This window comes from Salvia hispanica, chromosome 1 (assembly GCF_029641045.1).
Source record: "Salvia hispanica isolate PSC_SH4W2 chromosome 1, Shi_PSC_v1, whole genome shotgun sequence".
Taxonomy (NCBI): Eukaryota; Viridiplantae; Streptophyta; class Magnoliopsida; order Lamiales; family Lamiaceae; genus Salvia; species Salvia hispanica.
In genome coordinates this window covers 45,156,669-45,217,616 of record NC_142692.1, presented here as the reverse complement: position 1 = coordinate 45,217,616, position 60,948 = coordinate 45,156,669, and the positions used below count along the sequence as shown (strand labels likewise).

The window sequence follows — 60,948 nt, the reverse complement described above, 5'->3', positions numbered from 1 at the left end:
TCTTCTATTTTGGTTAAAATTAAATTTTATTTATTTATTGCAATTCTTCTTATTCGAATTAATTTACAAGCTAAACGACAACTTAAATATTTAATCTCTTCAATTTTCATTCTATATTTACTCGATTAAAAAAATTTAATATATTTTGATTAGTCTTCAATTTAATATTTTAATTAGTCTCCAATTAATTAAATAATATTACTAAATTTATAGAATAAAATATGGAATTTGATAAAATTATAAATATTTAAAATGAATCTAAATTTATAAAGTTCGTATGAATTCTTAAGAACAGAGTACTAAACTAAGAGGTGATTATTTGGTAATCCAAAATTTATATCTTGGCTTCTCAGATAAGTTTTAAACTTCTATGATATATCTAATTTATTCATATGTTTAAATTACTTTCACTTAATTGTTTATTTTGATAAAATTTAAATTGTTTAATGAGATGAATTTATTTTAAGTTTTAATGATATGAATTTATTTTAAGTTTTATTATGTTTAAAAAGAAAAAAATTAAAAATAATAATACTTATAAAATAATAAATTATACGATGTATTAAGAAGATTGATAAAAGCATGATCAAAATAATAAGAATAATACAAATATTCTTTATATGTAACTAATTTAATTTTGAGATTTTTTACAATGCACATAGACATAGGATAGTTCGGAGTGAGTAGTATTAATTATGGTGTGTAAATGTAATTTAGTACTTATTCTTTAATACGATTATTGTAAAGTTGTTTTTATTTTATTTTATTATAATATTCGTAACGATGTATGATGTTTATTATTAAAACTCCATCTGTCCATAAAGCGTATAAATATTTGGTTTGCCACGGGTTTTAATGCATAACTGGAAAGTAAGAGAGAGATGCACATTTTTTGAAGTATTGTTAATGGAGAATGAGTACCAATATTAAAGTGAAAAGAGTTTTCAAAATTAAAAAGTTCATATTTTTCAGTGACAAACTAAAAGGAAAATAGTTTCTACGTTTCAGACGGAGGAAGTAATTAGTATAACCGTTACAAATTTATAACTTTTACTTTATAATTCAAAATTCCTTCTTTAAAATGCTTACATGACTAGGCATTCCCGAGAGAAACATGCCAATTATCATACTGGAGGGGCTTCGAGCTTGATAATATTTTTATCTCATTTTAGTTGATTAATTGAGAATGTTAAGTTACTAATTTAACATTAAAAATATAATAATAAATTTACTGTATTAAATTATTTAACGGTGTATGTAACCTTTGGTGTCTTCTCTTTGTTAAGTTGGATCACATTAGTATCATTTTTTCGATGTTACGGTTTTGAGAAAAATAAAAATTCGTATCTCAATTAAATGAATTATATATAACGTTTGGCACATTCTCTTTGTTAAGTTATTTAAGAACAATATCAAGTATGAATTTTTACGGGGATTCATAATTTTATGTTAATTGTGATTATGTGAAATTTTCAATAAAAATTGCGAACTATATCCCCATTTTATATGTTACTTTCTTAAAAAGTTACGTAACTAAAGTGTTTGTATTAAATATGATTCTACTAACCACATTTAGGAATCAAAATTAATAGAGCTAAGGATCATTTTTTTTAATAAAGTGTATTATATTTTTTTAATTGTTTACAATTTGTACTCATTAGTTATTAATGAGTTGATTTTGATTTATTTTTACTAGAAAATATATTTATGACTTTGCATTATATTTCTTTTTTTATGCTTTCAAAATATTATGCTTATGAATATTATCATATATTGAATTTAATTTGGATGAAAGTGAATTTATTCGTTCAAATAATTTCTTTTGTATTTATACATTTTTCTTTATTTATATATCTTATTCTATTTAATTCACTCATGTCCTTTTTTGTTTTATTTTATTTTATGTTACTACTATACTTGATATTAAAATTGTACTATAATTCAATAGTATGCCGAATATGAAATGTTACTTTATAGTGGATTGAGAGAATTACAAATGTCCGATTGATGTCGTTTTTAATATTTTTAATAGTTAATACTCTTATTAATACTATTTTTAATTAATTCATATTCTTAAAAGAATAATTTTATATTATTTTCACTATATTCATTATTTCAATCTATTAAACTGAAAATATATCTTCATTATTTGAAAATTTTTTGTCCCGTGTATAGCACGGGTGATAACGTCTAAAACAAGTGTTAGTGTTGAAAACAAGTCAATCACAGCCGAGACAGATGGAATATATTTATAGTGATTCGAAATTCTAATCTACTAAGCTAAGGAGAATTGACTTTCCTATTAACACTCATTTCATAGGCAAATTGTCATTAAAATTGTTTGATGAGTATATGACAAATGCGGTTAGAAAGAGTATCCATGAGTAATTACAGATAAGACGATAGAAAATTTACTAAACGGAATATGAGATTTCTATATTTGCAGAGGGAGTACTAATTTGTTGACAAATTACAAGATGTTATTGAATTTTTAAAAAACAATTGTTTTCTATTCATTTGTTGCAATTCAAACCTCTAATCTAGCTGTTTCATAAAAATATCTCATTGAAACCCACGTTATAGTCAATTTGTCATTAAAGTTTTTTGATGAGTGAATGACAAATGAAGTTAGGTATTAAGGATCATCTATAACTTCTTCTACTATAGCTCCTTCAGTCCTACTACATACACACAAATATGATAAGTAATGGACCTAATAGTAGAGTCCATCGTGAGTAATAGGAGTAGTAGGAGAAGTTATATGTAATCATTAATGCAGTTAGGTAGGGTGATCCCATGAGTAACTATAAACGATCATATTAGTACACCACAAAAATGTGTATACAACGATATTTTGGATGGAATATAAACAATATATTATTTGACTACTTTAGATTTATTAATATACCCCGAGTTTCTAAACTATTCTCATTTTGCTATTTTGATACATACATAATTTAAAATCTCATTTTCTATTTTTTATTTCTGATAAATAGATCATACATTTCATTAAATTACGAAACTCGTGTTTTATTATAAAACTAATATAGAAAAGTGAGACTTACATTACATCTAACATTTTTCATTAACTATCAATTAAATTTTAAAATTAATAATAGCTTAAATCGTGAATGGAGGAATTTGTATATTAGTTGAGAAATTACAAGATTAAGATGCCATAAAATCCGTTTCTTTAATGATAAAAAAATTGCTATTGTATTTGTTATAAATCAAACCTTCAATGTTTTAGTTAAAAGAGAAATATTGTTTTACTACTACTAGTCTCCCAATAATTTTCCACTATGATTCCAGCACAAATTTTAAGAAATGTAAGAAAAGTGAGTTGAAAAAATTAGTGTTATATGAGTTCCACTTAATAAAATATGAGTAGAATGAATTAGTAGAATATATAATTTATTTACTATTATTTATTATAAAAAATGAAAATAAATAATTAATTAATAACAGATGAAAATTATAAAAATATACAATTAATATTGACAGAGAGAGTAATTAAAGGTCATTTCATTGTCAAACCGCCATGAAAGTGTTTTATAAGTAAATGACAAATGCAGTTAGAAAGAATGATTCCACGAATAAATGTAGATAAAAACCGTATGATAATTTATTCGAAAAGAAGATAATACTCCCTCCATTCTATGACAGTGAAGACATTTTTTTATGACATGAGATTTAAGAAAAAAATTATTAAATAAAAGAATAATAAAGTACGGTATGAAAAAAGGTAGAGAGACGAAAAGAAAATAAAATAGAGAGTAAAATAAGTGAGAAGAATTAAAAAAATACTCCACTACTATATAACGTACTAAAATGACTGTATGACTGTATGACTATGGAGCGGAGGGGGTATTATTATATAAAATGTATATACAATAATACTCTTAAAATAAAAAATATGCATCATATTATAATACTCTTAAAATGAAAAATATGCATCATATTATTTGATTATAAGATTTCTTTCAAAACTCAACGTAAATTACTGATGGAGTATCATATTTTAATTGAGAAATTCTAAGCTCTCATTATTTTTTTGAAAAAATAACCAATAATAATTCTATAATAGTAGTAATTCATTGTAATTGAGCTGCAAGACAAATAATTTCACCAACGTTTCAGAGTGAAGCTGTGATGAAATCTTATTGATGAGTGGATGACAAATGCAGTTAGGAAGAATGATCCCTTTGCGTGTATAAAACTTATAAGCCGAGTGAGATAAGATAATAAGTGAAAAACTGATACATACACTAATCATCTTCATCAATGGCCGACCAAGTACTCCACACCCTCCCTCAATTCTTCCCTTCCATCGCAGTCGACAAACATGGCCAAATCGAGAGGCTAAATTCCCAAGATGTCGTTCCCCCATCTCTAGATCTAGCCACCGGCGTCCAATCCAAAGACGTCGAAATCGCGCCGGAAATCAACCTCTCCGCCCGGGTTTACCTCCCGCCAAGCGCCGACCCCACCAAAAAGCTCCCGCTTCTCTTCTACTACCACGGCGGCTGCTTCATCATCGGCTCTGCCTTCTCCCCGCGCTACCACAACCACCTCAATCACTTAGTCGCACAAGCCAACATCGTCGCCGTCTCCTTGAATTACCGATTAGCCCCCGAATTCCCGATCCCGGCCGCGTTCGAGGATTCATGGCGCGCTCTCAAATGGAGCGCCGAGGGAAATGATGAATGGATCAACGAATTCGCCGATCTGAAGCGTGTGTATTTAGGCGGGGACAGCGCCGGCGCGAATATTGCACACAACATCGCAATGCGGGTCGGGTTGGAGAATCCGGATGGTTTCAACTTGCAGGGGATTTTCCTGAATTGCCCCTACTTCGGGGGCGTGGACCCGATTGGGTGTGAGACGGCGGAGGAGCACCTGAAGTGGACGAAGTTTATTGAGAAGCTTTGGGGATTTGTTTGCCCGAGCATGAGGGATCGCGACGAGGGGTGGGTGAACCCGGGTAAGGATCCGAAGATATCGGGTTTGGGTTGCGGGAAAGTGTTGGTTTATGTTGCAGAGAAGGATTTTCTCAAGGATAGAGGGTGGTATTATAATGAGGTGCTGCGCAATTGTGGATGGAAGGGTGAAATCGAGTGTGTTGAGGTTGCTGATGAAGGCCATATTTTCAGTGTGATTGCTCCTGATAGTCAGGTTGGTAGTGACATGATCAAAAGAGTGGCTTCCTTTATTAATCAATAAATTGTATAATCTTTGAAGTTTATAAGGATCTTCAAGATTTCATATTATGATTTCATGTTCGTTATCGATTTTCAAGCACCTTACTTGATTTTTTAAATTTTTGGTTAGTATTAACAATACTACTCCGTATTTGTTGTGACTCAGACCTCCACTCTCTATCAATGAGGGATAAATGTTTTACCAATGAAGACTTACTTCAGAATTCATACATCTCTAGGTCCTTGAATAAATGTTTTAATCTAACATGCTACTATTAAAAAAATTAATGAAAAAAGAATGGAAAAAGTTAATAAAATATGATATTCCTATCTATTTTTATATATTGGATAATAGTTTCATAATAAAATTGAATAAGATGCTGGATACATTTACCAAACTTAAGGAAAATTAAACGAGTCAATGGATATTACTCTAATTATGGAGTAATTGAAATAGCAAAAAATAATTATTTTTTTGTATAAAAACTTAATAATCCGATCCATTTTGATGATGATTCAAATTTCAAACTTTCTATCTTTGAAGAGCAGCAGATATGAAATACAGATAGGAATCGTGATCCCATGAATGATTTTGGATAAGAATGGCAAGAATTGTCAATAGAAGATGACAAATGCAGTTAGAAAGAGTAACTCCCATTCCATGAGTAATTGTAGATATGAACTGTCACCAATCCTTTTAAACGAGCACATACCAAATTCTTATCTGGAAGAATCATCCCATCAATATATAAGAGTGTGATAATCCAAGTTAACAAATAAGAAAAAACTGATACACTATTACTTCCTTTCCTTTCCTTTCCTTCACCCCTCTCATCAATGGCCGACGAATTACTCCACACTCTCCTCCAGCTCTTCCCTAACATCAAGACGCTACCCACCGAAGTTTTCGTCCCTCCATCTCTAGATCCAGCCACGGGCGTCCAATCCAAGGACGTCGAAATCGCTGCGGAGATAAATCTCTCCGCCCGGATTTACCTCCCGCCCCAGGCCGACCCCACCAAAAAGCTCCCGCTCCTCGTCTACTACCACGGCGGCGGCTTCGTCTTCGAATCCGCCTTCTCCCCGCTCTATCACAAGCACCTCAATCACTTAGTCGCCCAAGCCAACGTTGTCGCTGTCTCGGTTAATTACCGATTAGCCCCCGACTTCCCGCTCCCAATCGCGTTCGAGGATTCATGGCGCGCTCTCAAGTGGATCGCCGAGGGCGATGAGGAATGGATCAACGAATTCGCTGATCTAAAGCGTGTGTATTTAGGCGGGGACAGCGCGGGCGGGAATATAGCGCACAACATCGCAATGCGGGTCAGGTTGGAGAATCCGGAGGGTTTTGACTTGCAAGGGATTTTCCTGAATTGCCCCTTCTTCGGGGGAGTGGATCCGATTGGGTGCGAAACGGCGGAGGAGTTCAAGAAGAGGACGGAGTTTTTCCAGAATATGTGGGGTTTTGTTTGGCCAAGCTTGAAGGATCGCGACGAGGGATGGGTGAACCCGGGTAAGGACCCGAAGTTATCGGGTTTGGGTTGCGGAAAAGTTCTTGTTTATGTTGCGGGGAATGATTCGCTCAAGGCTAGAGGGTGGTATTACAAGGAGGTGCTGAGTAATTGTGGATGGAAGGGAGAAATCGAGTGTGTTGAGGTTGCCGGTGAAGATCATGTTTTTAGTGTGTTTGGTCCAGATAATAAGGCTGGTATCGATATGATTAAGAAAGTGGCTTTCTTTATTAATCACTGAATCGTAAGTCGATCCTTAATAAATCATAGTATCATCTTGTGCTAAAATTATAGCCACAATAAATGTACTCTATTATCTTTGACGTTCGTCTTCAAGATTTAGAGATCTAATCATTTTTCGCTACTTGGATTTGTGTTAACTTTCGATTTTCAAGCACCTTACTTGATTTAATTTTGTTTGGTTACTAAAAAAAATTATGAATTATGTAAGTACTAGTATGAAATTTGATATGTAATGAATCGTCTCATATCACTCACCCACTGATGTTAATGTTCATGCATGGACTATAAATGTATAATCTATATCATTCATCGAAAAGAGAGTCATATATAGATTGTCTAACCCCAATTTCGAAAATTAATTTGTATAAAATTCCTTTTTAAACTTTGTACTCCATCTAGTTGGGTCATTTTCTATTCTGTAAAGTTTCATCTTAATTAAGTCATTTTTTATATTCGTAACAAATCACACATTTTCTCTTTCTTACTCCCGCCGTTAATGTTCATATTTGCTATTTTGATTCGTCCACAAAATAATGTCTATTTTTACTTTTTTATTTTTATTTTAGATTGGTGGATCCTACTTTCCACCAACACACAATCGTACCAGACAATGTCCTGGTTAGTTATTCGAAGAAATGCCACATTATTAGTGTAAGTTACATCATTTCAACGTCCATGCATGAACATTAACATCATTTGGTGGGATGATTCAATACATGTCAATTCATTTACTTTTAATGCATACTCTCTCACGATTAATTCACATCAATTTCCTATTTTGAAATACCTACTTCTTTGGTTATACAGTTATCGATTTTAACTACCCCAATTTCACGCATTTAATAAGTGTAATTGGTTGGGAAATTGAGTTTCGATGACGGGACATATGAACAACATCATTTGAACAATACTAAAAGACATTGTTTGTACATAACATTTCATAAATAAAAAAAATTAAATTTTATGATTTAATGCTTCGTATTTTATAATTTTGTGGAATTCGACAAAAGTTTAATTAAAACCGGTGAGTTAAATTACTACTCATCTATAAGTATAAAACTCCCTAAATAATGTTGAAAATTCGACAAAAAAAAAGGCATCTAGTGCATAATCTACATTGTTCTATGGATTTATTTAAATGAATTGATAGTATAATCGTTTATTCCATAATTATAAAAAAATTCTTCTCTAATTTACCTTTACATAAAATAAATCAGTCTCTATGTCTCACAAAACATGGGCATTTACGACAGCACGAGAATTAATGCACAAATTGATAAAGTAAGAGAGATAGAAAGATAGGTAATTATAGTCATGTTAGTGGAAAATGGAGTCAACCTTATTAGAAAGAAAGAAGTTATCAAAAATAGAAAGGAATAATTTTATGGGACATCCTAAAATGAAAAATGTCCTTGTTTTTATAGGACGGAGGAGTATAAATCTGTCAAATGACATATCATCCTATTCTGATGAATATAGTTTTATTTTTATATACTTAATTCTTTAGGCCACGGATTAAGAAATTGTATTGAATAAATAAAATGAAAATAAAAGAGAATAGAACACTGGATAAAATAATAGAGATTAAAGTATGTGATGGAATAAAGTAAGAGTGATTAGATGTTTGTTCTTTACTCCCTCTGTTCGATAGTAGTGAAGTCATTTTTCCGTTTCGTGACGTTCCATAATAGTAGAGTCATTTCCCTATTAAGCAAAAAGTAACACTCTTTCCCCCCACTTACTTTATTCACTCTCTTATTTTATTCGCTCAACTTTCTCTCTTTTCAACTTTATTATCTCTTCAATTAATATATTTTAATATCTCTTTCTTAATTTTGGTGCTGAAAAGAAGTGACTCTACCACTATGGAACGAAGGGAGTACCAAACAGGAAATGACTTAGCTTTGTTTGAACGTCCAAGACTCAACTTTAGTTGGGACGAAGGGATTATCATTTTCCAACTTATCTGTCTAAAATAATTGTCTCGGTTCTTGTGGCTAGACGGAGAGTATACCATACTTTTATATATTAGTGTGATGAAAAATATGATAGAAATTGTACTGTCAAACGGACTAAAATAGTAAAAATGAACTTTAGAGTAGTAGAACGTAGTGAGGGAGTAATAGTCCTCCATTACTCAAAGGTCCTACCTCTTAATTATTACTCTCAATATGTTGCGAGATATGTGGTTCATACTTCACCGTGCAGCTGTCAATGGAAGATTTTTCACGAGTAATAGTTAGGAAGATATATACTTGTATACCATTAGTAATTGCCCATATACAATAATCATCCCTTGCTTTCCTTAATTTCTCTCTAATCAATGGCCGACGAAATTCTCCACGATTTCTTCCCAATGCTAAGAGTCTACAGAAGTGGCCGAATCGAGAGGCTTACTGGCGAAGATATCGTCCCCCCGTCTTTAGATTCACTTACCTCCGTCCAATCCAAAGACGTCGAAATCGAGCCGGAGATCAACCTCTCCGCCCGAATCTACCTCCCTCCCAACGCCGACCCCACCAAAAAGCTCCCACTCCTCGTCTACTACCACGGCGGCGGCTTCGTCGTCGGATCCGCCTTCTCCCCGCTCTGTCATAAGCATCTCATTCTCTTAGTCGCACAAGCCAACGTCGTCGCCATCTCGGTTAATTACCGTTTAGCCCCCGAATTCCCACTCCCGATCGCGTTCGAGGACTCATGGCGCGCTCTCAAATGGATCGCCGAGGGCAATGATGAATGGATCAACGAATTCGCCGATCTGACACGAGTGTATTTAGGCGGGGACAGCGCGGGCGCGAATATAGCACACAACATCGCAATGAGGGTCGGTTCGGAGAATCCGGAGGGTTTTAACTTGCAAGGGATTTTCCTGAATTGCCCCGCCTTTGGGGGCGAGGATCCGATTGGGTGCGAAACAGCTGAGGAATTCAAGAAGAGGGCAGAGTTTTCTAAGAAACTGTGGCATTTTATTTGCCCGAGCATGAAGGATCGCGACGAAGGATGGGTCAATCCAGGTAAGGATCCGAAGATATCGGGTTTGGGTTGTGGAAAAGTGTTGGTTTATGTTGCGGGGAAGGATCACTTCAAGGATAGAGGATGGTATTACAAGGAGGTGCTTAGCAATTGTAGGTGGAAGGGAGAAATTGAATGTGTTGAGGTTGCAGAGGAAGATCATGTATTTAGTGTGCTTACTCCAGAGAATCAGGTATCAATGGATATGATCAAAAAAGTGGCTTCCTTTATTAATAACTACTGAATCTTAAGTTGAGCCCTAATGAATCATAGTATATCATTTGGTTTTAATTATAGCCCCAATATATGATGTTCATCGCATAATGCCTTCAAGATTTAAATGTGTACTTTACTTGTCCTAATTTCGAGCAGTAATTTATTTGTTTACTGTTATGGACTATGGTGGTGCTTCATGCAAGAAATAATTGGTATATGTATAATTTGGTTTTAATGCAAAGCTAATTCGTATTGAGATATGTTTGCACTTATTATTTGATATTTTACTTAGCTTTCACTTTCGATTTTCGAATAAAGTCTATATATACTCGCCTCGGCTTATAAGTTATACCCACTATATGCGTGGAAAGATAATACTCCATCTCTCCCAACTAACTTGAGACATAACTCTTGGGCTCTGAGATTAAAATATTGTGTTGAAAAGTAGGAGAAATGAATAAAATAGGAAATATAAAGAAATAGTAAAATAGATAGTGAAATGAAGTAAGAGTAATTGGATGTTTTATTTTTTTGTTAAGAAAGGAAATGACTCAACTTAGTTAGGACATCCTAAAAGGGAATACGACTCAACTTAGTTGGGACGGAAGAAGTATTCCCTCTGTCCCATTAAAAATGCAACGTTTTCCTTTTTTGATTGTCCCATTAAAAATGAAACGTTTCCTAAAATGGAAACAACTCTATCTATACTTTTTCATCTCTCTTACTTTACTCTCTCCTCATTCACTCATAAAACAACACTACATAAAATCCCGTGCCGATTTCTAAATGTTGCATTTTAAGTGGGACGGATGGAGTACTAATTTTCATTGAATTTTTAAAAATTTCATTTATTTTTTTATTAATGTATTTCAAGTTATTCATAATATTTTATTTGGTCAATTATAAGTTATATAATCATTAGATATTTTTAAAATACCTGGCGGCTAAGATAATACATTTCTTAATCGACACGTGATTTTAAGAATTGTTGGTAAATATGGTTAATTGGAAAGAGAAAGAAAGTTTAATACCTATTTAATTGGAAAGAGAAAAAAATAGCTGAGTGTATTAATTGGAAAGACAAAGTTATTAAAAATAGATATGTATCATCTTGGTTGGGACAAACTAAAAAAGAAAGTGTATCATCTTAAGTGAGATGACAAGACGTGAGAAGTAATATTTACTAAATAAATATGCACATAGTAAATCAAATGGCGTTATTTTTCAGTAAAAATGGTGTGATTTTCGTGGGCGTGATATGGAGTAGTAGTAGTAGTATTTACTTAGCACATAATCACTCACCAATTAACATTAATGTTGAAGTCATGTCTTCGTTTCGAAATGTGAGTATTAGTTTTTTAATAAAATGTGAGTGTAATAAGTTGGTGGAATATGAGACTTATTTACCATTTATAGTAAAGTGAAATATAACTTTTATTATTAGACGAGTTGAAATGACAAAATGTGACTCATAGTGAGGGATGGAGATAATATAAATTAGACTTCGCAAATAATTATTTTAAGACATACTCCAACATATCTGTAAATGTATAAAGATAGCACACGCCAAAACTGTTGTTCCATATCTTGTGCCACTGTGCCAGCATAAATGCTTATTTGCAAGACAAAACAACGTTTTTTTTAATAGTGGCTATTACTATTAATTTATCTTCGTAGATGTAACGTAAGTTTAATGGGAGATAATCAAAATAAGTATGTGTTTAAATCCAAAAATGCAGTTCAAATCTTGGCCCTAGGATTAGATAATCTAATAGTCAATAATTAACCAAAAATACGAAAAGTCATAATTAAGCAGTTTTAGGTCATATTATAAGATTTGGATTCATGTCATGTTAAGATCATTTTAGGTCATGCTTTGTTAGCATGACCTAAAAATAAACTAACTATGACCTAAAAATGCCCTACGTATAACCGCGTTCTGCATTTCTGTATTTAAATCTGATCTTCATAGATCAAAACCCTAAGTTTAATAACGTAAAATTGTATATTCTTGGATATGGGCAACCAATTGGTTGTTCAGATGTCGCGATTAGATTACTTACTTGTTCAGATGCTGCCACGATTAGATTACTTAGTAAAAGATGTCACGACACCACTAAATGGCAGGTAAAATATAAATTAAACCACAAAGTCAGAAACGGAAAGCTATCACCATAATATCAAATGAAAAATCCGGACATTTTTAAATTGGAGGGAGGTAAACTAATATTTCTCGTGTCCCATTAAATGAATAATATTCATTTTTTTATTGTCACATCACAAATGATCCTTTTTAGTAAAAAAATAATATTTTAATTCTCTCATATTTTATTTTCTCCTACTTTTTTCTAACTTAATTTAATAGTTTCTCCTACCATAATCTATATTTACTTAAATCAACAAGAATCATTTTTTTTAAATCTAGTGTTCAAAAGAAATCCTTAACTTATAACAGGATGGATAGACTATTAGTTTTGCTTAAAAAAAGTTGTAGCAATTTGCAGGTGTGAAACAATATTGATTGTCAACTTGCCATATGTTTTATACATATAGGACTATAAAGAAATATTGGTTCCTAAAATCATAATTTCAGCCAAATTTTAGTATTATTCACAAATTTTTAAGTTGGTCTAAAATAGAAAAAATGAACTGTTATTGCATAAAGATTGAGGGCTTCACAGTGAAGCTGTGAATGGAAGATTTTTAACGAATAGTACTAATAGTAACTTAGGAAGATATTATATCTATCTATATATATATACCACATTACCATTAGTAATTGCATATATACACTAAACATCCCTTGCTTTCCTTTCTCTCTGATCAATGGCCGATGAAATCCTCCTCGACTTCTCCCCATTGTTCAGAGTCTACCAAAATGGCAGACTCGAGAGGCTTCCCCGCGAAGTTTTCGTCCCCCCATCTCTAGATCCAGCCACGGGCGTCCAATCCAAGGACGTCGAAATCGCGCCGGAGATCAACCTCTCCGCCAGGATTTACCTCCCGCCTAACGCCGATCCGACCAAAAAGCTCCCGCTTCTCGTCTACTACCACGGCGGCGGCTTCATCGTCGAATCCGCCTTCTCCCCGTTCTATCACAAGCACCTCAATCACTTAGTCGCACAAGCCGACGTCGTCGCCGTCTCGGTTAATTACCGATTAGCCCCCGAATTCCCGCTCCCAATCGCGTTCGAGGATTCGTGGCGCGCTCTCATCTGGATCGCCGAGGCCGAGGAGGAATGGATCAACGAATTCGCTGATCTGAAGCGTGTGTATTTAGGCGGGGACAGCGCGGGCGGGACTATAGCACACTACATCGCAATCCGGGCCGGGTCGGATAAACCGGAGGGTTTTAACTTGCAAGGGATTTTCCTGAATTGCCCCGCCTTTGGGGGCGTGGATCCGATTGGATGCGAGATGGCTGAGGAGTTGAAGAAGAAGGCGGAGTATTCTGAGAAACTGTGGCAATATATATGCCCGAGCATGAGGGATCGCGACGAGGGATGGGTTAACCCGGGTAAGGATCCGAAGTTATCGGGTTTGGGTTGCCAGAAAGTGCTGGTTTATGTTGCTGGGAAGGATTCTCTCAAGGATAGAGGGTGGTATTATAATGAGGTGCTGAGCAGTTGTGGATGGAAAGGAGAAATCGAGTGCATTGAGGTTGCCGGTGAAGGCCATGTTTTCAGTGTGATTACTCCAGATAATCAGGTTGGAATTAATATGATAAAAAAAGTGGCTTCCTTTATCAATAGCTAGAGATGTATCTGTTGTTATGGATCAATGATGTAATTTGGTTGTGGTGTAAAGCTAGTCCGTTTTGAGATTTGTTTTCAGTTACTTTACACATTCAAATTTCAATATTCAAGTGAAGTCCATATACTCGCCTTGGCCTTAAACCATGACTGAATTGGGTTGGGTTAAGATTGGACTTTGTATGAATCCAAGTCATAAACCAACTAAAAAAAATTGGTTAATGAAGGCCATTTTAAAATTGATTTGGCAAACCCAAAAAACTGGCTAAACAAATCGAACTAATTGGTTCTACTCATATCCTCGATGATTTAGCATCCCAAGAGAAGTCAGAATCACTGAGAACATGGGTATCATATATACCTTATTTCCTATCCTAATTAATACCTCTCGTTGCACCATTACTACCCACAATTTTTGCAATAAGCCAAAACCGCTACAACAGTCTCTCCTCCAATAAATTTTATAGCATTATTGTTCTTCTTTTTAATCATCAATTATTTTGTAAAATTAAATAACACTATAGATAATAATAAAAGTAGTTTAATAAAAATTACAAAAATTACATTAACTAAAATCTTTAAAAGTTAAAAAACAAAAAATCCTGAATTACTTACTCTTTCACTCTTGGTAGAGTGGAGCAACCACCTCTTCAGGCTCTCCCAAACATAATCCAACATCGATTTGATCACTTAATTTCCAGACAACTTTTTCTATGCTACGAGAGTATAATGCGGGGGTGTATAACAAAAGTATCATGTGCGAAAAAAAATGTATCACAGACACAAAACAAGACAAGATACTTGTAAAAAATGGAAACTTATTTGTATGAATTCATGAATTATATGTTGAGTTCGTGGATTAAATGCAGGAAAAAAAATGTATGAGTAGGACTCTTTTACTTTGGGTATTTTTTTTTATCTTTGCCCATCTTTTTTATTGTTTGATAGTATTAAATAATTTTATTAGATCCACCAATTAGAATTAGAATTAGAATTAGAATTTAACTGATTAGCAAATAAAGAATAATACTCCCTCCGTTCATAAAAAAATTGACAACTTTTGAATTAGAATCTAACTTATTCAGTGAAAACTTTAGTTACTTAATAATTTCCCTTACAAAAGAAAAAAGAAAAAAAAGAAAATAATAAAGATACAACAAAATATAAAAACTAGCCAAAAATACAAAATAACATGGAGGCATGGGTGTGATGCTGTGGTGCCTGGCGCAATTCGTCGGTAAATAGAGTCAGCAATCAAAGAAGAAATAGGTGGAATACTACAGGGTGTGCAAGTTCATATTTTATTAAACAGAAATTAATAAGAAGAATAAAGTGGAATTGAGATAATTCCATTCGCGTCACATAACATTCTTCACGGTTTCTGGCTGAATCGACCGATTCCGCCGGTTCAAAATGACCGATTGTCTAGCGGGTTTAAAGGTAAAATCGGAATGGATAAGGCATCGGTTCATGGTTGAGCTGGTCGAACTGACAGGACCAATCCAATTTTTAATCATCGTTTAGGATATAATCAAAATAAAGTGTTGGAATTTCTTTTCTTCTTTGTCTGTACTGCTTTATTTAGAGTTACAAACAAATAGAGTTAATGGAATATGCTAACGTGAACGTTGGAGACTACAAAGATTTCTTAACAATATAAAATTATAGTAACAATACTATTTTATATAGGGTGGAGATGTGTACTTATTGGAGTTTTGGGCTGTTACGATCACTTTTTTATTGTAGGATAACTAGTTTTAAATTAATTGACCACGTCGTTACAACTTACAAATCAAGACTTGGATATCTATGGAGGAATCACAGGAGGGGTGTTATGCACTCGCATTCTAATATTTTATTTATAAAATATAATATTAAAATATTATTTCATCCGTTTCTTATTAATAGAGACGTTTTTTTTGGCACGGAATTTAAGAATAATGTATTAAGTGGATAGTGAATAAAGTAAGAGAGATGAAGAGAGAATAAAGTAAGAGAAACAGTTATTTTTTGTAAAAAATAGAAATGACTCTATAGTTGTGGAGTATTTACAGATGTTATCGTGTCGATATCGGCAAAGATAATTGTGCGCCATATGGCATTAGTATTAGAATAACGTAAGAGATAGATAGTAAACAAGAGAGATAGAGATGAGTAAACAAGAGACCTCTAAAAATGAGTGGCTGAAACCAAAAATATACTCCCTATATTCCATAGTAATAGAGTCATTTTGCTATTTTGGTACGTTCCATAGTAATAGAGTCATTTCCTTATTTAATAAAAGTCAACACATTTTTCCACACCTACTTTACTCTCTATTACTTTTTTCTCTCTTCTTCTCTCTACCTTTTTCATTTTCCACTTTATTCTCTCTTTACTTAACTCACCAACACAATTTTTCTTAATCTCTTTACCGAAAAGAAACGTCTCTATTACTATGGAACGGAGAGAGTATATAATTATAGATAATTTTTTATGTTTTTAAGTTTTTCTCTAAAGTGAATAAACAAAAATATAAAGTGGGTGTGACTGAAAATAATAAAAATTATATGTATAAATAATCAGAAAATAAAATTGAGCATTTATTAGAAAATAAAAGTTTAATAATTAAAGTGAGGTCAAAAAATGAAACATAAAAGTGAAAACGTGTATTTTGAATTAAAAATTTATCCGCCAGCCAGGGATCAAACTTTGGCAAGAAAGGAAGGAATCCGTCACTGCACATTGCTTTCCATGACATTTTTATATATTATTGTAAATTGTTCACAACTTTATTTGTAAATGATGGATACATTTCATGATGTTTTTGGTTTAGGAGCTAATTATCGAGATAAGTTGAGATGGGAATAATTTCTTTTATTTCAGCGTTTGAATCACGATAATATGGTATACGTAGTGATTGGATTCAAACGAGGAAAAGTATGAAATAAAACAAAAATTGAAGAACGCCTTATCACTTAAAATACGAGTTTGAGGGCATAAATATATATGTGGTTAATTTCAAAGCAATGAAGATATCGACTTTTGGTCCCCACGAAGAAAAAAATAATGAAAAGAGTATTCTTTAATAGAATAAATTAAAAATTAAAGAATGACTTTTCAAAACAAACGAACAATCAAATTACCTACATGTGTTGTTATACATAAGTTAAGTTGATGGATATATTTACGTCCTATTGCACAAATATGAGATTATTTTCAAAGCATTGAAGAAATCGATCAAAAACTCTTTCGTCATTTATTTGGTAAAGTGAAAATAAATAAATAATAACTCTAGAAACAGTTTGGTAAAAATGAAAAAAGAATTGTATACATATAAAAACAATTTTCCAATGAGTAGCATGTACACGGTTCAAAAACCGCCGGTTCCGGTTCGGAACCGCCCGGAACCGGCGGTTCACGGTTCAAGATTTTAGTGAACCTGAACCGGCCCGCCAAGGGGCTAGGCGGTTCCGGTTCCGGTTCAAAAAACCGGCGGTTCCGGCAACGGTTCAAAACCGCCAGTTCTGGGCCAGTTCGACGGTTCACTTAATTTTATTTTTTTTTTGCTTATGAATCCTATGAAATCATTCTTGATTTTCTCATTTATAAAGATATTCTTGAATGTTTTATGTTTCACTTTCAATATGGGACAGAATATATTGAAGTATTTTCTTTTATGACTACATATTTAGATCATTCATTCATCTTTTTCCAATGTGGGATACAAAACTTTCTTTTGTCATCTACTTTTCTTCATTTTTGTATAATACATAATCAAAATTATTATTTGAATATATTATTGATAGTTAAAAATAAACAATTATTGAGAAATATAATTTGTATATAGAAAAATATTTATTTATATAATAGTTATCATAAGGTTTATACAATTTGCATATTCTTTTAATGTGTATAATAATATTTATTAGTTAACAAATACATAAATTTATAAACATAAACCAATCGATAATGATAAAGAACTATTGAATAATAGTTCATTCCGGTTCCGGTTCGTGAACCGGCGGTTCGGTTTGTGCATGCCCTGTATCTCCATAAAACACATAAACCTATCGTTTCTCTTCTCTCTCACTCATCACTCATCCATGGCCGACGAAATCCTCCACGATTTCTCCCCTATGTTCGAGTCTACAAAAATGGAAGACTTGAGAGGCTTACTGGCGAAGATATCGTTCCGCCATCTCTAGATCCAGCCACCGGCGTCCAATCCAAAGACGTCGAAATCGCGCCAGAGATCAACCTCTCCGCTCGGATTTACCTCCCGCCCAACGCCGATCCTACCAAAAAGCTCCCGCTCCTCGTCTACTACCACGGCGGCGGCTTCGTCCTCGAATCCGCCTTCAACGCTCAGTACCACAAGCACCTCAACCACTTAGCCGCGCTAGCAAACGTCGTCGCCGTCTCGGTTAATTACCGGTTAGCCCCCGAATTTCCGCTCCCGGCTGCGTTCGAGGATTCATGGCGCTCTCTCAAATGGAGCGCCGAGGGAAAGGAGGAGTGGATCAACGAATTTGCCGATCTGAAGCGTTTGTATTTAGGCGGGGACAGCGCCGGCGCGACTATAGCACACTACATCGCCATGCGGGTCGGGTTGGAGAATCCGGAGCGTTTCAATTTGCAAGGGATTTTCCTGAATTGCCCCTTCTTCGGGGGAGTGGATCCGATTGGGAGCGAAACGACGGACAAGGGTTGGAGGGTGTTTTGTGAGAAATTGTGGCGATTTGTTTGCCCGAGCTTGAGGGATACCGATGAGGGATGGGTGAATCCGGGTAAGGATCCGAAGTTATCGGGTTTGGGTTGTGGTAAAGTGCTAGTTTACGTAGCAGAGAAGGATTTTCTTAAGGATAGAGGGTTGTATTACAAGGAGGTGCTGAGCAATTGTGGATGGAAGGGTGAAATCGAGTGTATTGAGGTTGCAGAGGAAGATCATGTGTTCAGTGTGTATGGTCCAGATAATCAGGCTGGTATCGATATGATCAAGAAGGTGGCTTCCTTTATTAATAACTAAATCGTATGTCAAGCTTCAATAATTCATAGTATTATATCAGCTTGCGTTACTTGTAGCCAATGTATAATATTTGACGTTCAATGCAAATGGTCTTCAAGATTTAAATACTCATTCTAGCTCCAATTAATTGGTTATCGCTATAATTTGGTTGTGATGCAAATTTGATTGGCTTTTCTTCTTGTTGTTGCGTTTTGAGATTTGTTTGCATTTGAAACATAAATAAAATTACGTTATTTTTAGTGACAATTATGTGATTTTAGTCGTAATTGTTATCCAAATTCTAATAACCAAAACCGTAAGCGAACCAAAAACTGGCCAAGAAACGTACTGAATCAATTAATTGTGGTCCTATTATTATATGGTCTCATTTGAGAAGTAGAATCATCAAAGATCAAGTGCAAACAAGAAATATACTTTTCGCACGTTAATGTTAGACTTTTCTCCACACTGATGTTGGTACTTTTCTCCACATTGATGTTGGTACTTTTCTCCATTTTTTTGTGGAGGAGAAGGGCGTAACACAGAACAATATAATAATACATGATGAAATGAAATATTGATTTTTGTTTTTATTTCATATCTTTTTTAGTATTTTTTTGTCCAAAAATAAATACTCCCTCCGTCCGCAAGTAGGAGTCCCGCTTCACTTTTTACCATAAATGGTAATAAGGTCTCATCTTCCACTAACTCATTTCAATCGCATTTCATATAAAATTAATAGTGAGACCTCTATTCCACAAACTTTTTCCCACCCACTTTTCTTAATATTTCTTAAAACTCGTGTCACCCATGAGTGAGACACCTAATGGCGGACGGATGGAGTATCTCATATTGGATTGACATATGTTTTAAAATTTGTGTGACTTTAAAAAATAAAATAAGTAGAAAAGGTTAGTGAAACGTGTATTATACTTTTATGTAAAGTTTTAAAATAAAATATGATTGAAATGAGTTGTTGAGATGGGAGATCTATTGATAAATAGTAAAAATAAAACAAAACATGTAATAAGATAGGATGGAAAAATAACATGGAAAAAATAGCATGGAAGGAATATTTTGTTAAGGAATCATAATTTCTATCTATATATTAAAAATATTTTGGTAAGGAATCATAATTTCTATCTAAATTAAAATTGTCATTTTCATTGATAATTCATGCCATTCTGTTAAAATTTTAATATCTTGTCTCACATCGACTTGGTAACGATCATAGGTCACTTATAAAAGTATGGATAACCCTCCCCCTTATAAGGCCTTTTAAGGGGTGAGTGACTCATTTCTAATATGGTATCAGAGCGGGCCCAAGCCGATGATGGATTTATCTCTTTATTTCTTTTCTTGCCTACCCACGTGATGGAAGTCCGATGTGTCATTCCGGCCCACACATGAGGGGGAGGGGGGTGTTAAAATTCTAATATCTTGTCTCACATCGGCTTGGTAATGATCCTAGCTCACCTATAAAAGTATGGATAACTCTCCCCCTTATAAGGCCTTTTAAGGGTTGAGTGGCTCATTTCTAATACATTCCACCTTCTTATAATTTAGGTTTTTTGATAATATTATCTATGCATTCTTTTAGGTAACAAGAGGAAATTATATAGATCTTGACAATAGTTTATGTTTGACAAAATTGACGTTGCACGCTTGAAGATGGGTCGGGTATTAGTTCCGATTATATAAATGAGTCATGAACTTGAGGGGTCTATTTACATGATAAGCATTTATATTTAGAACAAGAATCGTATATAATTGAATACCGAATTATAGAGAAATCAAATAGATCGATCTAGAGTTCTTAACAAAATGGAGTAGAAATAAAGTAAAAAAATTGAATCTTGATTTGTATTTATTTAACATGAAACATGCAATTTGAGGGTCATTCTATTGATTTTTAATTATTTAGCATGAAACATGCAAATTGAGGGTATACAATTCTCTCCATATTCGTAGCAAAACACTAATTGATCAATCTCAAGTTCTTTTACTTTCTGGGTGAGTAAATGTACAATATTTTTTTTGACCATCTCTATCTCAAATCTCAATGCGTGAAATATCAAACTTTCTTCTAGCTGCTTCATGAACTCTATTTTTCAGTCCAATATTAATAATTTTCATCACATGTAGTAGTCCATTTTGAGTGTTAATTTTTACAAATTTCCTCACTATAAACAAAAAAATATCACAGATTGCGGACAACACATGTCGCTAATGGCTGGCGGATAGTCCGTTAATAAATTTACCTATGGCCATTCTAAACATCGGGAATTAACTCTAATTTCAATCTGGGCCTAGGTAGGATGACTTTATTTATATAAACTAAAGCCCAACTATAAGTATGTAGTAGTACCTACTAATTAACCCAATTGATAATAAACATGGTAGGCCTAAGCTATATATTTCTCTATTTTATCAATATCAATTTATTATAAGTAGTAATCCATTTGTCCCTGAAAATTTGTCACTTATTTCCAATATTGCTCGTCCCTAAAAATTTATCATATTTTACTTTTACTATTTTTTATAGTGGACCCTACATTCCACTAACTCATTATAACTCACATTTTATTATAAATCTAATATATATAATTAAGACCCACATTCTGCTAACTTTTTCAACTAACTTTTTTTCACACTTCTTAAAACCCGAACCAGGTGAAATGGTGAATTATTAGGGACGGAAGATTATCACACATCTTAACAATTCAAATATATTACGTTGATAATTATTAGTATTATTTAATTTATTTATTATTCTATTTTAAAACTAATATGTTTGACAACATTAATTTATTCATTATAAAATTTTACTAAAATTTGCAAATAAGTAAAAATTACTACATAATTAAAATAAGCAAATTATTAAAATTATATAAATAGATTTCTGAAATTAAAGATATAACTACACTCTCGTTCACTCACTCGCTCTCACTCTTACTCTTATCGACCATGTCGGGTAACAAGAGTTGTCCGCTCTTCTTCTTCTTCATCATCTTTTATTCACTCGCGGCCGCGGACTCCACAGACATATTGTATGAAATCGCACCATTCATTAGGGTTTACAAAAATGGCAGCGTTGAGAGATTAATCGGAACAGATACGGTTCCTCCGTCGCTCAATCCGAAATCCAAAGTTCTCACCAAAGACATCATCACTGAACCATCTCTCAACATCTCCGCAAGGCTCTATCTCCCTCGCTCCGCCGCCTCGCTCAAACTTCCCCTTCTAATCTACATCCACGGCGGCGCGTTTTGCACCTGTTCCCCTTTCTCTTCCACCTACCACTACTACCTAAACTCCATCGTCGCTGAAGCTAACGTCGTCGCTGTCTCCGTCAATTACCGTTTAGCCCCAGAGAACCCTCTCCCCGCCGCCTATGAAGACTCATGGTTCGTCCTTAAATGGATCTTCTCCCACTCCAAACAGGGCGGAGGCGGTAGCGAGGCGTGGCTGCGGAACAACGTCGATTTCGACCGCGTTTACTTGAGCGGAGACAGCGCCGGAGCCAACATAGCCCACAACGTGGTGATCCGGGCCGGGCTGGAACCAACGGATCGTGTTAGGATCCGCGGGTTGTTCCTGAATTGCCCGCATTTTTGGGGGAAGGAAAGAATTGGGAATGAAGCGGGTGACCCGGAAATGGTGGCGCGGGAGAAGAGTATATGGATCCATGCATACCCGAATTCCACCGGGTTTGACGACCCGCTGTTGAACCCGGATTACGACCCGAATCTTTCGAAACTCGGTTGCAAAAGGGTTGTGGTTTATGTTGCTGAAAATGACATATTGAGAGATAGGGGATTGCAATACAAGAAGGCGTTGGAGAAGAGCAAGTGGGAAGGAGAGGTGAAGAGTGTGGAGGTGAAGGGAGCTGTTCATGTTTTCAATCTACGCTTACCTGAAAGTAAAGATTCAAAGGAAATGATGAAACATTTTGCTTTGTTTCTCAACGAGAAAGAAAAGTCTCACTGTGGTTTGGGATTAGAGAGAGCAATTATGTAATAAATTAATCTTATTTGCAATGTGTTAGAGCATCTCTGAGAGAAAGATAAAGGAAAATAACTACCATATTTACTTTTTTTTCAAAAAAATTCATGCTCTAATGGAAAGGGTATATGGAGAGGTATTATATCTTCTTTCATTCTAAGAAGACATCTTTACCTCTTCTTAGTAGAAAAAGTAAAATGTTAATTTTTTATTTTTGCCTTTTTAATTTACCTTCTTTCCTTATAGTACGTTACCTTTTAAGAAGGTACAATTACCTTTTTGAGAAGGTAAATGAGAAATATACCTTTTCAATTTACCTTTCTCCCTTGGATATGCTCTTAGACGAAATTATCCAAGATTATTATAGTCCCCTATTGTAGCACTAAATAGTACTCTGTACTCACTTCTCTCTCTCTGTCCCATTGCAAGTAATTAATTTTATTTTATTTTTTGCAAATAACAGCGCATTTTTTCACTCTTAATTACTTTATTGTCTTTTTACCAATCCACGAGTGACTAATTTTATAGATTACTCATAACTTGTACTCCCTCCGTCCTATATAATTTTACACAATTTGACTTGGCACGGGTTTTAAGAAATGTAATAGAAAGTGAGTTGAAAAGGTTGGTGGGATGTGGATCCTACTTTTAAAGTATTGGTTTTATAATAAAATTTGAGTAGAAATGAGTTAGTGGAATATAGGGTCTACTACCAAAAATGGTAAAAGTGAAATGGGTAAAATTATGTGGGACGGACTAAAATGGAAAACTGGGTAAAATTACGTGGGGGGACGGAGGGAGTAGTAGAAATTATTTTAAATTTTACTGTTTCGGATAATAAATTTCTATTCTACCTACTTGCAAGTTGTTAAACTAAATGACGTTAAACATGTGAGTCCCTTTAACCTATAGCTACATGCAAGTTGTTACACTAAATGACGTCAAACATGTGCAATTTGCGCCTCTTTAACCTACATAGGAGTTGTTCGACCTTGTTCTTTTACAAGATCATGTCAAAAAATTATTTCAATGGACAAAAATGGTACTAACTTTCTTGTGCTATGCTAACCACACATTGATGGTCTGATGAGAATGGGTTACCTACCTATGGAAATTTCCTTTAGTGTGGACACATCGGGGACCAGGCGTCCATTCCAACTTTATGTAGGGGAATACATCAAGCCGCACATAAAGATCACCGTTACAAAATTTGCACAATTGCTTATTCTAAAAGTCTATTACAGGAGTTGTGATTTTACATTCATATATGAACCTTTTAGTAAAGTGTTGCAAGCAAAGAGACATTTTATGTGGAATGATAAAAAAATATTCCACGGTCCCTGTTAGAAGTCTACATTTGGCTAGGCATGACTTTTAAAAAATACTATAAAAGAATGTGAGTTATAAAAGTTAGTAAATATAAATTTCACTTTTATATTTTTAGTGATAATAAATTGCGAGTAGAATGTGTTAATAAAATGCGAGGTCTACTTAATATTTATAATAAAAATGAAAGTGAACGCTTATTAATTATGAGACGGAGCAAAATAACAAAAGTGAACTTCGAATAGGGGATGCACGGAAGTATAAGATATTTAATAGCGAAAATGATAAAATATTTTGTTAAAAGAATCATTATTTTTTTTATCTCTATTAGAATACTCATTCATTCCACCTTCTTATTTTAGATTTTGATTAAATTATCTATGCATTCTTTTAGGCAGCATGAGCAAATAATATATATAGACCTTGACAATAAATTATGTTTGACTACAAAATTGACCCCCACGCTTGAAGAGATATGTACGGGTGTCTGATTTAATTACTTGATATGCATTTATATTTCGAGCTTGAATTGTTTAAAAGATTGAATTATAAAGAAAGCAAATAGAATCAATGTAGAAAATCTGAACCCTTGCCAATTAGCAGTTAAAATTAAGGACGGCAATTAATTCAAGACGGATAAAAAAAGAAATTGATGTCAATTAACGGGGGATAAAGAGAGTAATTTTCTCAATTTAAATTAAATTTGCATATACCATACATCAAATTAAAGATAATTTTATATAGATTTTAACGAAATCTCAATCGCATATGTAGGGATCAGACCACTCGGGATTCGCTAATTACCGGGACCTCTTTTATTGATTGGTTCTGAGATGGCTAATCTCAGAGGTACAAGCCAAATACAACCGTGGTATCTTGATTACACACTAAGTACAATGTTACAAACAGAAACCCTAGACTAAGCTTAAGAACTCCTTAGTTCTTGAGAGTCAATCTTTTCTGGTTGTACCTGCACACTTAGTAGCTGAATTAGTCACACAAGAGATTGATCCCGAAGGATCTAAACACAAAAGAGACTAAGTCAGAGAATCAGGCCACGAGTGGCTCTGGTCACAGCAGTGACTGCACTAGGCCTCAGACCTCCCCAATCCTCACAGCAAGTCACAAAGGACAGCACCGTTGAACGAACTCAAACCAGAGATCAGTGGAACCCTAGATCTCACCGGTCAACGCACACCACGACCATCTCACACGCGGACAGACTCTCACAACCCCAGAACACAGCCAAGAACACAAGACCCCTCACCACACACTCCAAGCACTTCGGGATTGGTCACAAACAACAGACCAAACCCTAGAAAGAGAAGGGACCCGAAGAAGTTGCCTAACACTCAATCTACACCAGTGGAACTCTTAGGAACTGAGAATCATCGGTGGAACTGAAAGCTTGAAGAAGAACTCCGGCTAGATTCGCCGGAAACTTAGAGAGAAGGGAGAGAGTTTTTGGACGGTTTCTCAAGAGTCAGAGAGAGAGAAAGAGTATCACACACACAATTGAGAAGACTAACCGGTCTCACTCACTTAACAAACACAACACTCATCCAACGGCTGCAAGCCAAGATCCGCGTGGAGTAGCCAGGTGTTACACATCCAGCCATCCTGGATAAGTAAACAGGCCAGGCTCGATTTGGGCCAATAATTAATCTTATGGGCTCAACAATAATAGCAGCCCAACCGAATAATAATAGAAGCCCAAAGCAAGGAGTCCAATATCCAACATTCTCCACCTTTGGACTACTTCTGGAGAAACAGGGGAGAGCCTTGGTCTACTGCTGCTTCATCATTGCCTACAAGGCATTCCTATCACCAAAGAACACAAAGTTCATTAGATAGAAGATACCAAGTTGCCTAACAAAACACCAGATGGTAAACCAAATAGTTTTGTAGGACTTAAGTTGCCTTGTGACTTCAAAGAGTCAGCAAGGTCTTTACCTCGGGACATGCAATGCACATGCTAACCAAAATCAAAGTGCAATTTTTTGATGCATGACAACAACTTATCCACAGAGAGACATTTAGTACCCATATCAGCAGGGTTATGATCAGTATGCACCTTTTGTAAAAGAACTTCACCTTTTTCCACAACATCTCTAATAAAATGGAACCTAACATCTATATGTTTAGTTCTATCATGGAAAACCGGATTTTTACAAAGTTGAATGGCAGACTGACTATCAGAGAACAACACAGGAGCAGACTTAATAAACTTGAGTTCAGAGAGAACTCCCTTTAACCAGATTGCCTCCTTCATAGCCTCTGTAATGGCTATATACTCTGATTCTGTTGTAGACAGAGCTACAATGTGTTGGAGTTGAGATTTCCAGCTAACACAAGACCTGCAAACCTGAAACACATAGGAAGTTGTGGACTTCCTCTTATCCTTATCATTAGCATAGTTAGAATCAACAAAACCACACAACTCAACACCTTGATCATGCTTAGAAAAACACAAACCATACTTAGAAGTATTTTTCAGGTATCTAAGCAACCACTTAAGAGCTTCCCAATGCACTGGCCCAGGGTTAGACATGTATCTATTCAAGCAAGAAACAGCATAGGCAATATCAGGCCTAGTACTAACCATAAGATACATCACAGAGCCAATAGCATTGGAATAAGGGACCTTTTGCATAGCTTTAACCTCAGATTCAGTTGTAGGACAAAGGTCCTTACTTAGCATAAAATGAGCAGCTAGAGGAACAGAAGCAATTTTAGCACCAAGCATATTAAACTTTTCAAGAATTTTTTGCACATAAGGTTCCTGATGAAGGACTAGAGAAGAGGACTTCCTATCCCTAAAGATATTGATCCCCAAAATCTTTTTAGCATCACCAAGATCTTTCATGTCAAAATTTTCACATAAAGCACTTTGCACATGTTTAATAGACTTAATGCAAGGACCCATAATCAACATATCATCCACATATAACAACAAGAACACAAGCACTTTATCAAGGTTTTTCACATACAAGCAGGCATCAAAGGTACTCCTAATAAAGCCTAACTTCTGCATGCATGTATTAAACTTAATATTCCACTGCCTAGGAGATTGTTTAAGACCATACAGAGCCTTTTTAAGCAAACACACATGATTGGGAAAGTTTGGATCCACAAAACCCTCTGGTTGTTTCATGTATATGGGTTTATCCAAGTCACCATGAAGAAAAGCAGTTTTGACATCCATTTGCTTTAATTCCCAATTAAAATGAGCACATAAGGCAAGCATCACTCTTACAGTAGTAAACTTAACCACATGAGCAAAACTTTCTGTATAATCAATCCCCTCTTGCTGAGTAAAACCTTTGGCAACCAACCTAGCCTTGTACCTCAACCCCTCAATCTCATCTTTCAATTTAAACAGCCACCTGCAATCAACTACAGAGGCACCAGGGGGCAGAGGCACAAGGATCCAAGTATTATTGACAAATAGAGAGTGGATTTCCTCTTGCATAGCTTTAAACCATAAATCCCAGTATTTGGACTTTTGAGCCTGCTTAAAGGTTTGAGGCTCATTTCCATCAGATTCAAACACATTAAAAGCTAGGGCAACTAAATTCACATAAGAACCAAATCTATCAGGGACTTTACCAACCCTTCTTGCTCTATCCCTAGTTAATTGATAATTGTGTAAATCTGGATTATTACTGGGTTGTGGCTCATCATTAAAAACATTTTCATGGTCAGGGTCTTGGTTTTCTAGAGGCTCGGGGGGTATAGGATCTGGGTTGATAGGGGAAGAGTTCCACACCTGCTCCACCTCAGTGGAAGCATCACTGCCCTGGGACTCCACCTCACTTGAGGGCCTCTCCTCAGATTGCTCCACCTCACTAAGAGGTTCACCATCTGAGGATGGAGAAGCAGGGGACCTGGGGACACCACAAGGGAAGTCATCTTCATTGAAGATAAGATCCCTACTGACCACAACCTTGAAACCAGGTTCATCCCTAACCCACACCCTATAACCCTTAACACCATCTGGATAGCCAACAAAAACACCCTTCCTAGACCTTGGATCTAACTTGTCAGTTTTTGAATGAATAAAAGCACTACACCCAAACACCCTTAGATGTGACAGATTGGGTTTTCTACCAGTGAAAACATGCTCAGGGCATCTGCCCTTAAGAGGAACAGAAGGGGATCTATTTATCAAATAACAAGCAGTGTAAAGAGCTTCACCCCAAAATTTTTTGGACAAACCACTTTTGGACAAGAGACACCTAACCTTTTCAAGTAAAGTCCTATTCATCCTTTCAGCAACACCATTTTGCTGAGGGGTGTAAGGAGTAGTTTTATGTCTCCTAATCCCAGATTTTTGACACAAAGAATCCATTTGAGCATTGCAAAACTCAAGGCCATTATCTGTCCTAATGGTCTTGATACATTTTCCAGTTTGATTTTCAATTAAAACTCTCCAATTTGAAAAGGTTTGAAAAACATCAGACTTATGTTTTAAAAGAAAACACCAAACTTTCCTTGAAAAATCATCCACAATGGATAAGAAATACACAGATCCAGAGTGGGTAGTAACAGAGGCAGGGCCCCAAACATCCATATGCAAGTACTCTAAGACATCTTGACTAACATTTTCAGTCACTTAGGGGTGGGAAAAGACACCCTATGCTGTTTTCCCATTACACAAGTTTCACAAAAGGGGACCTCATTTTTGAAATCCAACTCACTCAAAATATCAGAATTTTTCAAAAGTTTTAACCCCTTCTGACTCATGTGCCCAAGTCTATTATGCCAAAGTAAAGCCTTATCCATTTTCACCAGATTTACACTATGATCATAACTAGTTAGAGGCTTAGCAGTACACACATACAGATTACACTTTTTCACAGCTTTAAACAGGCACAGCACACCCTTACAGATCTTCATAGTACCCTGCCCCCACTTACCCTCAAAACCCTCAGATTCAAGACAAGAGCAAGATAGCAGATTGTAATTCAGATCAGGCACATATCTCACATTTTTCAAAGGCAGCAAGTACCCATTCTCAAACTTTAAAAGCACAGTCCCAATGCCAAGAATTTTACACTTCTTGTCATTAGCCATAGACACAAAAGCATTTTCCACAGGTTTGAGAGAAGTAAAAGAATCTTTGAAAGGACATATGGAAAAGTGCATCCAGAATCAATTAGCCAGTCATTTTTGGTAAAGAAACACTCAGAGGAAGAGTTTACAGAAAAAACATCATGGTTCATAAAACAAACACCATCTGCACCATCATCCCTGGCCAGATTTGCAACAGACTCCATCTGGTTATTACCATTTGAATTCTTACCTTTCTTGGGTCTAGTACATTCTGCCTTGTAATGACCCACTTCCCCACAGTTAAAACATTTTCTTTTAAACTTAGGGTCTTTACTTTTAGACCTAGACCTGCCTCTGTTTGACTTCTTACCATTCCCAGAGGAATTACTGCCATCCCCTCTAGATTTAGACCTCCCTCTCACATTCAAAGCCTTAGTTTGAGAAGATTTAGGGTTAAAGTTTTCTTTAAGTTACAATTCTTTTGACTTTAAAGAACTGATTATCATGTCTAGAGGGGCACTATCCCTTCCATACTTTATAGCTGCCTTAACATCACCATAAGTATCAGGGATAGCATTAATCAGGGATACTCATCAATGGTTTTATCTCCAGACCTTTTAATGTCCTGGACCAACTTTTGAAAAATATCAATATTATCATCTATGTCCTTTGAAAGATCCAATTTAAATTTAAAAAGCTTTTCCAGGAGATACATCCTGGAGGACATAGAAGTTTCAGTATAGAGAGTATCCAGCTTAGCTCACATCTCACTGGCAGATTCAATAGCCCCAACCTTTCTAATCACAGAGTCAGAGAGGTTGAGGATAATTGAAGACCTAGCTAACTCATTCATTTCAGCCTTTTTCTCAGCAGACATATTTTCAGGAAGGACCCCTTCAATGTCTTTGAAAACCTTTTACTGAATCAGAACACATTTAACCTTTTGTTTCCATATAACAAAATCATTTTTCCCATTGAAGGGGACAATGCCAACTGGCTGAGTCATTTTGAGAAAGATTTTAACACACACAAAAGAACTCAACACTCCAAGGGCAAAGCAAGCAACTCTGCTTTCACAGATAGTGGATTTAAACAAATAACAGTCAAGGAGTCCACTAGGAACAAAGATGCAGAGATTTTTCATGCAATAATCACAGATGCAGCTAGCAGCAAGCACACCCAAACAGGCAACACAACTCAAGGTGATCCCAGACACACAAATATCAAGTCTAGATGAGTTCCTCCCTATCTGTCACGTGTACCCCAGCAAGAGGATTTCCCAGTTCACAATCACCCAATATATGGGGGCGCAGGGGGTCACTCAAGGCGGTTAAGGCACAGGGTGGATAGGTAATTTACTCAAGACACAGAAACAGAGCTCTGAGATGCACACCTTGAGTAAGAAAAGAAAGATAAGCAAGCAGCGGAAGAAAAGAAATCTATAAGCACCAAGATCATGCAAGAAGACAAGAGCACAGAGCCTAGACCGCGGCCAGCGGTTACTACCAGCAACAAAAGCCCAAGCCTAGGGTTCTAAGAAAGCAGAAAAAGAGAGGTTTAACCAATTTACCAGAGCGGTTACCCTTCATTAAGGTGTAACCGTCTTACCTCAGGGCCTATACCGGAGGCCGAGCTTTACTCTGACGAGCCCACCTCCTTAATTTGCGACCCGGCGCGCCCAAGTGATCCCCCCGTGGCTCTGATACCACTGTAGGGATCAGACCACTCGGGATTCGCTAATTACCGGGACCTCTTTTATTGATTGGTTCTGAGATGGCTAATCTCAGAGGTACAAGCCAAATACAACCGTGGTATCTTGATTACACACTAAGTACAATGTTACAAACAGAAACCCTAGACTAAGCTTAAGAACTCCTTAGTTCTTGAGAGTCAATCTTTTCTGGTTGTACCTGCACACTTAGTAGCTGAATTAGTCACACAAGAGATTGATCCCGAAGGATCTAAACACAAAAGAGACTAAGTCAGAGAATCGGGCCACGAGTGGCTCAGGTCACAGCAGTGACTGCACTAGGCCTCAGACCTCCCCAATCCTCACAGCAAGTCACAAAGGAGAGCACCGTTGAACGAACTCAAACCAGAGATCAGTGGAACCCTAGATCTCACCGGTCAACGCACACCACGACCATCTCACACGCGGACAGACTCTCACAACCCCAGAACACAGCCAAGAACACAAGACCCCTCACCACACACTCCAAGCACTTCGGGATTGGTCACAAACAACAGACCAAACCCTAGAAAGAGAAGGGAACCGAAGAAGTTGCCTAACACTCAATCTACACCAGTGGAACTCTTAGGAACTGAGAATCATCGGTGGAACTGAAAGCTTGAAGAAGAACTCCGGCTAGATTCGCCGGAAACTTAGAGAGAAGGGAGAGAGTTTTTGGACGGTTTCTCAAGAGTCAGAGAGAGAGAAAGAGTATCACACACACAATTGAGAAGACTAACCGGTCTCACTCACTTAACAAACACAACACTCATCCAACGGCTGCAAGCCAAGATCCGCGTGGAGTAGCCAGGTGTCACACATCCAGCCATTCTGGATAAGTAAACGGGCCAGGCTCGATTTGGGCCAATAATTAATCTTATGGGCTCAACAATAATAGCAGCCCAACCGAATAATAATAGAAGCCCAAAGCAAGGAGTCCAATATCCAACAGCATACATTTCGACGAAAATAAAATTGCATGAAAATATATTACGTATTCTCTCCTTCCACGGAAACTGGTTTCTCTCAAATTTTTTACACCATTCTATCCCACTTTTCTCTTTCTCTCCCATTCACCCATTTTTTGTTTCTCTTCTCTGTCTTATTTTACCATTTCTTATTTTACCATTTGCTCATTAAAACTTGTATCGTTCATCCATAAGACTATTTTTGTTGGGTGGATGAAGTACTCCCTCCATCCCAAGGAAGATGATCCCTTCATTGGACGGCACGAGAATTTATGTAACTTTATTTTGTGTGTTAAGTAGAAAGAATAAAGTAAGAGAGAGAGATAATAGAGTAGAGATAAATGTGCTTCTATTTTTAGTAATGGGTCATCTTGATTGTGACAAATCAAAGAAAAGTGAGTCATCTTCAATGGGACGAAGGGGGTATATTTTAATGACTTACAAAGTAATGCTCTTCGTTATATTGTTATGATGTTCTATGTCAATGTACATAATATCCTAAGTTTAATATGTATAATTTCAAAAAAATTGTGATGTTTAATTATGCTTTTTGAATTTGAAAGCAATTGTAGTTTAAGGAAGTATGTTGCATTGGTGTGCAAGAAGATGTATGGAATAACGTTAAACGGGCATTTGGTGTGCTACAATCGCACTGGGCAATAGTGAAAGGCCCGACGCGTTTTTTAGTACATATCCTATAACTCTTATACTTCCTCCGTCCCACATTAAGAGTGTCATTTAGTTATGACACGAGTTTTAAGAAATTGGTGGAGTGTGTAATAAATGAAGTGAGATGGTGGAGTGTGTAATAAATGAAGTGAGTTGGTTGAAGGTGAGTCTCTTTTTGACTTTTCAATTTTTTATTTTTGTTTTGGTTATTTTAATGTAGATAATGGCATTTTGATGAAAAATGGGGTAAAATTGTATGACCAAACATGGAAAATTCTAAATGTGACTCTTACGAACTTTTATGGCAAAATGTGTCTCTTAAACTGGGACGGAGGGAGTATCATGTATGTATCATCATGCTTGACATGACAGTCGAGGATGAAGGTAAATGAGTCACTAATTGGGCGATGAGAACGTTGGACCTAGCTTTGGTGTAGCCCACGAGAGCCGATATCAGGGCGCACCGTCCTCATTCCAAGCTTATTCGTGATTAGGCTTGGCCCGAGGAACAAACCCATGCTCAACTTCATCGAGATATGGTCGAAGAAATGGTCCTGTAACCATTGAATGTATATGTATCTTTCTTTTTTTTAGTTTGTTTCTCGTTATACTTTTGCTGCATTTACTACAATATATGGAGTAGGTTTTAATATTGTGTTTTTAAATCTTTGTTAATTTGATATTTAATTTTTTTATTGACTTAAAAACTTGAATCATGGTGAAAAATGGTAAAATAAGTTGGGGCTGACGTTGTGGGCAAGTGTTGGGACTAAAATTTAAAAGGTAAATGACAGGAAATAGACAGATTTTGGGAGCATGTTCTCATTCACTTGGTCGTAATATAAAATTGAATGAGATTTTTTTGGGGGGGTGTGTGTGCGTGGCCCATCATCATGGAATTGAATATGATGTTCAGTGCCTCAGATTTGGAAAGAGGGATGGCTCATTTTTAAAGGAAATGAAAAAAAGAAGTCATTCTGAGGTGGATTTCTTGATAACTGAGAGAGTTCAATCTGGGCTAAAATGAGTTGAACCGTGCGGGCTTATCCTATATCCTGGCCTTAAAAGATTTAAAAAAACACTCACTAATCATCCTTTCCTTTGCTCTCATCAATATAAATTTATAATGGCAGACGAAATCTTCCTCGACTTCTTCCCTTTGTTCAGAGTCTACAAAAATGGCAGACTCGAGAGGCTTACCGGCGAAGATGCTGTCCCTCCATCCAGCCACTGGAGTCCAATCCAAAGACGTCCAAATCGCGGCGGAGTTCAACCTCAACCTCTCCGCCCGGACTTTCCTCCCACCCAACGCCGATCCTACCAAAAAACTCCCGCTTCTCGTCTACTTCCACGGCGGCGGCTTTGTAGTCGAATCCCCCTTCTCCCCAGTCCACCACAAGCACCTCAATTACTTAGTCGCACAAGCCAACGTCGTCTCCGTCGAGGATTCATGGCGCGCCCTCAAGTGGAGCGCCGAGGGCAAGGAGGAATGGATGAACGAATTCTCCGATCTGAATCGTGTGTAGGGGAAAGCGCGGGCGGGAATATAGCACACAATATCGCCATGTGGGTCGGGTCGGAGAATCCGGAGGGTTTTAAGTTGGAAGGGATGTGTTGGGCTGGTCCCATTATGTGGGAGCCCAACTCAAGTTGGCCCAAAATAAATGGGCATATTTCTTTTTTCCTTAATGCTAATTAGTGTGTGTGTTTAATTAGAAATTGACAGCACATCTTTTGATTTGGGGTAAATCACAAATTAAGACGGTGGAGAAGAAAAAAGAGAGTCAGAGTCAGCTGCTATTATCATCAATTCAGAGTCAGAATTGAGAGATTGAGAGTGGCAACATAACTCCATTTTGTGAAAGGTGAGTGCAGATTTTCAGCTTGGTGCAGTTCTGTTCGAGGCTTCGATCGGGTATTCATCGGTGGTCTGATTGAGCTGAAATTCCGACAGTGGGTAGTCGACTTGAAGATCTTGATATTGTACGGTGCGATTGTTGATCCGTGAACAGTAAGGTCAGATTTTCTGGTGTCGAAATCAGCCCCTATTTTGGTGATTTTCTCATCTTGTTTTGGGTATTTTGCTTAAGATTGTTTTATCAACCTAGTTGGAGTTTATACTTCGTTGTAGAGGTTGGATATTTGATCTTGTAGCAAAAATATATTATAGTGGAGCTTTTGAGTGGACTCTCAAGTCCCGTGGTTTTTCCCTTTTGCTTCGAAAGGGTTTTCCACGTAAAAATCGTTGTCTCAGTTTATATTTCTGCTGATTGTTTGTCTTTGAAATTATCGTGCCACATTGTGTTAGAAATAATTATCGACTTGTGTTATTGGGAGAGAAAGAACACCTTTTGTGCTTCCGCAAGGTTTGGCTGTTTGGTTTCTTCCTAACAGGATGTTCCTGAATTGCCCCGCCTTTGGGAGAGTGGATCTGATTGGGCGCGAAACGGCAGAGGAGTTCAAGAAGAGGGTGGAGTATTCTGAGAAACTGTGGAAATATGTTTGCCCGAGCTTGAGGCATCGGGACGAGGGATGGGTGAACCCGGGTAAGGATCCGAATTTATCGGGTTTGGTTTGCCGGTAGGTGCTGGTTTATGTTGCGGGGGAGGATTACCTCAAGGATAGAGGGTGGTATTATAAGGAGGTGCTGAGCAATTGTGGATGGAAAGGAGAAATCGAGTGTATCGAGGTTGCCGGTGAATTCCATGATTTCAGTGTTAATACTCTAGATAATCAGGTAGGAATGGATATGATAAAAAAAGTGGCTTCCTTTATCAATAACTAAATCTATTATCATGTTAAGTGATATATCGATTGTTATTGTAATTGTAATTGTTATGACTTATGGTGGTGCTTCATGAAAGAATTAATTGGTATATGTATAAGGTTGTGGTGCAAGATGCAAAGCTAACTCATTACTATGACCCTATGAGACTTGTTTGCACTTGTTATTCGATATTAACAGTGCGTTTCACTTTTGATTTTCAAGGAAAGTGCATATGCTCTCGCCTCAGCCTAAAACCATGACTGAAGCGGTTGGGTTAGATTCGATTTTTTTATGATTTAGCTCGATCCATTGGGTTATTAGTTTTAGCTGAAAAGATAATACAGAGTTATTCTTCATTGCGTTTGTTAAAACTTTATATATATATAGTTTTGATTAATTATAAATTAAAACAGCGATAAGTAGTGTATTTCAAGTTATAAATTAAAATAGCAGTAAATTAACTAATTTTCTTTCGGTATTTTATCTTCGCGACTATTATTTATTGTTTAATATTTATTAGAATCATTAGTCAGAATTAATTTAAATATTATCAAATAAAGAATAGATATAATTCATATTGAAACTCGACTATAACAGTATTATCCTCGACCAACAACGAAATATGTGCACCATGAATTAAAGAGTTGCTCGTTACGAATCAGTACACAATAAAAACCATTATCTCAATAATCAGGATTTCTTTTAATAATAATGTTATTTTTAGATGTTTTAATAAAATATTAGTTTTATTTATTTGTAATTTGATTTGATTAAAATTATAATTAAAAATAATACGAAACGAGAATAGGAAAAGTAGGTGACATAGTGCTGAACTGCACTAAATCCTTTATTAATCACTAAATCGTAGATGTCATTAAGCTTCAATATTCATGTATCACCTTGTGTTAATTGTGCCTATATACTCTCGTTCCCCTCCTTAAAAATAGATCACATTTGTTATTTTTGTATATTCCTTTTAAATAGACCAATTTTATTTATGAAATCTTTTTTTCTCTAATGAGATGCGTCTCATTTTCCACTAACAATACATCAATCACTTTTTCTTTCTATCATATTTTCTTACTTTACCAATTGTGCATTAAAATTCATATCTTTTCAAATGTTATTTATTTTTTAGATACAGGGATGGCATTGCACAGGTCTTCAAGATGTAAACACTCATTCTAGCCCCAATTAATTGGTACCAGTGGAGGATCCAATTAAAAACAAGGGGGGACAATTGCATCCCCAAAATCGGAAGTAGCCTAGAGGTAAAATGCTCACTTGTCAAAGTGTTAGTCCCGAGTTCAAATCCTTTAGGTGTAATTTTGGTTCTTTGCATATATTTTTACCTATTCTACTTATATTTTGACTAGTTGACTATAATCATTTATTTATGTTTCTAACCAATATATAGTATTAACTACAACACTTTATTATTTGTCATTTCATTAAATGGGAGTGCATATAATCTTTACTCCTTCCGTTCCACAGTAATAGAGGCGTTTCATTTTGCACACTCATTTTAAAAAAATAATTATAAATAGTTAAAGTGGAGTAAATATAAAGTAAGAGAGAGAATATTATATAAGACTATTCTTTACACTATTGCATCTCTTACTTTACTCTCTCACCACTTTAAATATTTAATATAATTTTTTTTAAAACGAGTGTAGAAAATGATATGTCTTTATTACTATGGAATGGAAGGAGTATTATTTATAATTTTTAATTATACTTATATTTGATTATTTATAGAAAATAGCATCATTTTTTAAAAAAAAATTTAAAAAACGCTTTTTTAAATATTAAAATTTCAAGTAACAATAATCTCTATTTTAAAAATAGTGAACAAATTTCCACCACCACCACCAACAAATTTCCACCACCACCACAAAGTGAAAGGTGACAAATTTTTGGAGACGAACGAAAAAGGAAATAGGTGACAAATTTTCAGGGACGGAGGGAGTAATGATTTTTGTTTTTAGTTCATCTTTTTAGTATTTTTTTAAAAAATAAATAATTAGATTGACATAAATTAGTGTGATTTTGACAAGTAGAGTAATAAGAAAAGACAGATGATGGAGTCCACGGGATTTCGATGTTTTGGTTATGACGCACTTTGAGTCACTTATCAAGGTACTCTTTTTTCCCTTGGGGAGTTTTATTCCATGGGATTTTTTCCTCAAGGGGTTTTAACGAGGCCCGCCCACTCTGGATTTATATGGGTGACTCGAACCGTGTTCGTTCTTCTTTGGGGCTTGCCCCGTGATGCTTGTTGCTTGGTCTTTACCATGATATTTTGTACTAGCCGACTTATGGCTTTTTCCCTTGTACGTCCTCGGGTATGCCCGAGTGTATGATGTTAACGTTGGTTTTGGTTATTTTCAATTTATTTATTCATCAAAAAAAAAAAAGACAGTGGGACTAGAGATATACTGTACTTAATTTCTATGAAGTGTTAAATAAAATATGATCGAAATGAATTGCTGGGGTGTGAGGTTCATTAATAAAAATAATAAAAATGAAATAAAACATACGATGATAAAAAATGATGAAAATATATACTCCCTCCGTTCCACAGTAGTGGAGTCATTTTGACATTTGGGTACATTCCATAGTAGTAGAGTCATTTCTCTTTTTTAGTAAAAGTCAACACAATTCTTCTCATTTACTTTTTCCTCTCTGTTACTCTATTCTCTCTACTTTTTCTCTCTCCTACTTTATTATCATTTTTAATACATTACACACCTTTTTCTTAATTTTCGTGGCGAAAAGAAATGCCTCCACTACTATAGAATGAAGATAGTAGTATAATACTACTCATGACTCATTTAGTGGCAATGGAGGAAATATTTTGTTAGATAATCATAATTTCTATTTATATTAAAATAGTCATTTTCATACATAATTCATTCCACGCTAGAAGATAGCTGTGGGTATTAATATGGTACTTATATACTTCCTCTAGTCCACAATACAAGTCACATTAGTATATGCACAAATTTTTAAAAATGTAATAACAACCAGGTATTAATATGATAATTATATATTCCCTCTATCCCACAATACAAATCACATTTAGCATATGCACAAATTTTTAAAAATATAATAAAAAATAGTGGATTGAAAAAGTTAGTAAAATATAAGGTCCACTTTTTTATATTGGTTTTCTAGTAAAATGTGAGTTTTATAGTAAAATATGAGTGAAGTGAGTTGGTGTTTATGATAAAAGTAAAAAATAACTCTTATTGTGCGATGGAAAGAAATGGCAATATATGACTCTTATTGTCACACCTCAACCCTTACGACGTATACACTTACTATAAATAAATTCAAAATTTTAAAATAAATAATCCATGTGTCAACTACATAAAATCCACATATTAAATCAGGTACATATTTCAAAACATTCTAAACCGTAGTGAGACCCTCTCACCACTCTATATACTATACCATCATCTACATGCAAAAATGATGAGGAAGAGAAGTTGCCAAAATATGTCAGCCGCCGACCCTTATAATAACTGTAACTCACATCAACCCACGAATCATTGATATCTTATTCCTGAAAAATATTAGTGGTTTATATGAGCCACAACTCAGTGTATATAAACCTTACCTTTAATTCCACATACAAATATCAAACACATTCATTCTCCAACATATATCACCGAAAGTAATAAATATCGTAAATAATTTAATATTCATATGCATATGCCTCTCCTGCTTTTTATTATTCTGTGACTGATCAAGCCCAGTATCTGCCCGGGATTTCCATTGTATACGACTCGAAGGTCCCTTTTTATTATTTGACCTTTCCACGAAGGCCCCTCTTTGCATATTTTCTTTGATCCGTAGAACCCAGGGCAACACTGTCACATATCCTCTTTAATCCAACGATTCAAGATATTCTAATGCCATATAAAAACATATTAATTGCATCACTCACATATTCATTGCACCAATCACATATTCATATCACATTTCACAAAATAATTCCAAATAACACAACTATATCAAATTCATATCATATAATCCAAATATTCACTTCACTCTAACACATAACAATCAATCACATAAAATATGTAAAATTAATAGTGTGATTTATACACACCTGGATACGATAGCTTATCTAAATGAGCTCCTGATTCCATCTACTAATCTACCCTCTGCATCTTCAATCTATTTCCATTTGTATAGCTCTCGTTCTCCAACTACTCTTCCATTTTTCTTTCTTTTATTTCATTTTTCTTTTTCTTTTCTTTTTCTTCCAAACTCACTAACTCTCGTTTTTCTCTTTTAACCATCTGATTCTCTCTCATCACAAAACTCCTATTCTAATTGACATTTTATGTATATATATTTTTATTACTCTAGACATATATATTAACTAAATCATTTTAATATTTCCTATATTGAAACGTGGACTTCAAATACCCACTCCACAACTTTACTACTCTATTACGCTATATTTATATAACTACACGTGTGAGTGCATATTTGAGTCCTTATCCCTAAATTTCAATTCTCATATTTCTACACATATATATGGTTAAGTACAAAAATATAAAAATGCATAAAAATACTCCCATGCACAAATCATGCATTATTACACACGCACACACTTAAATTAGCTATTTAAGGTTCACATACACATTCACACTTATACATATATATATATATAACATGCAAATAACCTTATAATTGTACAATAATAAATAAATATATCAATATGCAAATTGATGCATGTTTCATGTTAGAGATGTCACAATTCTTCCCCCTTTTAAGAATTTTGTCCGCAAAATTCATTCCTCTCTATATTAACGTATTTAACGAAATTGCTAACCCGTAAATAGATGTAGATAGTTCTTTCTCATCTTTTCATCTGTTTCCCAAGTCACCTCTTCGACTCCATGATTTCTCCAAACAACTTTTATCATTGGAATATCTTTTCTTCGCAGTTCTTTGATCTGACGGTCTACTATATTGACAGGTTCTTCTATATAACACAAATTCTCAGAAATCTGTATATCAGCATCTTTGAGAACATGTGAATAATCAGATCGATAACATCGAAGCATACTGATGTGGAAAACATTATGAATCTGTGCTAATTCTGTAGACAATGTTAACCTATACGCTAATGGTCCAACTCTTTCAACAATATCTCACGGTTCAATATAATGAGGACTCAACTTACCTTTTTGCTTGAATCGCATGGCTCCTTTCTGAGGTGAAACTCATAAAAAGATTTTATCAAGACTGAGATAGTAAATCGCGGATCTCTGTCAATATATAAGATACTAGAATACCATATAAGCGTTCCTACAGATAATGATGCCAAATCTTCAAAGCAAAATAATGTCGCTAATAACAGATTTTGAACAGGATAAGAAACTTCATATACTTGCGATTGTTACAACACATAAGCAATAAACTTTCCGTTAAGTCAAAAGATAACCAAATCCATGTTTCAGCGCATCACTATAAATAACATAATATCTTGTACCTGCGGAGATAACCAAAATAGGTGACATATTCAACCGGTGCTTCCACACATTAAAACTCTTTTGATATGCTTCACTCCATATAAAAGAAGAATTCTGTCGTACTAACTTCATTATCAATTGAATAATAATCGAGAAAAATTTCCAGTTGAAAACCAGTTCAATCTTTTGTAGATCCACTTCTATTCCAAAACCTGACACCACGTGTCCCAACAATACCACATGTTCTAGCAAAAACTCACCTTTACTCAACTTAGTATAGAGTTGTTCATCTCGCCGAACATGAAATACTGACTGTAAGTGATTAAGATGCTCATCTGTAATTCATGAATATACAAGCAAGTCGCTAATAAAACGAAATACTAACTGTTCCAGTAATGGTTGAGAGACTCTGTTCAACAATGGCATAAAAATTGTAGGTGCATTTGTTGATTCGAAAGGCATAAGAAAAACTCATAATAACTATATTGAGTTTGAAATGTTGTCTATGCAATATTTTCTTTAGCTATCTTCAACTGATGGTATCTTGAGCAAGGATTTATATTCGAAAACACTTGTGTACCTTGAAACTGATCAAACAAGTCTTTGATTCTCGGTAATGAATATTTATTCTTCACTGTCACTTGATTCGACATTCAATAGTGTATATAAAGTTGCAATGTGCAGTCTTTCTTCTTCAAATATGATATTGGTGCACTCCAAGATGAAACATTGGGTCATATAAATCTCCTACCAGACAACTCTTGTAACTGATTCTTAAATTCTTGAACTCTAATGAAGACGGTTAATAAGTAGAAATAAAAATAAATGCAGTGCTCAATAGAGAAATATGTCTCCTGATAAGGTGAAAATCCAGATAAATCTGCACTTCCAATAGATCAAAAAGTCGATCTAGATAATATAAGAAAACCTGGAGCAATATATTGATTACCGTAAAATATCACTCGATCTTGTCTCGATGATTTTATTATCATTTCTTTTACTTGACAAGCTACTAATAAGTCGTATTCTAAGCCTTGGTTACTGATCAGTATGTCGCGAAATGCATGTATTATCTGCAAAACAGTTGCTTAAGTGTGCAAGATTAATGGATCCAAGTCGGTAGGAGGCGATTCAGGTGACGCAAGTGAAAAGAGCGCTAAGAAGGGTGTGATACTGACCAGGATGCATGCCAGAGAAAAGGCTCGAGATGGAGAAGAAGGATAGCTGGGATGATCATTAACAAGGGCAGAAAGGTCAAATTCGTGAAGGAAGTCTACCTTAAAAGCAAGGGCAAGCCTCCCTATAAAAGACCACTTGGAGAGAGACAAAGAGTTCGCAAGTTCGGTTCTCATACACACTTAGTAGAATTCTCTCTAGAAGATCAGTCCTTCAGCATTATCCAATCTCTCGTTCCTCGCCACAGCTATGGTCACTTGACGTCCAAGAGTCTGCCGGAGATTCATCATTCTACCGTTCTAGCCAGTTGCCGTAGTAGTAAAGCAGTATCATCGCCCGGAGTGGCAAAACAATCGTTATTTTGCTTTCTAGTTTAATCTTTACCTGTTTTCGTCGTTGGATTTGTTGCAAACATTTATCGTTGTTGCCTTTTGAAGTACTTTGTGAAGATCCAAACGTTTAAGTTATGAAGTTTCTATTTCATATGTCGCTTTGGTTCGAGTTTGCTTCATTCTGCCTAGGAAAGTTAGATCTAGTCGTTGCTTTAATTTCTAAGTGTTTTCTGATCTGGAGTTGTTGAACTGAGGTTGTAGTTATGTTTCAGTCTAATTTTCGTGCATGAGTCTTTCGTTCTGTATTATAATCACCACCTTGCATGTTAGTCAGTAGAGGTAAACTGCAGTTTCGCCGTTCATTTTAAGTTTGAGCATTTTAATCAATGGATCTTGAGTTTGAAGTTATGAATTTGAGTTTAGTCATGGAGTTTGTGTTCATATGATTTCTGTTAATACTTGGTGAAGAAGAAAACGTCAAAATCAACTTTAGTTTGGACCACTTTACTTTTAAGTTACTTTTGCTTTTGTTCCCTACTTTTCAGTTGTACCTTCCAGACCTGTCAGAGAGCCAACCAGCCACCAGATATACCTTGTTGTCTAAATTTCCTCTTTTAGTAACTGTCTACTTTTCATATACCTCTGAGACACCTTGTCCCCTATTTTCACGAACACAACCACATGCCTGTTATTTTCACGCCTACTAGTCAGTAGAGTACCACCTTTATTTCTTGCCTAGGTAAAATCTCAACCCAAGCGTGGTAGCTAACCAAAAACACCCAGGAATGTCACCGCAGTATCTGAACGTGTCCATCCTTGTGGGATTTGACCCTTACCTCCATTATACTAATCAGTAGAAGTGGGTTGAGGAATATTTGTTTGATACCAGGTTCCGGTTATCGTGCCAACGACTCAGCTAGGTCGGCAATCTCATCCTGATCAGTTGGATGCACTTTCAAAATATACGTTGACCGAGAGAAAAACCTGCACTGTCAGCTACCTTGGTTCGATGAAGTGAAAACCAATCTATACCCATAGTAATATCAAAACTTGTGTATGAACAAGAGAATCAATATCCGCTGGCAGCTCAATTGAATTAACTCGCAACACGTTCTCTAGAAAAATCGTCTGAACTGAATACCAGAATTTGTATCATAGCTTGTGGGACTGTTTCCCACCAAGAGTAAGTATAGCATCAAAGAAGAGATACCCTATAATCAAAACCTTATTCTGACATACAACTCATCTGATTGAACACTTTTAACTATATCCCAGCCTCAATCAGATTAGTCCCATAAAATCAGCAACTTCTACTTTACTGAGCTCTTTTTGAATTTTCTACCTCTTCACCTCATCATTGGTCAAAATACCAAAAATCCCAATATGATGCAGCATGTCTATCGGATGTTACAATTATTTTACGATGCAGGGCGGCTGACCCTTCTCTCCTCGGTAACACATGTTCATGATAACACAAATGCAAATGAAACTTATAACCAAAATGTATCATATGATATGCCTGAATGTTGTGTCCCAGCGAGATTCTATCCCCGCTCTGATACCACCTAAACTGTCACACCCCAACCCTTATGACTTATGCACTTATTATAAATAAATTCAAAATTTCAAAAGCACACATATTATATAATTTAATTCAAAATTTTAAAATAAATAATCCATGTGTCAACTACATAAAATCCACATATTAAATCAGGTACATATTTCAAAACATTCTAAACCGTAGTGGGACCCTCTCACCACTCTATATACTATACCATCATCTACATGCAAAAATGATGAGAAAGAGAAGTTGCCAAAATGTGTCAGCCGCCGACCCTTATAATAACTGTAACTCACATCAACCCACGAATCATTGATATCTTATTCCTGAAAAATATTAGTGGTTTATATGAGCCACAACTCAGTGTATATAAACCTTACCTTTAATTCCACATACAAATATCAAACACATTCATTCTCCAACATATATCACCGAAAGTAATAAATATCGTAAATAATTTAATATTTATATGCATATGCCTCTCTATGCTTTTTATTATTCTGTGACTGATCAAGCCTAGTATCTGCCCGAGATTTCCATTGTATACGACCCGAAGGTCCCTTTTCATTATTTGACCTTTCCACGAAGACCCCTCTTTGCATTTTGACCTTTTCACGAAGGCCCCTCTTTGCATATTTTCTTTGACCCGTAGAACCCAGGGCAAGACTGTCACATATCCTCTTTAATCCAACAATTCAAGATATTCTAATGCCATATAAAAACATATTAATTGCATCACTCACATATTCATTGCACCAATCACATATCCATATCACATTTCACAAAATAATTTCAAATAACACAACTATATCAAATTCATATCATATAATCCAAATATTCACTTCACTCTAACACATAACAATCAATCACATAAAATATGTAAAATTAAAAGTGTGATTTATACACACCTGGATACGATAGCTTATCTAAATGAGCTCCTGATTCCATCTACTAATCTACCCCTTGCATCTTCAATCTATTTCCATCTACCCCTGCATCTGCAATCTATTTCCATTTGTATAGCTGTCTTGTATAGCTCTCGTTCTCCAACACCTATTCCATTTTTCTCTCTTTTATTTCATTTTTCTCTTTCTTTTCTTTTTCTTCCAAACTCACTAACTCTCGTTTTTCTCTTTTAACCATCTGATTCTCTCTCATCACAAAACTCCTATTCTAATTGACATTTTATGTATATATATTTTTATTACTCTAGACATATATATTAACTTAATCATTTTAATATTTCCTATATTGAAACGTGGACTTCAAACACCCACTCCACAACTTTACTACTCTATTAAGCTATATTTATATAACTACACGTGTGAGTGCATATTTGAGTCCTTATCCCTAAATTTCAATTCTCATATTTCTACACATATATATGGTTAAGGACAAAAATATAAAAATGCATAAAAATACTCCCATGCACAAATCATGCATTATTACACACGCGCACACTTAAATTAGCTATTTAAGGTTCACATACACATTCACACTTATACATATATATATATATATATATATATATATATAGGGATGTATTCAAATCCTTTTCATATCTTTGGTTCTTTTTTCTTCTTAATCCCAGCCCCACGATTTTGTCATCTGACGGTTAGATTAATGCCACGTGTCATTTAATAATGCACATTTTCATTCTAATAATGCACATCGGCTAATAATGCAACATTATAAATTAATAATGCACATTTTCATTCTAATAATACACAGCGGCTAATAATGCAACATTATAGACTAATAATGCATTGATCACAACCATCCAATTCAAGGATCCAAGGGCTGAGATTAAAAAGGAAATAGGACACTTAGGGTGCAAAGGAGCCTAACACACCCCTATATATATATATATATATATATATATATATATATAACATGCAAATAACCTTATAATTGTACAATAATAAATAAATATATCAATATGCAAATTGATGCATGTTTCAGGTTAGGAATGTCACATTTATTGTGGGATAGAAGGAATATATAATATTTATGATTTGCTCTTTACGTCCTTTACAAGTAAAAACTTTACATTTTGGTTCGTTTATTGAAAATAGAAAATTTTCTATTTTTGGAATTTTTTTCTCTCTAATTATTAGGTGGGACTCATTCTTTACTAACAATAATTCAATTACTTTTTCTTACTATATTGCTCTTACTTTATCAATTATATTAAAAACGGAGAGAATAGTGCTCCCCTCGTCCCACAATAAGAGTCCAATTTTGTCATTTCGTCGATAAGAATCCTATTTCACTTTTACCATAAATGGTAAGTAGACCTCACATCCACCAACTTATTCAACTCACATTTTATTATAAAACTAATATACTCAAACCTACTTTTCTTTATGTTTTTTAAAATTTGTGTCATAACCAAATATATAGGGCTCCTATTTCAGGACGAGGGAATAGTATTTATCAAATTTTCCTATCATAAATTGTTTAATTAAATGAAATGTGCCACAAATCAATACATTCGTCCAATAAAAATAGAGATATTGGGATGACATGAATTTTAATACATATATATATAGGGGCACACTATGGTGCCACCTATATTAAAGTGACAATGTAACTCCATTCTTAACCGTCAGATCTCTTATATAGATGACTTAGATTGGATTGAAGAAATAGAGTTTATATTGCTTGGTTGTGATTATTGTGATGCTTACCAGGGTAATTGTGTCTTTTTTTGTTGGAATTAAATTCGAAACGGAAAGGAAACTCCCGGTGTTTTTTGGCGCTGATTCACTCTCTCTCTCTTCCACTCAGCTATAACGCACGCCAACTCCGTGAAAAACTGAATCGCTTCTCTCTCCAAATCTCCCAAATACTATCATCTGCCGATTTTTTTCATATATTTAATCAAACCCTAGTCTGCGAGCGATTTGTGTCTCTTCTTCTCTGCGAGCGATTGTCACACCGGCGGTTTCTTTCTGCATATCTCACCAAAACTCTCCGTCAGCGATTTGTGTCTCTTCTTCTCTGCGAGCGATTGTCACACCGGCGGTTTCTCCAAAAAATCGGTGCTTGAAGTTTGCAGCCAGTCTCTTCAACCGCCGTCTTCTCCATCCAAGCGTTTTGTGTTTCATTATTGGTTAGTCTGACTGCTTATTGAAGGTTGAGGGTTTATTGAGTAGTGATTATCCTCATTTGGGTTAATTTCGGACCTGTTTTTACCAACATTATTCCAAAATTCTGGGTTGAATATTCGTTTTTTTTTTCTGGGTTATTTAATTGAATGAATCGTACTCAGTTGCTGGAATGCATTTGTATGAATCGGTTTTTGCTTGGTTAATCTTCTGAAATACTGTATTGGATGCTTTGGTCTAGTTTATTTTTTGCTTTGTTCTATGTTGTTGTTTGCTTGGGTGTCATTAAAATGTATTTGTTTGCTTATTGAAGATTAATATTTTGCTTATTCTAATGTTAGGAAGTGCTGGGTGTCATTAAAATGTATTTGTTTACTTATTGAAGATTGATTATTTGCTTATTCTAAAGTTAGAAAATGCTTGGTCTCATGACAAACTCTGTTTCATACGTTTTTGTTACGTTTTTTGATCATTTAGAATTGCTTGTTTTTATTGTTTTTGTTGCTTTGTTCTATGTTGTTGTTTGCTTGGGTATCATTAAAGTGTATGTGTTTGCCTATTGAAGATTGATATTTTGCTTATTCTAGAGTTAGGAAATGCTGGGTGTTATTAAAATGCATTTCGTTGCTTATTGAAGATTGATTTCTTTGCTTATTCTAGAGTTAGAAAATGATTGGTCTCATGATAGACCCTGTTTCCTTAGGGTTCTTTTGGTGATTTATACTTGATCTGTTTCTGGATTGCATTTGTATGAATCGGTGTTTGTTTGTTATTAGGAATTGTTGTGTTGGGCAGTAGGAATTGCTTGCTTTCATTGTAGATATGGTTCATGCGAATTGTTGTGATGAGCATTAAGAATTGCTGTGTTGAGCAGTAGGAACTGCTTGCTTCATTGTAGTCATGGTTCCTGTGATTGTTGTGATGAGCATTAACAATTGCTTGTTTTTATTGTGTTGGTTACTTTGTTGGAAGAAGATTTTGTACACATTTTATTAACGGGTGCCGTTGGGATTCATACATATTAATGGCACATTGTTACCTTGTAAGTGCTTTGTTTTAATATAATTCTTGCTTGTCTTGATACAGAGACATCACCGTGTGTAATTCTGATGAGATGTGTTTTGTTCTATCTAATTCTTTGCTTGGTTGTGCCCTAATTTGCTGTGATTGCTTATTACTGACTGACTAATTGCTTGGTCAAAAGTTATTATATGCTTGTTCTAAAATAAAATCTTTTTTTTTTCTTATTTATTTTAGGACACGATTATACAATGGTGAGAAAGACGTCCGAAGAGGGATGCCAAAGACAATCTGCTGAACCTCGTCGTCGGATAGGAAATTAGTTAGTAATTCTAGGGAACTATTATTTCATTTTGTTGTGTTACTTCACTTTTATTGCTGAACATTGTATCTCAGTTGCATATTATTGCGCTAGAATGTTCTCTTATTTGAGTATATTTTATTATTTAATTTCGGATGTAGAATATCAGCTGTTTTGCTTGAAGCTTATTTATTGGTGGGTTGGACGTTTAGAATTGCTTAGCAGTGGAGTGTATACTAAATTCATCATTTCTATTGCAAACAAAATGAATGATCGCATATTGCATGTTATTTTATACTGAATTGCTTTTTAATAATGTTCTGTCGCATACTATGGATACACTTTGACTAGCCATTATTGCTTCATCCCGCTTTATGATTAAGACAAACAATTTGTGCTAAGGAATACCTGTATTGGAAGAAGGTTTTAGATAGTACGTATAACCTATTGCTCGGTTACATTTATTTTATTGCTTGATTCTTATTCCAGAATAGCATTACAAATATAGCATGCCCATCTGTAATTACTTCAATTCGAATAGTTCTTGATGTACTTTCACAATTAACATAGAGTTAGCATTGCAACTGCTTGGATTTATAAGTTTATTTCCGTTGGCTATGTTTATGGATTTGCTTGGTTTGTAAAACATTAATTTATTTTGCTTGCATATATTAAAGTGTTAACATATTTTTCAATACGGAAAAAAGCACAACCAACCAAAAATCAGTATATACTCCACAGTAAGCAAATTTAAATGGCCAACCAAGCAATAAATAAGCTTGAAATAAAGTAGCTGATATTCACCATCCAAAGCGGAAAACCAAATTCTAAAACCAAGCAATCCGTAAACCAAAACAAAGCAATATTCTGAACACATCCAAATCAAAACAAAGTTATTATCATTTTTATAAAACAATGACAGTCACCATTCAAGGTTTGGGGAACTCTGCCACCATCTTTTCAACATCAACGGGTCCCTTCTTCCATGCCTCTTCAAGGTGGTCGTTTGCGCTTTTTAATGAATCCTTCACGTGCATGAATGTGATCCATTTCAATCTCATGCTTCAGCCCTTCCCTGTTGCACACAATATATTGCCAAGTAACACACTCACGTGAAGATTTGGTTCCATGTTTCCGCGTGTCGATTCACGAGCATAAACGTCATAGAAAGCAATTTCGTAGTCCAAGGTGTCGAATTTCTTGCCAACGAATGGTTTTAATTTTTCATCGCAATCGGGCACACAAGGAACCGCGTAGGATATAGAATAAGCTATAGCTACAAATGAGGCAAGCAATACATGGTATTAGCGCACATGCGATGCAAAATCAGTGAAATGAATATCGGCAGAAATACTGAAGGAAAAATCACAGAGATTGACTACTAACTAAAGATTGAAGGAAAAATCACAGAGAACTGAATGCAAATACCGCAGAAGATAAAAAGAATTGCAGAGACTGGATATAGCGGTGGCGGTTTTTGGCTAAAGATTTGATAGATTAATGCTGAAAATAGAAGAGAGAAGGAAGAGAAAGATCGTAATTGGCGTGAAGAGAGAAACGGCTGGAATTGTTATTCCCAGTTATAGCCTTTTGCAATTTTTTAATTATTTTTTTAAGAAAATTGAGTCTGCCAGGTGTCATGTTAAAAATGCATCTTGTCCAAGATCTAACGGCTGAGAGTGGTGGTATGGTGTCATCACAAATAGCGTTGTCATTTTAACATCTCCCTATATATATATATATATATATTTTTTGTAATTACAAAGGTTTCCACCGGCTGATCCAATGACTATTCTTCATGCTGATTTATAGGCACCTCGATTGATTGAACAGAAGCCCTAAGGATTTAAGACTGCTCCATACTCAAAGGCAGAAATCGATCTCTTAGCCATTTAGTTAATAACGAATGAGTCTTATATCACACCCATAGATTTTTAATCATAATTATTAATGTATGGAAGGAATAGAGAGAAAAAACTTAATGAAATATGTTAATGGAGAGTGGGGTACTCCTTATATTAAAACGAAAGAGGTTATACTAATGGATAGAAATGGAATTTTAATACAGTAAGACATAAAAAGAATATACTTTATTTGGTATGTAGGATGTATTATTAAATGCGCGCACATCTTTTCTTCATAATCTTGCTAACCACACAGCTATCTCTCTCTGTCTCACTCTCACACCCCCTCTCCGTCTCATCCACCATGTCCGGCAACAAGAGTTGCCCACTTTTCCTCTTTTTCTTCTTCATCTTTTATTTACTCGCGGCACAATCTTTAGCCGCAGACTCCACAGACATATTGTATGAAATCCAACCATTCATTAGGGTTTACAAAAATGGCAGCGTTGAGAGATTAATCGGAACAGATACGGTTCCTCCGTCTCTCAATCCGAGATCCAAAGTTCTCTCCAAAAAGACACCATCATCGAGCCATCCCTCAACATCTCCGCTAGGCTCTATCTCCCTCGCTCCGCCATCCGCAAACTTCCCCTTCTAGTCTACATCCACGGCGGCGCGTTTTGCACCAGTTCCCCCTTCTCTTCCACCTACCACAACTACCTAAACTCCGTCGTCGCCGAAGCCAACGTCGTCGCTGTCTCGGTGAATTACCGCTTAGCCCCAGAGAACCCTCTCCCCGCCGCTTATGAAGACTCATGGCTCGTCCTTAAATGGATCTTCTCCCACTCCAAACAGGGCGGAGGCGGTGGCGAGGCGTGGCTGCGGAACAACGTCGATTTCGACCGTGTCTACGTGAGTGGAGACAGCGCCGGAGGCAACATAGCCCACAACGTGGTGGTCCGGGCCGGGTTGGAAGAAACGGGTCGGGTTAGGATCCGCGGGTTGTTCCTGAATTGCCCGCATTTTTGGGGGAAGGAAAGAATTGGGAATGAAGCGAGTGACCCGATAGTGGCGGCGGTGGAGGAGAGTATTTGGATCCATGCGTACCCGAATTCGACCGGGTTTGACGACCCGCAGTTGAACCTGGATTACGACCCGAATCTTTCGAAGCTCGGGTGCAAAAAGTTGGTGGTTTACGTTGCAGAAAATGACATATTGAGAGATAGGGGATTGCAATATAAGAAGGCTTTGGAGAAGAGCAAGTGGGAAGGAGAGGTGAAGAGTGTGGAGGTGAAGGGAGCTGTTCATGTTTTCAATCTAAACTTTCCCAACAGTAAAGATTCAAGCGAAATGCTGAAACATTTTGATCTGTTTCTCAATGATAAAGAAAGGTTTAACTATGGTTTGGAATTAGTGAGAGCGATTATGTAATAAATCAATCTTATTTACAATGTTTAATAAATTATTGCGCCTTTAAATTAAATGGGTGCAAGTAATTTAGTGTTGGGGTTTTGTTTCTATACTCACTATTGGTTAATGATATATATGAATATTTTTGTCTGAAAAACCATCATGTTTGAAATTTACTCCTATTACCTAATATTTAGTATTTACTATATTGCATTAATTACGCTTTGTAAAGTGGAGTAGTACTTAGTTTTCTGTGGGGTATATTTAAAATTTAAGCCAGATCACAGTTTTTTCTCTCGTAAAATTCCTACACTAATTGCAGTAATATTTCTATATGCATTCTCCATTGAAAATTTTATCCGTTTCCAGAAAAAGGATTTCTTTTTTTTTTTATCCATTTTACAAAAATAGAAACTCTTTATTTTAAGAAATTGACTCTACGATCCACTAACACTAATTCGAATATTTTTTCTCTTAATTTCTCTTACTTTACCCATTTTTTCCCATCATCTCCCCTACTTTACTAATTTTATAAAAATTCGTATCGTTTCCAAAGTTCTTATTTTTCAGAAATGGAGGGAGTATCTCCTGTCATATTTCTATCTTTCTTATTGGTTCATCTTAAAGTAAACAAATTGAATCTTGATTTTTAATTATTTAGCATGAAACATGCAATGTTGAGGGTCATTTTATTGATTTTTAATTATAGTTAGTGTATACAATTTATTTTCACTTTTCTCAGTCTCAATCTTTGAAAATCAAAAGTTTTCCTTCATCATGAACTCTCTTTTTGGTCCAATCTTAATATATATATATTTTTTTATCATAGATTATAATCCACTTTGGGTATTCAATTTGCAAGATTGTATGTCGTAATTAAATATGTAGTGTGTTTGGTTTATGAGATTCAATCACACAACTTAATCCTAGATGGATAATCATTGAATAATTAGTCATAGCTAACCCTCTATAACTATAATAATTTCACAACTTAATCATAAATTATATCTTGATATTAATTTATCTAGGAAACCGAATACCATCTTCAGTATTAAAGACTTTTTTAAAATTTCTTCACTGCAAACAAAATAAGAATTCCAGATTATCGACGCACGAAACCGGTTGCTAACGGCTGACGCATAGTCCGTTGGTAAATTTACCGATGGCCTTTCTAATCAACATGAGAAAAGGGATGATTTGTCTTTAATTTCAATCAGTGGTTAAGAGGGATGACCTTTTTCTATTTTCTTTTCTTAATAAACTAAGGCCCAACTATAAGCAAGTGTAATTAGCCCACTCGATAATAAACATGGGTAGCCCAAAGCTATATCTCTAATCTTTATCAATTTATTTATTGATTTATATTTCTTAAATCTCATACCGAATTCAAATGAACTTTTAATAGAAATGGAGGGATCATACCGAATTCAAATGAACTTTTAATAGAAATGGAGGGAGTATTTATTTTCTTCCTTGAATTTCCGCCTAAATTTTCATTAACTTTGACTGCATTGCGCAATATTCGTAGAATGATTATAACTTTCTCCACAGAACTCCGATTGATACGTTCAAGGATTCCAGGAGAAGCTCTTTCGAAGAGGAAGAGAGTGGTATGCATTAACCACTGATTGGACTCCAAAACCGCCGGGAAACTCAGCTTGAACTGAGGCTGCTGCACCTTAGCCTTTTGCATCTTTTTTTGTCTTTTGCTATCATTTATCAACAAACACATAAAAAATACCAAATGTATAACATATGCAATTTAAGAATATAATTTGCATGAATGACATTTAAAATGAGTCAAATCTAGTCCTTAAAAACATGCAAAATCCGTGTTTGTCAGTATTATAGTACTATTTCACCACATCTGGTGAAATACTACTCTTTCCATTCCGTGGTAGTGGAAGCATTTCTTTTCGACACGCGATTTAAGAAAAATTGTATTAAATGAGTTAATAAAATAAGAATAAAGTAGGAAATGAAAAGGCTAGATGATGCAAAACGTATGGAGAAAACAGACTGAACGGAGAAATAATCAGAGAAACACTAGTTTCTGTGGAAACGAAATATTATTATAAAAAATCAGCTACTACCAGAAACAAAAACAACGCTACTTATAAGCGTCTAGAAACCCTAGAAATTCAAAAGGAAATAAAATGCAATATAGAAAATTAAAACTAAGTCCGAAAAAATAGTAAAATGTCGTTTTCACACCTCCTAAACGATGTCAGATGGCCAAAATCCATCATCCATCAGTCGCGATGAGTTCGATTCCAAATCGCGATTCGCATGCACCATGCGAATTTCAAGTCATTCTGGCACCGAAGGTTTAAGCCTGATTTATACGTTCGAACTGTATCATACTTCGCCCTCTTGAAAAAGACTCGACCTCGAGTCTGCTTCATCTGCTGACGCCACTTCATTCACTTCAGTTGCTTCGTCCTCACTATCAACAACATTGAATGTAGCAAATAGACAAAATTGAATGTAGCAAATAGGCGCCGCAGCACCCCTATTGTGGATACCCTAATGAATTAAAGATTACTCCCTCTGTCCGTCATTAGGAGTCTCATTTCTTGGCGGTACGGGTTTTAATAAATGTTAAGAAAAATGAGTGGAAAAAAGTTAGTGGAATAGGGGTCCCACTTGTATATATTAGTTTTAAATGAAATGTGAGTGTATTGAGTTAGTGGAAGATGAGACCCTATTACCATTTATTGTAAAAATGAACCGGGACTCCTATTCGTGGACGGACTAATTAAATGGCAAAACGGGACTCCTATTCGCGAATGGGGAGTAAGTTTTCAAAAAATATAAGACATAAAGTTAAATATTAAAGATACTAATATTATGATATATTTACACATTTATATAGCTAAAAAGTGATATTTCATTCTTAAATTGCAGTCAAAGAACTCTAAAAAATTGCAAACATCATTACATTATAACTTGAATTAATTTTTTACTTAAATTTAAGAAAAATTAAATAAACAAAATTAAATTTTACATAAATTTATGAATACAATAAAAGTAAATATATAGAAATTAAAACAAAAAAAATTCTCAACAAATGTAATTTAAATTTTTTCTTCTTTTCCTTATATTTTCGAAATATCCCGAAAACCCCTGACCTACCATCTCTACTAAGGGTGTGTTTGATAGCCAAGGAAAACCAAGAAAAAGACCCCTTTCCTAGGCTTTTCTAATGTTTGATACATTTTCAATTTTGGAGTAGAAGCCCGCGAAATAACCCGGCCCGCAATGGCCCAAGAATGTAAACCACTATTTCGGACGAAACTTATCGGTGAAGAAGCTGAGGCTTGTTTTCCAGCTTTCAAATTTGGGTCAAGAAAATAAATGCCTTCCAAAATTATCCCTCTCATGCTCAATTCTCTCTTCTCTTCCATCTTTCTCTTCCCTTTTTCTCTTTCATTTCGTTCAGATCTGCAGAGTTCACAAACTTCTCTTCCCTCTCTCTCTTTGATAATTGGTTAGATTTGCAGCACCACTTCCCTTTTGCTCTTTGATTTCCCGTCGGAATTGTAGCATCACTACACCATCTCTTCCCTTTTCCTCTTTGCTTTCCGGTCATGGAGGCGCAGCACCACACCACACCACACGAATTTAAGACATCAATTTCAATTACTACGAATTTATCTCTCTAAATTGGCTGCCTGTTTTTGTGCAGCACCACTCTAGAAGATTTATTCACACAGATGGCTCTTTTTCTCCATCTTTGAAGAACTGTATTGCTGTCAATTTGGTGGAATTACAAACATTGGAGAAAAATAGAAAATATTGAGGGCTAGAATGTCTACACAATATATATATTTGTTAATGTGGGTATCAAACTTGAGTGCTATTTAAGAAACTTATATTTCCTAAGGTATCAAACAATAACCGAGAAAAAGAAAAGCCAACATAATTTGGATTATTTTCTGATGTAGTTTCTTCTCTAGCATTTTCCAATATATAGAAATTAAAACAAAAAAAATTCTCAACAAATGTAATTTAAATTTTTTCTTCTTTTCCTTATATTTTTGAAATATCCCGAAAACCCCTGACCTACCATCTCTACTAAAAGTAAAATTTTGTTTAGTACTTTCATGTATTTATTAGATTGAGATCACATTTAACATATTTCTCCTTAGTAAATTGTGCTTGAGGTTAGTTTCCTCTATAAAAAACGTGTCAGATATATTTTGATAATAAATTATGTTAATGTAAACTTGTCAGCTTCTAATCATTAGTTCAATTTAGACGTGGCCACGGTTCGTCAAACCGCCAGCCCGGCTATGACGGTTCCGGTTCCGGTTTAACCGGCGGTCACGGCGGTTCCGGTTCCGGTTAATAACCGCCGGTTTTTCGCCGGTTCCGGTTCGGTTTCGGTTTGTTTTTTTTTTGTTTTTTTTTTTTAAATCTTATAGTTATTACTTCTAAATTCTATAGTACAATCCAAAGAGAAATTGGTAACGATAAAGAATTGCAATTTTATTGATTTGAAACTTTGAATGTAAATTTCTACAATACAATTACAAGTTACAAAATACAACTATACAACTATACAACTATACACTTGAATTTAAAATATAGATACAAAATTACAGTTTACAAAAAATATATTAAAAGTAAAGTTGAAACAATTAGAAAAAAAAAGAAAAAAAAGGAAAAGGACTTGAGCTCAACTTAAATTTAAATTTTGAAATTCAAATTTTGAAAATGGTCGGAACCGCCGGTTTTTGGTCAGAAACCGGCGGTTTCCGACACCTTTTCAGGCCTACGCTGCAACCCTACGCCCTACGCCTACAACCCTACCCCCGAACTGTCGGAAACCGGCGGTTTTGTGTCAGAAACCGCCGGTTTCTGACCAAAAACCGGCGGTTAACCGTCCTTTTCCGACCCTACTGAACCTACCGACGATGACCATTTATTTTCGGTTAACCGGCGAACCGGCAGTTCCGAACCGGCAGTTAACCGCCGGTTACGGTTTCGAATTTTGTTGAACCGTAACCGAACCGTATGTCGAACCGTAACCGGATTTCGAACCGGAACCGTCGTCCGGTTCCGGTTCCGGTTCCGAACCGCCGGTTCAAAACCAGCGGTTAACCGGTGGGCCGATTTGGTTTGGCCATGTCTAGTTCAATTCCTCCATAAAATCAGCTCTATCTGATTTCCCACGTACAGGAGTTGAACTGCACTACAGCTCTTCAAATGAGCTCCAACAAAAGCTAGCAAGACTAGTGGCTAGTCTCGGAGCCTGAGCTGAGCATTCAACCTTCACAAGATCGATTGACATTTTATATATAGAAGCATGAATAATGAAATTGTTGTTTGTTCGATACAAAGACCAGTTGGCGGAAATCTTCGTCAAAACATAAAACAATAAGGGTCCGTTCGGTACACAGAATTGGAATTGAAATTCTATGAAATTGAATTAGTCAATTCCAAATCCTTTGTTTGGTATAATTGAAGAATTGACATGGAATTGAATTAAATTCCAAATCTCTTAGTTTGGTAACTCAAAGCAAAAAATTTGGAATTGAATTGATTCAAAATTCAACATTTTTATTAAATAATTATTATTAATAATATTTTATTTTTATTTTCATACTCTAAAATTCATAAAACACAGCCAAAAAACAACTAGCAAAAATACCCACTCAATTTTCAACAGAATCATTCATCTCTTCGATTTTCATCCTCTTTACCGCGCGGGCCACATCCGATAGCCCTCGTTAGGGATCTGGATCAATGTATCCAACTTCTCCCCGGTCACTATGTTCCCTCCATTCTTCTCAACCCGGTACGTTAGCGGCGTTCCATCTATTGCGGCGTCGACTAACACAGCTGAGTTCTCATATATCTCCTCCGTCACCAGTATCTTCAAGACCTCAGTCACCACCCCCTTCTCCAGCCACCTTTGTATAGGGGGGCACCATATACCTGAGAGCATGAATAACACTACAGTCCGCAACACAAGTACACAACGCATCAATATAGTATATGCAGAAACCAAGCAACGGATCTTACTAGATCATAACTCTGGCCAGTATGACATCAAGTGCTGCTTCCGTGACGCCCATGGTGTCTGCCAGGCACTTCACAACGACATTGACCTGGACCTCAGCTGGTCGTGGGAGAGAGGGTTGAAGACCACTATCTCGTCTAGGCTGTTGAACAGCTCCGGCTCGGACTATTTCCACCTGTTGAAGGATCGAAGTTTGAATTACCATTTTATATATACAACTTATATTCAAATACTCAAATTATATAGGCAATGGCCAATTATACCTCTTGCATCACCAACTCATGAGCGCTTTCCATGGTGCAATTCCTGCTCAATCCTCTTAGAGGATACTCGGCTCCAAGGTTCGAGGTCATGACGATCGTGAAGTCTACTGTACGACCTTTCCTGTCGGTTAGCCTGCCATCGTCCAAAACTTGCAGCAAAGTATTGAACACTGCCGGATGGGCTTTCTCCACTTCATCAAACAGGACCACGCAATAAGGCCATCTCCTCACAGCCTCCGTCAACTGCCCCTTCATGCCCAACGCACCTAGGCAAAGCACCAATCAGTCGACCAAGTTGTTAGCACTAAGTCCAAAAGCATCAGCACTAATTGATGGGATGAAAATCAAGTTGTTAGATCCAAACTTCACATATTGCCATTTAAAATAGGGTAAATCACATATTATGCCAATCTAGTTGTGAAAATAAACATTTGCAAATAACATTATTAAAATTTCTACCATTAAATTAAACTACAGAACAATTTCTACTATTAAACTCTACAGATAACAAAATCTACCATTAGACTCCAATCCTTAAATTCAACCAAATTAATCAGAATTGTAGCAAAAATTGGAAGATAAGCACGTTGAAATAATTCGTAACAACAAAATTTCAAAAAAATTCTACCAAAAAATTTAGAACTTCACTGTAGCTTTCTATCGGCTTTCCATCAAGCAAGAAACACAACAAATCTGATTGTTACTTGATTATCCATCAACTCACAGAGATGAAGAGGTCAACGCAATTGCTGAGAGAAAGCGGCTAGGGCACCGAAGAAACACAAAAGAGCAGATTTTGTGTTTTATATGATCCGTTTCATTTTGACCCGATTCAAGGGTCCGCGTATTTTTAAAATTTTGACCTATTTTTGTATGGAATGGAATTGATTTATTAATTTTTTGTTATGGCATGGAATTAAAAATAAGAATTTGTAATCGTGGGAATTAGTATTCAATTCCAAATTTATATATTTTTGTAATATCAAATAGTGGAATCGGATTTCGAGGGCCCAATTCCAATTTCAATGTCTGAATTCTGCGCTACTGATCGCAGCCTAAAGAAATTCCAATTAAATTTGCATCACAACCAAATAATAGCTACTATAACCAATTAATTGGGGCTAGAATGAGTATTTAAATCTTGAAGACCATTTGAATTGAAATTATACGTTGGCTACAATTAACGCAAGCTGATATATAGTACTATGAATTACTGCAGCTTGACATACACATACTATTTAGTTATTAATAAAGGAAGCCACTTTCTTGATCATATCGACGCCAACCTGATTATCCGGAACAAACACACTGAACACATGATCTTCACCTGCAACTTCAAAGCACTCGATTTTTCCCTTCCATCCACAATTGCTCAGCACCTCCTTGTAATACCATCCTCTATCCTTGAGGTGATCCTTCCCCGCAACATAAACCAGCACTTTACCACAACCCAAACCCGACAACTTCGGATCCTTACCCGGATTCACCCATCCCTCATCGGTATCCCTCAAGCTCGGGCAAACAAATCGCCACAATTTCTCACAAAACTCCCTCCCACCCTTGAACTCCTCCGTCGTTTCGCTCCCAATCGGATCCACGCCCCCAAAGTAAGGGCAATTGAGGAAAATCCCTTGCAAATTGAAACCCTCCGGATTCTCCGACCCGACCTGCATTGCGATGTTGTGTGCTATATTCGCGCCGGCGCTGTCCCCGCCTAAATACACCCGGTTCAGATCGGCGAATTCGTTGATCCACTCCTCCTTTCCCTCGGCGATCCACTTGAGAGCGTGCCATGAATCCTCGAACGCAATCGGTAGCGGGAATTCGGGGGCTAATCGGTAATTTACCGAGACGGCGATGACGTTAGCTTGGGCGACTAGGTGATTGAGGTGCTTGTGATAGAGTGGAGAGAAGGCGGATTCGATGACGAAGCCGCCGCCGTGGTAGTAGACGAGGAGAGGGAGCTTTTTGGTAGGATGGGCGTTGGGCGGGAGGTAAATCCGAGCGGAGAGGTTGATCTCCGGTGCGATTTCGACGTCTTTGGATTGGACACCCGTGGCTGGATCTAGAGATGGAGGGACGACATCTTCGCCAGTGAGCCTCTCGACTCTGCCATTTTTGTAGACTCTATGCATAGGGGAAAAATCGTGGAGGATTTCGTCGGCCATTGATGAGAGAGAAAGGATTAACCGTGCTCTTATTTTCTGAGTCACTGGATATTAAGCAATCTCTATCTGAACTCCAATTCATTAATCGACAGATTGTAATTTCTCAATTAATAAAAGATAATTTTTGTAATTTACTAAGTGGAGTACTACTATTATTTTATGTCTTTATTCATCAAGATGACCCCATAATATAAACGACATTAAGTTTGTTGCCTTTTTTACTAAGTGGAGTAGTTTTAATTTTTTGTTGTTTAGCTTTTTTTCCTCTTCTTCATTTGTGCTTTTAGTCTTTCAGGGTCCTTTGGTGTCGGTAGATCAAGCTTGTGTTGAGTTGTTTTGCTTTGATTTTTGTGTCTTGTTATGTTTTATAGCATAATAATATTGATTGTTATGTTGAACCTATGCTTGCAATTCACGGTAGTTTAAGTGTTCTCTTACAAGGCTAAAATTAGTCCTGAATATATGATCATTTTATGATTTTGGTCCTAAACATTATCTTTTGAATTTTTTGATCCTGCACATTTCAAATCGGATAACAATTGGTCCTACGTTAACAATTCCGTTAATATTTAACGGTCAACCATTTTAATCCCTATTTTGACCAACTAGCATGTTGATGGTGATTATCTCTCTTAATTAAAACCTTAATTACTTTGGGTTATCATCTTCCTCAATAATCCTAACCCCAAATTGAAGGGAGAGAGAGGGCGGCGACAGTTGCGGCGGAATCCGGGCGAGAGAGAGACGGAGGGATGCGACGGCGTGGAGCCGCCGCGCACAGCAGCAGCGGCGGCGGCGTGGT

The 60,948-nt window shown here is 35.7% G+C and overlaps 1 protein-coding gene, 1 long non-coding RNA gene and 8 pseudogenes across 5 annotated transcripts; 8 read left to right on the top strand and 2 right to left on the bottom strand.

Moving 5' to 3' along the window:
• Positions 1–4,256: 4,256 nt before the first annotated feature.
• LOC125224264 (putative carboxylesterase 2 pseudogene) lies at positions 4,257–5,270 on the top strand (annotated as a pseudogene).
• A 630-nt stretch (positions 5,271–5,900) lies between these two features.
• On the top strand, positions 5,901–7,106 carry LOC125185660 (putative carboxylesterase 2 pseudogene; annotated as a pseudogene).
• Positions 7,107–9,218: 2,112 nt separating this feature from the next.
• LOC125199719 (putative carboxylesterase 2 pseudogene) lies at positions 9,219–10,439 on the top strand (annotated as a pseudogene).
• Positions 10,440–12,990: 2,551 nt separating this feature from the next.
• Positions 12,991–14,016, top strand: LOC125220059 (putative carboxylesterase 2 pseudogene; annotated as a pseudogene).
• Positions 14,017–17,892: 3,876 nt separating this feature from the next.
• On the top strand, positions 17,893–19,054 carry LOC125219939 (putative carboxylesterase 2 pseudogene; annotated as a pseudogene).
• A 2,815-nt stretch (positions 19,055–21,869) lies between these two features.
• LOC125220568 (putative carboxylesterase 5 pseudogene) lies at positions 21,870–23,138 on the top strand (annotated as a pseudogene).
• A 10,409-nt stretch (positions 23,139–33,547) lies between these two features.
• On the top strand, positions 33,548–35,797 carry LOC148933916 (putative carboxylesterase 1 pseudogene; annotated as a pseudogene). The gene is made up of 2 exons (XR_016130735.1): positions 33,548–34,690; positions 35,069–35,797. The product of XR_016130735.1 is annotated as a putative carboxylesterase 1 pseudogene (transcript).
• A 2,978-nt stretch (positions 35,798–38,775) lies between these two features.
• Positions 38,776–39,781, bottom strand: LOC148933915 (uncharacterized). The gene is made up of 2 exons (XR_016134558.1): positions 39,559–39,781; positions 38,776–39,009 (listed from the first exon to the last, which is right to left on the bottom strand). It is a non-coding gene; the product is annotated as an uncharacterized LOC148933915 (long non-coding RNA).
• Positions 39,782–50,637: 10,856 nt separating this feature from the next.
• On the top strand, positions 50,638–51,755 carry LOC125220569 (putative carboxylesterase 5 pseudogene; annotated as a pseudogene).
• A 5,476-nt stretch (positions 51,756–57,231) lies between these two features.
• On the bottom strand, positions 57,232–60,231 carry LOC125223714 (putative carboxylesterase 2). Of its 3 annotated transcripts, none has more exons than XM_048126979.2 (4): positions 58,607–60,231; positions 57,979–58,244; positions 57,718–57,890; positions 57,232–57,630 (listed from the first exon to the last, which is right to left on the bottom strand). In XM_048126979.2, the coding sequence occupies exon 1, from the start codon at positions 60,144–60,146 to the stop codon at positions 59,217–59,219; it is 930 nt and encodes a 309-aa protein (XP_047982936.2). In that variant the 5' UTR covers positions 60,147–60,231; the 3' UTR covers positions 57,232–57,630; positions 57,718–57,890; positions 57,979–58,244; positions 58,607–59,216. The 3 variants fall into 3 exon arrangements, with proteins under 3 accessions (XP_047982936.2, XP_047982937.2, XP_047982938.2); XM_048126980.2 differs by having other exon boundaries at positions 58,703–60,231; XM_048126981.2 differs by having other exon boundaries at positions 59,265–60,230.
• Positions 60,232–60,948: the final 717 nt, after the last annotated feature.

Bases quoted from the DNA above. Each gene is read 5' to 3' on its own strand.
- LOC125223714 (XM_048126979.2), bottom strand. From the start codon at position 60,146: ATGGCCGACGAAATCCTCCACGATTTTTCCCCTATGCATAGAGTCTAC.